At 55.8% G+C, this 64703-nt stretch overlaps 8 protein-coding genes across 15 annotated transcripts; 4 read left to right on the top strand and 4 right to left on the bottom strand.

The window, feature by feature from the left end:
- Positions 1 to 2405: 2405 nt before the first annotated feature.
- RPL29 (ribosomal protein L29) lies at positions 2406 to 4836 on the top strand. The gene is made up of 4 exons (XM_004780069.3): positions 2406 to 2519; positions 2933 to 2977; positions 3292 to 3356; positions 4328 to 4836. Exons 2-4 carry the CDS (start codon positions 2941 to 2943, stop codon positions 4715 to 4717), a joined length of 492 nt encoding a protein of 163 aa, XP_004780126.1. The 5' UTR covers positions 2406 to 2519; positions 2933 to 2940; the 3' UTR covers positions 4718 to 4836.
- A 2198-nt stretch (positions 4837 to 7034) lies between these two features.
- Positions 7035 to 12099, bottom strand: ACY1 (aminoacylase 1). Of its 2 annotated transcripts, none has more exons than XM_013049756.2 (15): positions 11808 to 12099; positions 11308 to 11419; positions 10594 to 10658; positions 10419 to 10523; positions 9984 to 10078; positions 9623 to 9699; positions 9440 to 9529; positions 9286 to 9342; positions 8893 to 8966; positions 8758 to 8807; positions 8503 to 8647; positions 8333 to 8401; positions 7590 to 7669; positions 7390 to 7450; positions 7035 to 7307 (listed from the first exon to the last, which is right to left on the bottom strand). In XM_013049756.2, exons 2-15 carry the CDS (start codon positions 11399 to 11401, stop codon positions 7143 to 7145), a joined length of 1227 nt encoding a protein of 408 aa, XP_012905210.1. In that variant the 5' UTR covers positions 11402 to 11419; positions 11808 to 12099; the 3' UTR covers positions 7035 to 7142. The 2 variants fall into 2 exon arrangements, with proteins under 2 accessions (XP_012905210.1, XP_004780127.1); XM_004780070.3 differs by having other exon boundaries at positions 11826 to 12098.
- A 1542-nt stretch (positions 12100 to 13641) lies between these two features.
- On the bottom strand, positions 13642 to 19937 carry ABHD14A (abhydrolase domain containing 14A). Of its 2 annotated transcripts, XM_013049758.2 has the most exons (6): positions 19812 to 19937; positions 18519 to 18862; positions 15817 to 16028; positions 15524 to 15639; positions 14205 to 14440; positions 13642 to 13999 (listed from the first exon to the last, which is right to left on the bottom strand). In XM_013049758.2, exons 2-6 carry the CDS (start codon positions 18600 to 18602, stop codon positions 13817 to 13819), a joined length of 831 nt encoding a protein of 276 aa, XP_012905212.1. In that variant the 5' UTR covers positions 18603 to 18862; positions 19812 to 19937; the 3' UTR covers positions 13642 to 13816. The 2 variants fall into 2 exon arrangements, with proteins under 2 accessions (XP_012905212.1, XP_012905213.1); XM_013049759.2 differs by lacking the exon at positions 18519 to 18862.
- On the top strand, positions 19520 to 23731 carry ABHD14B (abhydrolase domain containing 14B). The gene is made up of 4 exons (XM_004780071.3): positions 19520 to 19662; positions 20584 to 20819; positions 22041 to 22282; positions 22672 to 23731. The coding sequence occupies exons 2-4, from the start codon at positions 20609 to 20611 to the stop codon at positions 22849 to 22851; spliced, it is 633 nt and encodes a 210-aa protein (XP_004780128.1). The 5' UTR covers positions 19520 to 19662; positions 20584 to 20608; the 3' UTR covers positions 22852 to 23731.
- A 1013-nt stretch (positions 23732 to 24744) lies between these two features.
- PCBP4 (poly(rC) binding protein 4) lies at positions 24745 to 34931 on the top strand. Of its 2 annotated transcripts, none has more exons than XM_045079330.1 (13): positions 24745 to 24950; positions 31096 to 31236; positions 31381 to 31404; positions 31511 to 31543; positions 31773 to 31889; positions 32113 to 32244; positions 32390 to 32518; positions 32768 to 32842; positions 33009 to 33053; positions 33129 to 33192; positions 33299 to 33351; positions 33434 to 33603; positions 34030 to 34931. In XM_045079330.1, the coding sequence occupies exons 2-13, from the start codon at positions 31156 to 31158 to the stop codon at positions 34316 to 34318; spliced, it is 1212 nt and encodes a 403-aa protein (XP_044935265.1). In that variant the 5' UTR covers positions 24745 to 24950; positions 31096 to 31155; the 3' UTR covers positions 34319 to 34931. The 2 variants fall into 2 exon arrangements, with proteins under 2 accessions (XP_044935265.1, XP_044935268.1); XM_045079333.1 differs by having other exon boundaries at positions 34227 to 34931.
- Positions 34932 to 34993: 62 nt separating this feature from the next.
- On the bottom strand, positions 34994 to 36973 carry GPR62 (G protein-coupled receptor 62). Its single transcript, XM_004780093.3, has one exon. The coding sequence runs from the start codon at positions 36729 to 36731 to the stop codon at positions 35640 to 35642; it is 1092 nt and encodes a 363-aa protein (XP_004780150.1). The 5' UTR covers positions 36732 to 36973; the 3' UTR covers positions 34994 to 35639.
- A 5587-nt stretch (positions 36974 to 42560) lies between these two features.
- On the bottom strand, positions 42561 to 48690 carry PARP3 (poly(ADP-ribose) polymerase family member 3). Of its 5 annotated transcripts, none has more exons than XM_013049763.2 (11): positions 48392 to 48690; positions 47536 to 47722; positions 46765 to 46890; positions 46346 to 46534; positions 46004 to 46136; positions 45618 to 45844; positions 45210 to 45356; positions 44929 to 45015; positions 44489 to 44666; positions 43551 to 43706; positions 42561 to 43109 (listed from the first exon to the last, which is right to left on the bottom strand). In XM_013049763.2, exons 2-11 carry the CDS (start codon positions 47716 to 47718, stop codon positions 42940 to 42942), a joined length of 1596 nt encoding a protein of 531 aa, XP_012905217.1. In that variant the 5' UTR covers positions 47719 to 47722; positions 48392 to 48690; the 3' UTR covers positions 42561 to 42939. The 5 variants fall into 5 exon arrangements, with proteins under 5 accessions (XP_012905217.1, XP_012905214.1, XP_012905216.1 ...); XM_013049760.2 differs by having other exon boundaries at positions 47536 to 47725; XM_013049762.2 differs by having other exon boundaries at positions 47536 to 47772.
- A 500-nt stretch (positions 48691 to 49190) lies between these two features.
- Positions 49191 to 56660, top strand: RRP9 (ribosomal RNA processing 9, U3 small nucleolar RNA binding protein). Its single transcript, XM_004780097.3, has 15 exons — positions 49191 to 49347; positions 49640 to 49722; positions 52432 to 52541; positions 52932 to 52999; positions 53084 to 53125; positions 53386 to 53512; positions 54017 to 54141; positions 54224 to 54316; positions 54627 to 54727; positions 54826 to 54960; positions 55039 to 55101; positions 55262 to 55407; positions 55503 to 55582; positions 56308 to 56381; positions 56494 to 56660. The coding sequence occupies exons 1-15, from the start codon at positions 49267 to 49269 to the stop codon at positions 56585 to 56587; spliced, it is 1422 nt and encodes a 473-aa protein (XP_004780154.1). The 5' UTR covers positions 49191 to 49266; the 3' UTR covers positions 56588 to 56660.
- Positions 56661 to 64703: the final 8043 nt, after the last annotated feature.

A 64703-nucleotide genomic window follows, 5' to 3' on the forward strand; every position in this document is an offset into this window, starting at 1 on the left:
CCGATGGCTCCAAGGTCATGTTCCCCTTTGGCCCCTGAATGAGTCCCCTCAGATCACTGTCAAAGCTCCTGGCTCTCATCACTGTTCCCCCTTTGTCTAGCAGCTGGGATCCCACCCTGGGCCAATCCCTCTAGCAGCTCCAGTGTTCACGGATGGCCATCACCTGTCCCTGAATCTGCCTCCCCTGTCAGACTATGGCTCTCTGCTCACTGCCTGCTCTGCCACTGTCCTAACAGCCTGGCAAAACTGAGTTCCGAGCAGGTGTCACTGTCCACTTTTTAGGAGCTCACTGTGGGAGCTAGGGCTCAGCCGGAAGGCCACACGATGGAGCAACCTAGCTCCTCTAAAGTCATTCCAGCGCCTTCTGCTGGCCCCTACCTGCCAGGTCCTCTCTCTCAAGGGTGCAGCAGTCAAACCTTCTTCTCTCTGTCTCACCCTTTGCGTCCACCTCTCCCACTCACTGAGCTGAGGTCCTGACTCGCCGGCATGGGGCCACCCCTACTTCCCACAGTCCCCACCTCTGCCCCCTGGCTCTCCCATCCGTTCTCAGCAGCCCTTGGGACTGTTCCTCCAGACACCTTCCCTCTGGCCTCAACTGTTTCTTGGCACTAGGTCCCCTGCCAGCATCTGAGCCTGCTTTTCATTCTCCTGACTCACAGTTGCCAGATTTCTCTCCCCCTTCTCAGGAATGCTTTGGTAAGGAGTGACTGCCATGTCCTGCCTCCACATCCTCCTTCCCCCTTCCACATCCCGGCTCTCTGCAGTATGCTCCTGTCACTCCACGAATCCACCTTGCCAAAGATTGTCCATCCAGCCGGTGGTTAGTAAGTTCCTATTCTGCATCAATGCTATGCCCAGCAGGGGGAAAGGAAAAGTGACCCAACCAGTCCTGAACTCATGGCACTTGTGCCAATGGACACATACACTAGTAAATAAGAACAGGATTAGAGTCTGGAAAATTCTGTGAAGGAAGCAAAGATAATGAGAGCACAAAAAAACACCTGGGGAGATGGAGTGGAGTGTATCTATTTTATTTTATCGTTATTTTTTATTATAAGAGACTTTTTTTTAAGGTTTTATTTATTTATTTGGCAGAGAGAGAGAGAGAAATCACAAGTAGGCAGAGAGGCAGAAAGAGAGAGAGGAGGAAGCAGGCTCCCTGCTGAGCAGAGAGCCCGATGCGATTCTGGGCTCAATCCCAGGACCCTGAGACCAGGACCCGAGCTAAAGGAGGAGGCTTAACCCTCTGAGCCACCTAGGTGCCCCTGGGTGTATTTATTTTAGATGCCCTATCTAAAGGCCTCTCCAAGAAAGCAGGCATCCAAAGAGCAGTGAGAAGGTAGTCCAGGGGGAGGAATAGCAAGTGTAAAGGTCCTGAAGTCAGAACAAGGATTCAGGGGCGCCTGGGTGGCTCAGTCAGTTAAACGTCTGCCTCCGGCTCAGGTCATGATCTCAGAGACATGGGATGGAGCCCCAGCATCGCACTGCATTAGGCTCCCTGCACTACTCCTTCCCCGCTGCTCATGATCTCTCTCTCCCAAATAAATAAATAAAATCTTAAAAAAAAGAAAAAAAGGAACAAGCATTTATGTTTGGCAGGTAATAAAAAAAGCCCATGGGTTTCGATGGAGAGACGGGAATGATCAGGAGAGGGTTGCCAGGCTTTGGGGAGGTAAAGAGTTTATTTCCAAAGCAAGGAGAGGCCTTTGAAGACTTTCAATGACAAGATCTGCTTTGTGTCTTTAACAACGCCCAGCCCCCACTGCTGTGTGGAGACTGAACTGTGTGGGGAAGAGAGAAGAGTTGTCAGGAGGCAAAGCCTAACTCATTTTCGATGTCCAACAGGCATCTCAGATTTAATGCATCTAAACGGAAACATCTGGATCACTGGCCTCCTGGAAACAAAGCAATAAAAGCCCTGTTCCTCCCAACCTTCCCCATCTCTGTGAACAGTACCAGCATTCACCCAGATGTCCAAGCCCCAAAACTTAAGGGCCATTCTGGCCTCCATCCTCTCCCTGATCGTCTGCATCCCAAGTCCCGGGTACGTATCCACTCTCCTCCACACCCGCTGCCCCGGCTGGGTTCCAGGTTCCCTCGCTCTCCGTGGAGCGGGACACCAGCCTCGTCACAGCTCCCCTGCCTCACCTCTGCCCCCTACAGTCCATCCTCCGCTCAGCAGCCTGGGCTGGGAGAACACAAATCTGTCACTCTTTGCCTAGCACGCATCCCTCAAGGACTCCCTTCGCCTCCGGGACCTCTCACGAGAACTCGGTCCAGGAGCTTGGTCCAGGAGGAATGAATGTAGGTAAAACCTGAAGGTCGCACAGCCAGGCTCGTAGCACCGCCTTTGCGTCGGCTTGGACCGTCCCGGGCTTCGGAACTTTTCTTCCAAGCGCCGGGGGAAGCTTTTCCAGAAGTACCTTCCGGCCTCGACGACCCTATTCCCGTGCTGCACCGCGGCCTTCCTCTCTCCCTTTCTCTTCCGGCCCGAGGCGCTTCGGGAGCCGCGGGCTTCGGTGAGTCTTGGCCGCGCGGTATCTGGAGCCATCCGCGGCTCCCAGCCGGCGGCCGGACGCAAAGCCGGGAAGGACAGGGAGGCCGGATGCATGACTGTGGGGAGCGGAGGGCGTGGGGCGCGGGTGGACCTTGTGGATTCTCGAGGAATGGATGGGAAGAGGGAGAACTCGGATTTGGGGTAGAACGCAGTGTGGTGAGGGAGGGTTGGTTTCAGGGCCGTCTTAGCCGAGCTCTGGAAGCCGGGACCGTGTCGGGTCGTGCTGAGTAAGTGGACGCCGGTGGGAAGCGGCAGCAGATTCAAGGCCTCTGTGCTGCACCTGCGTCCTGGCTTCTGGCCTCACGTACATTCCAGGTCAGCGCCCAGCCAGCCCTGCGAACCCCCCCAGCCCTGATCTCCACTCTCCTCCCCCAGGTGCAGACATGGCCAAGTCCAAGAACCACACCACGCACAACCAGTGTAAGTTCCCCCTCCGGCCTCGGTGTCCCTTCAGACCCTGGCAAGGATGAGTGGTGCTGGGGCAGGGCAAGGGGACGCTGTGGGCCTGGGGCTGGTTTTGTTTTCGCCAGGATGGCGTTTGGGTTACAGTTGAAGAAGCCAGGGGTCCTCTTGAGCTGCCCCCAGGGCTTTGCAGCGGGGGTAAGAGCTGGTGGCAGACCTCGAGGAGACCTGCTCTGGGAAGTGATGGTTTCCCCAGGCTGGCCGGCTGTGATGTTGTCTGGTCTCACTGGAGCAAATCTTGTTTGGTCTAATTCCTTCGCCTCCCCTCGCAGCACGAAAATGGCACAGAAACGGCATCAAGAAACCCCGGTCGCAAAGATACGAATCTCTTAAGGGGGTGAGTGAGAGGGGTGTCCGCTCGGCCCCGGTTGCACAGCCACAGCCTCCCCTGTATCTGTTTCCAGCTGAGCAGCAACATTAGTAGCTGTCCCCCTCGTCTTCCCCGGACTACCAAAGCCCACAGGTTCTCTCTCCAGCCAGCTTTTGCCTGCACTTCATGTCCTGCCAAAACTAACAACCCTTTCCATGACTTTTCCCAGCCCAGGTGGTAACTGCCCAGTCGGGTGTCACCTGCCTCCTGAGGGTAGTTGGACTGTCCTCCTTCCTTATCCAGAGCACTTCAAGGGAAGTGCTGTGTAACTCTTAGAGCCTTGCATTCTACCAGCCTGCGGCCTTGATGGGACCCAGTCAGTGCTGGGCTTGGGGGCTGTGCCGAGGAGTTCTAAGGATTGGCTGGGAAGGCTGAGGCTGTAGGGTCTAAACGGAACGGGGTCCTATCTCTCCCCTGTCCCCTTGGTCTCTGGTCTGTGGAATGAACCATTAAATCTCTGGACCTCGGTTTCCCCGTCTTGGTCTCTTTTTCAGTCTCATTTGCTATATATCTGTTAGACCAGGCTTGATGCTTAACTGACTCCTTCCTTTTAAAGAGGTGGGGGTGACCCTGAGGGGTGTCAGGAAAGCCTCCACCCTGCAGGCCTGGCAGAGGCAGCAGCCTTCGTGTGTTTGTTCTTTCCCTCTGCGCTTGCATTTGAGCTTCATTGGGCTCTGGGCTTGTAGCCCTGAAAATACGGTCTGTGTGTGGCATTAGCAGAGTGGAGTGTTGGCCTTGGGTGTTTAGTGCATGTTTCTCTACAGGTAGTTTGTAAGGGATGTAGATCTCAGCATTTAAGTTTGACGTAATGCTGTCTATGCCCCCAGTAGGGCTTGGCTGGAGCCCCGTAGTCTCCTGGGTACAGGTGTGGAGAGGGCCACCGGCAGTGGCTTGAGGCCCCACATGCACTTAGAGCCTTTGCTTGCCTTGCCTTCCAGGTAGACCCCAAGTTCCTGAGGAACATGCGCTTTGCCAAGAAGCACAACAAGAAGGGTCTGAAGAAGATGCAGGCCAACAACGCCAAGGCCATGAGTGCACGTGCCGAGGCTATCAAGGCCCTCGTCAAGCCCAAGGAGGTCAAGCCCAAGATCCCAAAGGGCGGCAGCCGCAAGCTCAATCGACTTGCCTACATCGCTCACCCCAAGCTCGGGAAACGTGCTCGTGCCCGCATTGCCAAGGGTCTCAGGCTCTGCCGGCCAAAGTCCAAGGCCAAGGCTCAAACCAAGGCCCAGGCTTCGGCTGCGACTCCGGCTCCAGCTCCAGCTCCTGCTCCTGCTGCAGCTCAGACTCCCAAAGGTGCCCAGGCCCCCACAAAGGCTCCAGTGTAGAGTCTTCTGTCTGCCAGTGTGAGGACAGAAGGACTGGTATGACCCCTGGGCTTCTATCCGCATGGGGCTGGTGTCCTCCTGTGCTATTTGTACAAATAAACCTGCGGCAGGATCTGTCATTTGGCCTGTGTCTGTGGTCCAGGGACTGGAGTATGGGTGAGAGTTGGGGGAAATGGGGCCCTGGAGTACAAGAAAAGGACCTAGTGAAAGACATGGTGGAGGGCTTTAAGGAGGCTGGGGCACATCGTCTGCTGGCTTGGGCAGTCTGGTGGAGAAAGAGAAGTCCCAAATACCCTGGTAAGCCTTAAAGTTTACCCTGGGGATAAAGAGAAGGACCCTGCTGAGTTTTGGACTCTGGCCTGAGGCGGTCCAGACTTAGGCTTAGTCTAGTGTACTCAGTCAGCATCCACCACTCTGGGTTGTGCTGGGGCCTGTGGGACACAGGGCTGTGGGGGCACCACCTTAACTAGCACAACTGGGCCAGACCTGACTGTCCCCCCTGGATCAGCTGCTTCATCTGCAGAGTAGAGCAGCTAGCAAAGCAACTGGTATAGAGTTCTAGGCATTCGTGGAGGCTTCCTTAGAAGGTGCCAAGCGTATCACTTCCTGGTCATGCAGTCCTCAGAAGCAGTCTTTGAGTATGGTTGTCCTGTAACATGTGGACCAGCCTTGGCCACATGGGGGGGTTCTGAAAGGGTTGCACTTCCTGGGGCACCTGGCTGGCTCAGGTGGTTAAGCATCCAGACTCTTGATTTCAGGCTCAGGTCATGATCTCAGGGTTCTGGGATCAAGCCCCGAGGTGGGTCTCCTGCTCAGGAAGGGGTCTGCGCTCTCCCCTGCCCCTCCCTACCCGCTGCACATGCACACACTCCCAGATCTTAAAAATGGAGGCAACAGGTAACATCCCATGATAAATGGTCCCTCTTGCTCTAAAGTAGGTATTCTCTTTGTTTCATATGGAAGAACACTCAAGATCGCGGAGCTCTGGGACGGAAGTAGCACTGGGACCCAGGCAGCCCATGTGGGACCCCAGAAAGTTTGCACAGTCAGGGCTGGGCTGCTAGCTCCTGACTGTCACCCTGGCATGCTCTGGGTGGTGACCGCCCAACACCAAGAGGTGTCAGTTAGGTGGGGTCTTGAACCAGGATCAGGTTTTCTGTCCTGAAGGTAGTTTGGCCCAGCCTGAGGTCATCAGGTCGGGTGGCTTCTAGTAAGGCCTGTGTTATAGTCCCCATGATGGCATGAAGACTCTGTCATCCTGCTGCAGTCCGAAGAGGGAGGCCACACCCCACCCAGGTGAGGGGCTTCAGCTAGGCTTAAGGTCACAACCAACTTGCTATCAGCCTCTAGCTCCCAGATGGCACCTCCCTTGTATAGAAAGCACAAGTCCCTAGTTTTTGCATCTCAAGTCTTGATTCCCATTACCTACAACCTATGTGGCATCGGGCAAACTATTCTAGCAGAGCTTCTACAGGGGCTCAGTGAAGCCTGCCCCCAGGGGCTGCTGGGAGGGCTCAAAGCAGATGGAGCTGGCCCAAGTCCTGTCCTGGCACAAGCAGCGGCTGGAGGCCACAGAACCCGGCTGTGGACTTCCTTTGGCCACAACTAGAACGTCAAACCATTGCCCTCCGTCTCACCCCATGCCTGCGGAGGCCCAAACAGGACTGGATCACATCAGCTAGAGGAGCCATAGTGACTCTTGGTCCTGCCCGGAGCCCCACTGAGCAGGGCTGACATACCAAAGCCTCACTCGGCTACTCAGCACACACTGATCCCTGCCCGAGGTGTAGGGACCCTCAGATGAACTGACCTGGTCCACCAGAGTTCCTGCTCCTCTGTGACTCATGCTCCCAACACCAGAGCAGGGGCTACACCCCCTTGCTGTCATCCTGAGGGGCTGATGAATGTTAGCAGTTGTGGCGTTTCAGCTCTCCCTCTACTCGCCCCACATCTGGCAGGGCTCAGCTGGCCTTCAGCTCTAGTCCTGTCACAGGATCCTGAGTTGTTCCCAGAAAGCCAGAAGTGTTTCCCTGGCTATGCTTTGGTTTCCTCCTTAGAATGGTGTCCCTGACCTTTTAAGTCAGAAAAAGGTGTAGTGGCCACTGAGAACAGGAACTATGGTCCCTTGATGCTGGGCACAGACATGGCTGGGTGGTAGTGGATGAGTGTGCTGTAGGGCACAGAGCAGCACGGGGTCATACGTAAGTACCCAGAGCCACAGTTTTACCATCTGTGAAATGAAGATGGGAATCTCATGGCCCCAGAGAATAACAGAATCCCTGCTCCATGAATGTCCTTTTTCTCAGTACTGCAGAACTGGCCCTGTCCACACGCAGACTTTATTGTTGAGTGTGGGGCAGAGGGATCCTTGCCTTGACACTGGTCTGGTGGACGCTCCTGGGGTAGAGGTTGGGGAGCCCGGGACTCAGCCATCACTGGGCAGGGCAGGCACACTAGCCAGAGCAGGCAGCAGCCGTGTGTATATGTCAATCCCACGGAGGAACACGGCCTCGTGCAACCGTTCATCATGGTCGTGCAGCAGCACAGGTGTGCGGTTCATGGGTGAGAAACCCAGCGCCGGGACCCCCACCTGCAGGGCGGCAAGGAGAAGCCATGAGGAGAAGGGCCAGCATCCAGGACCACCCCCTGCCCACCCACTGCAAACAGCTCACCGCACGGAGGTAGCGGCTATCGGTGGCAGCGGGGAAGATCTCTGGCTCCAGAGTGAGCTTCCTGCGGAGAGAGGAGCCTGGTGAATGAGGAGGCAGAGAGGGGAGAGGGCAAAGGAGAAACTGAAGGGGCAAAGGAAGGTGGAAGGGAGGCAGGAGGAGAAGAGAGGAAAGGGGAAGAGAAAGGCTGCCCATGTGCTCACATGTCCTTGAAGGCCTCGCTAAATGCTGCCCACCAGGGGTCTGAGTCATCAGTAGATGTCACTCGCGACTCCGTCCACTTCTGGAAGGGGGGCAGGATAGCAGGATCAAGACAGGGCCTGGACATCTTCCCCTATTCTTCACAGGCTACTCTGAGCCTGGCCTAGGCACACACCCACTCAGCCCCACCTTCTACCGCGGCTTCCACCCACCTACCCAGATAGCCAGCCGGCCGGTCCAGCCACAGGCCCTCTTTCAGTCCCTTAAAGGCCACAGGTCTGGGACCTGCCCTCCATCTACTTACTTCCTGTCCAGCTTTCCTATCCTATCTTCTTCCTAGAGACCTAGGATAGGAGACCTAGGAGACCTAGGACCTGGCTCTCCCAGACCTCTCAGACTGGCCAAATGCTTGTTACAGGTTCTCAGAGTGCGGGGTCCCACCCCTTCCTAAACCGAGTGTGTTCAGACTCATATAAAAGTAGTAGTATATAAATGTTTAATTGAGGTCTTTTCGTCTCTTCATGCTGTAAGAACGATGAGGCCGTGAACTGTGTCTAATTTCAGTCCTACGGTATCCCCAGCACTCAACGGTGACCTGCACCATGACTGCTTGTTGAATAAAATGTGTCCCTCACAGCTACAGACACCCAGATGTAGCCGAGCACCCACTACCACCAGGACACACACCCAGCAAGCCCAGGCTCCCCAGCTCCCACAGCATCTGACCATGGGTCCCAGCTGATACCTGAGCAAACTCGAAGGTGACCCCCTCACCAGCTGCCCGGCACCAGCCCTGCAGCTGCTCCTCGAAAGCCTGTGAGAAGGGAGATGAGCTGACCTCTCCGGCTTTCCCTGAGCCTCCAGCCTAGGACTGAAGACCCGGCTCCCCGCTCCAAACCCAGGCAGAGAGGGCACCTTCAGGTCCACGTCTGGTGCCACACGGAAGTCAAAGCTGGCGCTCATAGTTGCAGGTACCACATTATAGGCCACGCCACCCTCTAGCTTGGTCAGGTTCACGGAGGTCACAGCCCCGGCCTTCAGGTGGGGGTCTGACTGCAGCCTGCGGTGGGAGGCGGGGCAGGGGCAGCAGGGGGAACAGCAGATGAAGAGCCTCCCTTCTCTGGCAGGGCCACCCCCGAGACCCCCATCCTCTTTCCCAGGCTGCCTCACCTCTGCCTCTCCTTCTCCCGGAAAGCCAGGACTGAGCTCACCACCTTGTGCTAGGAGAGTGTGAGGTCAGATGTGAGTGTGGCCCCAGGAGAGAGCCTCGGGGATTCCCAAACTCCCTCCCTGTGTGCCACGCACCAGCTTCTCTGCTGCCGTGTCCTCGATGAAGCGTGAGCTGTGGCCTGGCTTCCCAGTGCTCGAGATCCGCACCCCTGGGAGATGAGGGAGAAGGAGGTGTCTTCAGCATGGGAGGGGCTGGAAAAGTGACCAGCCTGGGGGCGGGCCCCAGCCTTCCCCTCATCCCAAGCTGATCTGGCAGGGTTGTTCTCCTTAGAACGCAAGGTGTAGAGCTGGTTTCTGTCCATGGGGGGCTTCCCTCAGAAGCTCAGGAAGAAGTCCAGGTGGAGAGGGGCTCTGGCTACTCAGGCCCCGACATGCTGCATGACTCTTGGGAGGCCCCTCTGGCCCCTCTCCCCTTCTGGCCTGGCATCCCAGTGCACAATGACGCCCTCCCTCCAAGCCCATACTCACACCAGGGGCTCCGCTCACTGTAAAAGACAGTGAAGGCATCAGTGGGGTTGGCCAGGCCTGGGGAGGGAGAGGGGATTCAGAGCGTGGAGTGGCCCAGCCCCTAACAGCCTCTCTGTCCCCCACCAGCCGCTCAAGGGCCTGCCAGCCTGTTCACCTTCATCCAGGGCAAAGCCAGCCCTCAGGGCCTGGAACTCGGGCCGCCGTACAAACAGCTCCATGCCTTGGTGACCCCCAACTTCCTCATCTGTCAAAGCAGCAGGGACACGAGATGAAGGATCTGTCCCTATCGCCAAAGCCTCCTGCTTCTGAAAAGTGGCTCTCCCCAAGCCACTCCTACCTGGCACAAAGGTCATGTGGATGGTCCTGGGGAAATGGTGGCCCTCGGCCTTCAGCCTCCTCACAGCCTCCAGGTACCTGAGGGGCAGTGACAGGGTATAAGCCAGGTGCTGGGGGAGCCACCAGATATTTGGGTGGGCAGGCTGGAGCCCTGGGCCCCTGCAGCCTGCTCTGCCCCAGCCTGGCAGGGGACTCTGTCCTTCAGTCTCCCCATCCATGTCAAGGTGAGAATTCCTGTTCAAGATAAGGGGTCAAGGTGTTCCTTGGCATTGAGATTCTCCAATCACACCCACACCAGGCCCTGGGTCAATTCAGTGAGCCAGAAGGGGCACTGTGGGGGATGGGAAATGGAGGACACTCACTGGATGCTGACACACTTCATGTCCTGGGTACCCCTGGCATAGATGTAGCCCTCAGCATCCTTGAAGGCCTCAAAGGGGTCATGACTCCAGTGTTCCTGGGGCGGAGATGAGAAGAAGCCCCAAATTTAGTCATTAATCTACTCTGTTCAACTGTGCCCCTGATCTAGAAGCCTACCCTAGGGTTGGGGTGACAAGTGGGGTGGTGAAGGGGACAGAAGCGAGCCAAGTGCAGCAGACTGCAGTCCCTCATCTCTGCTCCCACTGCTACCCCCGGCACAGAACGGACCCCTGGGAAAAGGCTGCCTGAACATAGTCATGTCCTATGAGATCGGGAGTCAATTTCAAGACAAGCCCCTGAGGCTCTCTGGGGTCCAATGGGGGGTCTGAGTCATCTGTGTACCCCAAGGCCTGCACTGCTTCCCACGCCCCACACACCTTGAAAACAGGCACCACGTCCGTGTGAGAGTTGAGTAAGACAGAGGAGAGTCTGGGGTTGGTGCCCGGCCATGTCAGAATGGTCACCACACGGCCAGGTGCCACCTGGAGAGGACCAGGAGGTGAGCGGGTGCCCTGTGGCCACCTCCCCGCCCCATGACAGGCCTAGGCTCACCTCCACTTTCTGACAGCCTAGGCCCAGCTGGCACGCTCTCTCCTCAAGGAAGGCCACGGCAGCCCCTGGGGACACAGAGAATCTTGGGGCTGCTTCTGCCTACCCACACCTCCCACCAGCCCAGGCAAAGCTAGGGGTATATCCAGAGAGGGGAGCCCATGCTGAAACAGGCTGCTGCCTCCGCACTGCAGTTCCACACCCCTCGGGGACACCTGCATTTCTGTCTCCAAGGGAGAAGATATCTTTGGCCAGTCAGTGACCCTTTGTGGAATGTCAGGTGGGAAGTCCATAGTTAGAAACAGGAGTGGCTGCTCTCTTCCTTAGGGATGGGAAAACTGGTGCACAGGCATGAGATTCACCCCATGTGCCCCAGTTGGTAAATACGGGGCAGGCGTTTGGATCCATGTCCACAATTCCCAGCCACCAAGCTTGATTTCCTAAGGGCTGTGGTCTTTGTCCTGCCCAGTAGGCTTCTGGAGCTCCTTCCCTTGGAGCTGTCTGGTCTCTCCTCCCCGACCTCAAACCCGGGGCAGTGAGGCGAAGTTGTTCCCGAACCAGCCACTAGTCCGCTGACCTGGGGAACCGCTAGGGGCGTGGAGGTGCCAGTTGAGGCAACAGAGTGGGACTTAGCGGGGTGACAGTGGTTGGAGTCTGGTGTAAGGCAGTCCCCGCCCCGGGACCCCACCGCAGGCCCTGGAACCGCCGCGTTCTCACCGTAGTCCGGCTGGGGCTGGACCGTGCGGATGCGCAGGTACTGGCGGAAGAGCGTCACGGACGGGTGCTCGCCCTCGCGACCCTCGCTGGCCATGGCGCTGCGCGCGGTGAGCTAGGGGCAAAGCGAGCGGCTACCTACCCCTCCCCGCCGCTGCGGCCCCGTGGACTCCATCTACTCACGCCCCTGCCCCAGGGCGTTTCCCCGCACGTCCCACAGGGAGAAGACCCCCTGTTTTCGGAGCCCCCATTCTGTTTCAGGAGGTGTTCTAGTCGCTTTCAACACATTTCCATATTGAATCCGCCAAAGAACCCCGGGAAGTTCGTGCCTCTGCATGCCTGCCTACTTTACAGACAGAGGAGAAGGCTGAGGCTGAGAGATTCAGAGACAGCTAGACAGTAGCTGAGCCCGTTCTGAACCCAGACATGGGCTCTTCCTACCCTCCTCAAAAAAATTTTCCCGACTGCCCGGATTTTATGCCACATAACCCCAGTCCCTTTACCCCTCTCCGGGGTCCCACCTCGCTCTCTGCTGCTCTTGGGCAGGCGCCTGCTTCTCAGCGCCAGCCCCGGACTGTGGCCCAGGGCTCAGGGTCCTGCGAGGTCGAGGGCTCAGAACCGCCCCCTCCGCCCACCACGTGGCCGGACCGGATCCCGGGGCGGGGCCGAAGACTGCGAGCAAGGGCCACCTACGTCCCCGCGGCCGCGACGACGAAGGTGTCTTCGCCCGCCCCAGGTTCCGACCTCCTCTCGGATTACGGGATCCTGCGATCCTCCCCGGGGTCAGCCACCGCAGCCGCCGCCAGCTCCGCCCCCGCGGCCGTCTGCCCGCCCCGGCCGGCCCCGCCCCCGGCCTGCCCCGCCGCCAAGCCCGCCCCCAGGCTCCGCCCCGCTGGACTAGTCTGCGAGCCGCGGGTGGTCCCGCCCGGAGAGGGCTCTACCTCCCGCAATCTCCAGATGGGGCGGGGTAGAGAGGAGAGCTGATTCTGACACAGGAGGGGGCATCTGCCCGCTCAGGCGCCCCTCTTGGGGTACAGCGCTACAAAGTCCTGCCAGAGCTGGCCCCGCCTACTCCCCCGTCCCCTCCCGCGAGTCTCTTGATTTCTTCCCTTTCCGTGTCTCAGCTCCTCAGGCCAGGTCCCCGCTGATTGCCTCAGCCCCCTGTGTGGACAGGTTTTTGGTTAATAACTGTCCCCTGTAAGTTCCAGAAGGCTGGCTGCTCCATGTACCCACAGGATTCTGTCGCCGCGGGGGGTGGGGGGCACAGAGCGGTGTCAGAGAAGCCGCCAGACACGTGCCAGGAACGGAGGATAAAGGGGCAGAGGAGAGGCACATGTGTGACTTCGTGTGAGATCATGCGAGTGTGCCACTGTGGGAGGTAATCCAACAGTGTGTATCAGCGTGCATGTGTGTGACAACGCGAGTGTGAGATGTGGCTGGTGTGGCAGCGTCTGTGTGACAGAGGATGTCATGGTGAGAAGATGTAACCAGACGGCTTGTATGATCATGTGAGAGGGGCTGAGCAGCACAAGAGCCTACATGTGGCATACTCTTGGCTGACCCTGTGCCAGGCTCCCTGGCTCTCGTGCAGCCACCAGAGAGGGAGGATAAAGAGGCACAGGTGTCCCACTGGCCACCCCCAGGCTGCACACAGTTGTAGCTGCCCACTTGGGTGTCTGGGTGTCCTTTGTACTCTCAGCCAGTTCTGCCCCCTGCTATAGGGGCTGAGTCAGTGTGGGGAGAGGCAGGGCTGAAGACTTCAACCTTTGTGCTCCGAGGAGGCAGACTGGGAGGGAAGGGAAGGGGAGGGGGGTCCGTCCCAGTCCTCCTGGGGTTTAAGTTTGATCTGCTTGCTGACCCATACATACCCAGGGGCAAGCAGGCTTGGCAGTTCACCACCAGTGCTGTGTTAATTGTTAAACCACATTCCCCACTTCTATCCCTACACATCCTGTTCCCTTTGGCCATAGGTACTGCATTCCTGACTCACTGGCACAACGGCTAGACCCTGGACTTCTTACCAACCCCAGTGGTCACACGACAACAGTAACACCTGCTCCCCCAGACCCCCACAAGCCCCGTGAGACCAAGTGCTCTATATACCTAGACTGAGTCCACTTTAAAACCAAATTTTGAGCCAGGAATTACCATCATGCCCGGTTTACAGGTGAGGAAACTGAGTCACAGAGTAGTGAGGGCAGCTAGCTAAGAAGTAGACCATCTTGGGCTGCTGAAGCCTCCCTCCAGCTCCCAGCCCCCAAGCAGTCCCGGACCTGCCTCTCACTCCCACCCCACCTGCTGCAACCCCAGCAAACAGGACCTGCCACTCCCCAGACATGACAAAAAAATGTGTTTTTTTTTTTTATTGTGCCTGTGAGATGAAATGAGAGGTCCCGACTAGGCCCGGCCCTCTGGCCTCCACCCTCCAATCCCAGGGGCTGCCTCCCTGGTGGGGCACTGGTCCAGACTCTCCCAGCTCAGGCCAGGCCTGGGGCCTGGTCAGTGGGTGAATTCAAGGCAGGCGGTCAAGGAAGGCCAGGAGGACAAGATGGAAGTCTTGCGGCTTGTGGAGGTAGCAGGCGTGGCCTGCATCACGCAGCTTCACCACAGAGTGGTTGGGCAGGTGGCGGAGCTGCCGCAGTGACTCTCGGGCCAGGATACGGTCCAGCTCCCCATACAGGATGAGAGTCGGGGTCTGCAGGGCAAGGCAAGGGGCTGTGATTCTGGGGCCTGACGGTGACTGACCCTCTTGCCACCTCTTTAGGAAATCTTTCCCAAACGCCCCACCTCTTTCTATCCAGATGAGGCCATATGTCCTCCAACTGAGACCTGAGTCCTTCCCCCCCATGACTGGAGCCAGGGATAGGAAGCTGGACCTTTGGAAACCCTCCTTCCAGTACCTTCACGGCCCAGAATTGTTCCTGGGTGTAGTTCTGGGTGGAGGCGGGTGCAATGGGCACAAATCCACGCAGCTGGTGGTGGCCTCGGATCAGGAAGGGCAGGGCGTAGCGGCCACTCAGAGAGGGGCTCACCAAGACGGTATTGTGCACCTCCAGGTCTCGTAGCACTCGCTCCAGGAGCTCTGCCCGCCCTGCTTCTGTGCTTGCCTCCTTGGAAGGTGCCGAGTTCCCAAAACCTGGGAACAGCAGGAGGCACCAGCTGAGGGAGGCTGGAAAGAAACCCAGGACTTCCTGCCTCCCCCCTACAGTGGGGGAAGGAGCAGAGGCACAGGTCAGCACTACCCCCAAACTTCCTGGAAGCTATTTTAGGCAATAGGATAGGTCTGCTAGAAAAGCATCTTTCACTCATTAGAGTGGCAAAACTAAAAAGACTGACAATATACAGTGTTGGGGAAGATGTGGGGAAATGGGCACTTTCATCCATGACTGATGGGAGTATAAATCCATGTCGCATTTTTGGAGGGTAAGGTAATATTTGTCAACGTTTTTAAAAATGTGCATCCTCTGACCCATAATGATTCTTGGTAGCTACCCTATAGAAATTATTGCCTCCACGCTCAAAGAAACATGTCCAAAGTTGCTTCAGCTTCATGCCTCAAGCATTTCCACTGACGCTGGAAACTCTAAATCAACTTATGTATCTACCAGTGGAGGAATGGGCAGATGTTCATAGTGACTGGCCTGCTCTATGAGATATGGTATTGGGGGAGAAAACCAAGCTACAGAGAGATTTGCTAAGCCGACAGGACACGAGTCATGTTTCTACCCTCACCACACAATCCTGAATATTGTCTGTCTTTCTATATAGGGATCCCCTGGGCACCCCCAGACTGCTGGGAGTAGGCATGGGTCTCTGAGGACGTCACTCTCTCTTGGTTTTTAAAGATAAGAATGATAGCATAAATCATGTGCACAGCTAAAAAACTGAAAAGCTACCTAGTTTATCATAAAAAGTCCAGTGAGATCTCTCTGTGCAAGCTCTTGGGAAGTGAGTCGCATTTCTATTTCTATTTCCCATGCTCTGGGACATGCCACAGTCCACATTCTAGCTTCAAAGGTAGAAAATAAAGACACAGACCTTCTAGCATTGCCATCTTGTGTTACAACCTGCCACTGCTTGTCCAGACGCTGGGGTTCAAATCCCCCCCAACCCAGCCATATCGTAAGGCTTTTCTACCCCTCCAAGTCCTCCCTTGGGAAGCTGCCCCCTTGTGCCTGCCGAATGTTGCTTCCCTAGACCCCGGAGTGGGGGCTCTCACCTGGGAGGTCAAGGGCCACGGCCCGGTAGCCCCTCTGCGCCAGCAACTGTAGTGTGCCCAGCTGCTCCCACGTGTGCGAGTTAAAGGCCTTTCCGTGGAGTAGCATCACCTCCACCCTGTGGGCACACAGGGGAGTGTGTGTCCTTGGGGTCTGGAAATGGGCCGCCCTTCTTTCTTTCTAGGCTTTTCCCACTGCCCTCCCAGGCCCTGAGCACCGTGAGTTGAGCTGGGATCCCACACAGGGACTCCCCTTGGACCTAGTCCTTCCACTACACCCTGAGGTCAGCACCCACCTGCGTGCCCGGTGGAGTGGCAGCACCTCGCGGTAAAAGATGGGGGAGTTGCCAGGGGTGAGACCAGCCAGGATTGTGACATTGGGGCCTCCCCAGAGCCATGAGGTCTGCTCAGGGGGGCCTGGCAGCCCCACGTACAGTAGCAGCATGAGCAGCAGGCCCAGGCCCAGCAGGGCTACCTGGGACCGGCTCATGGAAGTCTGTACCACAGTCTGGAGGAGAGGAGAGGAAGAAGAGGCTGGGGCTGTGTCCCCACCAGTTCCCCTGGACCCCACCCCCAAACCCCACCCAGAAGCCCTCAGTCAAAGGAAGAGCTCAGCCCTTGCCCTTTGTCCTGCTCCGAGCAGGGGTCTGAGGGTTCATATCCAACTACTCCGCACATGCAGGGGCAAGGGCTCAGATCCCCTGAAGCCTGAGAAGGAGCATCTGAGATCTTTCTGGAGACACACAGATGCTCAATAACCACCATCATCACTGTGCCAGCTAAAACCAGTGCTTATGACAGCCAGATCCTGTGCTTGACCCTTCCCATACGAGGACTCACAAATCCACAGAAGAACACTGGGAAGCAGATAGGATTATAGTTCTCTTGCAGATGAGGAAACAGGCTCAGAGAGGTAAATTCTTTTGCCCAAAATGCAGAGTAGCAGGTAGAGGAGCTGGGACTTGAACCCAGAACTGGGCTGCTAACCATCAGGCTACACTCAGCTTGCCAAGGAAGAAACCACGGGCCTGGGAGGTGAGGAATGAACTGGAGCTTTGCTGGTAGACAGAGTTGTCAGAGTCATTAAAGTGAAAGACTGGGGATGCCTGGGTGGCTCAGTCAGTTAAGTGTCTGCCTTCAGCTCAGGTCATGATCCCAGGGTCCTAGGATGGAGCCCTGTGTTGGGCTCCTTGTTCAGCAGGAAGCCTGCTTCTCCCACTGCCTGCGGCTCTCCCTGCTTGTGTTCTATCACACAAATAAATAAAATCTTTTAAAGAAAATAAAAGGGGAAAGACTATGTATAAAGCCCCATTTCACTGACAGACAGCATGTTTGGAAATGGTTCTTTCTTTCTTTCTTTTTTTATCACACTGCATATAATAGTGCTTAAATCAGAATGTGTCTTCCAATTGATGGAAATATGCAGTGCTTTATCTCAGCTGATATTAAGTGGGAGGAGGGCTCATGGAGAACATCTGGAATGGAGAAAGGCTGAGGCATGAGCAGAATGAATGGGCCCAGGGAGGAACATGGTACACCTCGAAATGGAGGCTGGAGAGACGAAAGCTCCCCCACCCGACAGACTCTTGTAGTCTGGGTCCTTTGCCTGTCCAGAGGACAGACATCAGGACCCAGGACCCAGACAGAAGGGTTAGCCCTGCCTTTGAGACTCTGCCTTGCCACTTCCTGGCTATGCGTCTTCAGCTTGTCAGTAAAATGGGGAAAAGGATCACCTTGCATCATCCCTCTCAAGTTTCCTGTGATATTTCAGGAATACAGTGGATTTGACCCAGGGCTGTCCTGTCATTTCTCGGGCCTAGGAGGAGTACACCTGCCTTATTCACAGATTCCAGTGAACACATCTTTATTGGGTGCCAAGTGGGTGCTGGCCCAGCTGGAAACATATTGGGCACCACTCTCCTCTCCTGGGAGCTTTGACAGTGTTTCCCAAGACCCCAGCCCCAGACTCCCAGTCCCTGGGTGGGTGGGCAGTGGCAGCCCTTCTGGTGCCAGTGAAGAGCCAGAAGCTTAAGGAAAGAAGAGGCCGCTGTTCTCTTCTGACCAGGAACAGCAACCTCCAGAGCACCCTGAGCCTAGGCTCCTACCGGTGGGAGGATCCCCGCGGACCTCTCCTTGTGGCAAGCCTGCTGCGAGGGAGAGGCGGGACTTTGGCTGTTGCCTTGGCAACCTAGGCAGCTGGTGCACTAGACCATGGTGGGGGTAAGCTAGCCTGCAAATCAGGCAACTCAGGCAACTCAGCACGCACCAGACAAGCGTGGGGTCGGGTTGGCTGTACCCAACTTAGGTCCTTGGCATACGTGTGGACAATGACACACAGGAGTACACGCGTGCACACAAACAGTCTTGTCCCCACAGCTTTTCTTTTGCACAAGCTATTCCTGGCACGGAATAGGTACAGGCAGACACACTTGGCCTGCGAGCAAGCGATCCCCTGAATTACGTACCCTCAAAACCAGCCACACAGCCAGCCATCAGGAAAGCAGACGGACACACACACACACAGACACACACGCTTTCAAAATCATGCAGACCCTCAAATCACCAGCACACAGTCATATATACACAATCCCCAAACTGCTCCTGCATACAAGAAACACGCACGTACAGGCAAACAGATACATATAGCCTCAAAAATACACACGCACACGTAGCTACACACCCTCAAAATCACGTACACAGAAATGCGCACAGCAGACATACACAGACACGGGCGTACAGACAGACCGACATCCTCCTCAACGTAGGAACGTAGAAACAGACACACACCACATCAACACACGTGTATCCAGACCCCCGAGAACGCACGCAGACCAAAGCCTGGGCAACACACGCAAAACACACTAACACAGGGACACTCGCTGCCCCCCGCAGCGGCCACTCCCACAAGACTCTGCCCTAGGGCCCTGGGGGCAAGGGGCGGAGCCAGGACGGCCCGCCCCCAGGCACCCCGCAGCTTTCACTCCCCGGAGACACTTACCGGGCCGACCGGGATCACCGGGCCGGACACCCCAGCGCGGGCCCCGCCCACGTGGAACCAGCAGCCAAACAGCGCCGCGACCATGGCGCTGCCTCCGCCGCTCTGCGGGCGGCTGCGGGGACCAGGCGGCAGAGAGCGCGGCCGGGGAGGCGCGCTTGCGCAGTCCGCAGTCTCAGGCCCCCGCGCCTCCTAAACCCACGGAGGGGGGCATTCTAGGCGGTGCCCCAAAACACGTAGGCCCGGCCCACTGTCCCGATTTTACCGGATTGTTCTCAGTCCGAAGGCCAGGGGAGAGCCACCGGCTTCTTCCCACCAGGCGGTCTCTATCTTGGGTCAGCCCGTCTCTGTACAGAGGGGGTAAGGATAAGGACTGTCTTAAGGGCCGCAAAAGATGGGTCAAGCCGTAGCACAGTGTCTGGAGAGGAGGCCTCGCTGTTCAATGTCAGATGTTATAGCTACTTGGCGGCTCCTGGTCTCAGTCCAACCGCTTCCCGCACCCCTGCACATACACAGGCACATGCACTCGATCACAGCCCGGGGTGGCCTCTGGGCCTCTTTCACTGCTCTTTATGGCACCTAGCCTGCTGGCGGTATGTGGCCAAGCCAGGCGTGGCAGCCAGGCCGGTACAGGGAGGCAGCGCAGGGCCCGTAGGACTCCCTCTGTTACAGACACCCTGACAAAAAGGCAACATCACACCCATTCTGCAAGCCCAGAAACAGGTTCGGAGACGCTGTGAAAACGGCTGAGGTCACCTGGCTGGACTTTGATAGAATCTCACACTCACGGAGGTCCGGCTTCACCGCTTGCCCGCGCACAACTCTGGGCCTGGGCAGGGTGGGGACGCACGAACCCTTCTCCGCAAGCCTCATCGTGTGCATCTGGGGCAGGCTGCTGGGGCCGCACCCCGCCAGGTGCTTGGAGCACCCGGGGCCGAGGGGTTTGGGGAAACCGAGGCTGCTGGGACAGGAACGATCTAGCGGCAGCGACGGGCCCTGTGACGGCTTGTGGCCACAAGAGGGCGTCCCGTAGCACGGCCTGGTCTCCGCCCTAGGCCGGACCACTTCCCCGCTTCCCAGGCCCGGGCCGCAGTCGCCGCCCGCACTCGCCTGCCTCTTAACTGCGCGATCCTACGCAGCTCCCCAGGTACCGGCCCTGCGCCCCCCGCCCCCCAACCTCTCTTCTTCTGTCCAGTGAAATCCTACTCCCACCCAGCCCAAGTTCCTCCCCTTCCCATCTCGGCTCCCCAGGTCCCCTCCTCGGGTCTGCCCCCAACCTTCCCGCGTGCCCCTTACCGGGCCCAGCGAGCCAGAACCGAAGTCGGCCGAGGGGGTCGAGCGAGCCGCCGCGGCGCCGGTGACCGTGCGTCAGCGCGTTGGGCCCCAGCGGGTGGCGCGCGGGGTACTCCGCATTCCTCGCGGGCCGGAACTCCAAAGCCTTTCCCAGCTCTGCGTTCCTGCTTCCGCCTCTGAAAAATAGGTTTTAAACTCCAACCCCGACCCCCTCCGGCCTGCGGTGCCAACCTACAAACTGTAACAGTGCCTTGAAGAGAAAGAGGTCCATAAGCAAAATAGCTGCTTACTGTCGCTTGAGCACTTAACTGAACTCCCTCTGTGCTAGGAACCTTGTGCAGCGTTTCACATGCAGGAGCTCGTTTAATCCCATCCACCACTGGGAGCTGAGCACTATTGTATTGTATTGTATTGTGCCCCATTCGTAGAAAGGGAGAATAACAATGAGGACAATAATCATAACGGGAGCTCCATGTATTGAGTTCAAGGGCAAGCACCCTCACTTGTCTCTCTCTTTTTTTTTTTTTTTAACTCATTCATTCTTGAGGTAGGTTTTATTGCCACTTATTTCAGAAGAGGAAACTGAGGCCCAATGCCACACAGTTGAGTGGCGGAGGCATAAATAACACCTCGGTCTTCCTCATCTGAAAGCATGTGGAGAGTTCTGGTAGCCTCCTGGAGGCCCCCTTGCTGCTCCCAGAGGGACCCCTGCCCTCTCTGTCCCATTGGGTAGGGGGGTTCTGTGGCTCCTCCTCAGTTTGGCCTTGGACCGCAGGTGCGCCACCAGTACAGCCGCGGTGATGGCCGGAGTGGAGCTTCATGAGGGCACCACCCAGGTGCAGGGCCAGAGCCTCTTCTTCCGGGAGGCTCGGCCAGGCGGTGGGCAGGCTGCCCGCTTCTCAATTCTGCTATTGCACGGCATCCGTTTCTCCTCCGAGACCTGGCAGAACCTGGGCACGCTGCACAGGCTGGCTCAGGCTGGCTACCGGGCTGTGGCCATGGACCTACCAGGTACCTCTGGGGCAAACTTCTCGACCGGGGTTGTGGGGGGCCTCAACGAGGCCTGGGCCCTGGGGCACTGGGAGGACCTTGACAGGGTGCAGTGCCCTCGGCAAGGCCCTTCCAGTTTCTCGGGTCTCGATCCGGGTGTGGTCTGGACACCGTCCAGCTGGTTCTAGCCAGGTTGCCCGGGGTGGTGTCTGAGAGGCTCTGAGCCTGCTTCCTCCTCTGTAATGAGAGCTACAGATTTGGGGGGCTGGCTCTAGTGAGAAGGGACTGAGATATGTGCATATGTCATCGGTACCCAACACCTAAGAATCGGTACTCAGCCAAGTGGAATTAAAATCTTTTGACAGAGCCATAACCGTAGCCTCTGTTGGAAGCCCTAAAGAGTGAGACTGAGTCTCCTGACACATGTGGGGGCGGGGTGGGGCCTGGTGGGTGGCCAAGCCCCCAGTCACCATCCCAGGGACAAAGCCCAGAACTGGGTTCAGTGGTAGGGCAGGAGCAGCCCCAGAACGGCCGTCATAACCTGGACTGGTAGGCCCCAGCCCGTGGAGCCGAGTATGAAGGGGCAGCAGAGCTGACCTGCTCCCCTCACAGGCCATGGCTGGCAGGGTTTCAGGGCCCAAGTGTGGGCCTCCAGGCCCAGATGGGATTGGTTCGGACCATGGGTTGGGCTGATGATCTTCCAGGAAGGTCTTGAGCTAATCTTTTGGGGGTAGGTGGGGCCTGACTCGTTGGAGGGAAGGTACATGTGCAGAGCCAGCTCCTCCACCCCTGTCCACCCTGCCAGCCCTGAGACAGGTGCCTCTTAAGCAGTTAATTCACTTAATTTTCACCGCCACCTGAAATGGCAGATACTTTTTTGTCTCTTTTAACAGATGGGGAAACTGAGCAGCTGAGAGAGGGGTGAGGAGACTTTCCTAAGGTTGCCTAGATAGTTAAGTGGAAAATTGAGACTTGGCCCCAGCTGTGTTGGACTTAAGAGACCAATCCTTTCCAGGACACTCTATGGCTGGGAGAGATAGGCACAGACATAGAGGAAAATGCCTCGTGCTTGCCACAGATAGGATAGATTTAGGTTGCTGTAGGAATAAACTTGGGCACACTGTGTGCTGCTGGAACCTGGCACTGAGAGATTGACCTAGGAGGGCTTCCTGGAGGAAGGGACTGTCTCTTCCATTTTCCCCATTCAATGCTCTTGTCTTTCCCACACCTGAATCCCTGCAGGCCTGGGGCGCTCCAAGGAAGCAGCAGCCCCTGCCCCTATCGGGGAGCTGGTCCCCAGCAGCTTCCTGGCAGCTGTGGTGGACGCCTTGGACCTGGGCTCTCCAGTTGTGATCAGCCCATCGTTGAGCGGCATGTACTCCCTGCCCTTCCTCACAGCCCCTGGCTCCCAGCTCCGGGGCTATGTGCCAGTGGCCCCCATCTGCACTGACAAAATCAATGCTGCGGACTATGCCAGTGTGAAGGTATCCCCATTTGGGAGGCTGAGATGCCCCTGCCCTGAGCAAGAAAGGGTCCATCCTGGGGCCTTTCCTCCACTGGGGGCAGGTTAACGGAGGGGTGTCTTCTTGGGGGAGCTAAACTACCAAACTCTGCCCTTTTGGTTTACTTAGCAGCAGATTCCTGTGCCTTGGCCTGTGCTAAACTGTGTGCCAGAGCAGACAAAAATCCATGCCTCTGTCTCCCAGGAACTGGGGCCTCTCCTACCACCCACGGGGCCAGCTTTTCCCTCCCCTTCATTTGGGGTGGCCCCAGGGAGAGACTGAAGTGGTGGTGGAACTAGAGCTGACCCCCTCTAGGATGTTGGGGCTGGTATGGTAGATCCCTGTTTACTGTTTCCCTTTCATTTCTCTAGACCTCAACTCTTATAGTATATGGAGACCAGGACCCCATGGGCCTGACCAGCTTTGAGCACCTGAAGCAGCTGCCCAACCACCGGGTGTTGGTCATGGAGGGGGCAGGACACCCCTGCTACCTTGACAAACCTGAGGAGTGGCACACGGGGCTGCTGGATTTCCTGCAGGGGCTAGCATGAGACCCAGCCCTGCAGATGGGGGTGGCTGCTGGCCTGCCTTGGGCTCTCTCTGTCTCTTTCCTCCCTCCATGGGTTCCTGCTCATCACATACATGCAACAGGTGTGTCTGTCTATTTGGGTTCTTGTCTCTAGGATCTGTCTTCTCCTCTTCCTCTTTCTCTTGCAGTGACAGACTAAGGAGGTGAAATCAAGAGGAAAAGCCTCAGGAATCAAGAGACGTAATCTGGTGGAGGGTAATCCATTAGATGGGTTTCTCCTATAGGTTTTCCTGTTTCCTCACTCTCCTTCCTCTCCCCTGTGCAGCCTTCCCATCCTGCCTCCAGCCTCTTCCCTGGGCTGCCCTGCAGGGCATTCACACCTCCTACTCCTGCCTCTTAGACCACAGATACATCCATGCCCACTTGCATGCTTACTCATAGAGAGCCATCCATGTTCCCTTCACTCGGGAGCAACCCCATAGGTACAGGCAACTCTGGACTGACACACACACTGCACCTACAGCTTTGCATTGCATGCATTGCATGCGTTCACACACATGCACTCTTGTGCTCTCACACAAGCATTCACATGGGCACACACACACCCTCCCAACCATGCAGCCCCCCACTGTCCAGGAAGGTGGGGACCCTCCTTGTAGGAGACGGTCTGCCAGGCTTAGGAGTAGCCAACCCCGAACTCCATTCACCCACAGGTTGCAGCTGGCCCCAGACCTTGTAACTTCTGATCTCCCTGCTTTCCCTCCTCTTTCTGGGTGCTCCACACCTCCCCAGGTTATTAGGCTTGGATCTGCTCAACCAAGCTTGTTTCCTGCTCTGAGGTTTGGGGGTTGGGGAGACGGAGAGCGGAGTGGAGGTCGGTGAAATAAAGTGATGCAATTAGACCCCGCAGGCTCTTGCTGTCTCCGGAGCGCCGCCCCTCCCCCGCCCCTGGGGACCAACACAGTAGGCCCCTCCCCCACCCTGGCGGGACCAGATGGTCCCCCTGCCCTTTGTCCACCCGGCCAGATGGAGGGGAAGGGAGATTGGATTCCCCTCCCCACCCACACACACACACATACACACACACACCCAGGTGCCAAGAGACTCAGCTGTGGGGGGAGGTGGAGGTCAGTGGGACCAGGCTGAGCCGATTACGGAGGAGAGGGGGAGGTAGATCTGTTCCCCAAAGGGTACGGTGGGGGAGGGAGAGGGCTTGGGGACCGTACAACTCCCCCCATTCTCTAGCCGAGTACACAACTGCGCCGCGGCCCTTGCGACCCTAGCCCCCAAAAGGCAATCTGGGGGTAGCTTTGGGAGAATGGCGGGGCGGGGTGCAAGGGATCACACCGCTCTCAGGCCCCTCCTCCAGCCGGTCCGGTAACCTGTCCCGGGCGGACAAGGGCCGGGCTTCGCGGAAGCCGTGGGTGGCTGAGGGGCGCGGGTCTTGTTGGGGGAGAGCCCCGCGAGGGGATGGATGGCGCAGAAGCGAGCAGAGCTGGGAACCCCGCCGGGCAGAGGGCAGAAGTCGGGGTTCCGAGGGATCCGAACCGGAGCCGGGCAGCGCGGGGCCTGGCGGCGGGCCCGAGGCCGAGATGGGGGCGCGGGGGGTCGGCGGAGGCTCCCGGAGGGCGGCTCTGTCAGGCGAAGAGCGCAGGGGCTCGCGGCCCCGCGCGGCGCCGGGGGACCGCGGCTGGGCGGGCGCTGGCGGCGGGACCCCCCCTTCCCGCCCCCAGCTCCCGGCGCCGGGACGAGCTGCCGGGGGAGGGTCGCCCCAGCCCTCCCGGAAGCGGCCGCCGCTCCGGGCGCACCGCGGCGCGCGGGGCGGGGCGGGCGGCTGCGGCACTGGGGCGGCTGGGGCGGGCCCGCCGCGCTGTAATCGGATCCGGGGAGGGGGCGGGGAGGGGCCGGGCCGGGCGGGCCGGGGGGGGTGGTGGGGGGGGGGCGCGGAGCCGGGCTCCGGGCCGGCCGGGCTCCGCGCCTGTCAAACCCCTCATTGTTCGCAGCTGATGTCACTCGCAGTTGTGAGCGGCCGCCTCTCCCGGGGACAATGTGGGACTGAGCGGCCCAGCCGCCGCGCCGCCGCTGCCGCCGCCGCCGCCGCCGCAGGACAGCCCCAGCGAGGTAGGGCGCGGGCCGGGCGGGGCACCGCGGGCCTCAAAGTTTGGGGGTTCGGCCGGGGGGGGCGGGGAGCCCGCGCCGGAGTCTACAGGCCGGGGTCCCGCTTTGGGATACTGGGAGACTGAGAGGAACACGCTTCCCTGTCCCACACGGGCCCAGGCCTGCACAGGTGGGGGGCGCTGCTCTGCCCGAGGAGCCCCCAGCACCAGGGAGGGCCCTCCTGGACCCGAGACCCCAGATTTGAGGCCCACATCCCACCTGCTCTTTCTGTTCTTTGGACCTGCTTTTCTCTCGACCTCCTGCCTTGGGTTCTGGTTCTGCTCCATCTCTATCCCCATCAGCCATTCCCCTGCAGTTCCTGGCTCAGCACACACCCCTTCCCATTCTCTGCAGTCCTTGGTTGGGGCGTGGTGGGGGGAGCAGGCAGACAAACCTCCAGACTAGGGGTGTGTGGAGATGACAGTTGGGGACTAAGAGTGGTCCCTTAGGCTTTGTGACTCTTCAGCCCCTCAGCTCTGACCTAGCTTCTAGCTGAAGTCCTGGGGGGCAGGGGGTGTCTCTGGATACTCACTTCAGCCTGGCCCTCATGCCTGCCTGGCCAGGAGAGGGAGGTGCCCACCTCCTCACTCCCCTATCCCAGGCCCGCCATCTTGAGACCTGTGGCACCCAGTGCTCCGCCCGGCTCCAACACCCTGGGGAGTGGTCTTCAAGGGGATGCACCCAGGGCCAGCTGCATTCCCTCCTCCCAGAATGTGGGCTCTTGGTCCCCTCCAAACCCACAATGTTTACCTTCATGCTGGACCAACAGGGCATGTGTCCCTAAGGGCCCTCCTTCTCCTACAAAGAGCCCTCAGACCCCAGGGACTCTCCAGGAGCTTAAATCTTAGCTCTAGCCTTCACTCTTTCCTGGGGTTACCCTCATTCCTTCAGGGCCAGCACCTGGGACCCTACTTTTCCCATCTGAAGGTCCCCTACTCCCTCTGGGCCCTGGAGCCCCATCAACCTCCAAAGCACCCCCATCCCAGCCCCCACCCCCCAGCCTTCATCAGCATGCAGGCTCAGGCTGCCCAAACACAAGGGGATTGTTCTTCTTGCATGCTCAGGGTGGGGGGCTGGGAGCAGGCGGCCCACACACCCTGGCAGGCCCAGGCCACAGGGAGGCTGGCTTTGCCCCGCCCTGTGTCCCCAGACAGGCTCTGTCCACCCTCCCTGCTCCCATCCTTGCCCCCCTCCCCTCCAGCTTCCATCACCATTGCCCCATGGCATTGACCTCTTGAGAAAAGAGCTCTGAGCCGCACAGGTGGACCCCTGTTCTCCCAGCTCTGCCAGTTGCCTTTCATGCAGCCTTATAAACAAGCACCTCCCTCTCTGGGCCTCGGGTTCTGACTTGGTGAAACCCGTGCCACTCCCCAGCTCTTCCTCCAGCCTCGCTTCCACATGGGGAAACCCATTCTGGGCCCCTAAGAGTCTCAAAGCACTGCACAAATCCCCTACCCCAGTGACATGACTGCGGAGCCCCTAGACCCAAAGAAACAGCAGGAGCAGGGGCTGGGGGTACTGAGGAATGGGAACTGGGAATTCTGTCCCAGCAGATCCTGGATCTCCCATGTGGTTGGTCCCCCATGCCCTGGATCTTCTCTCACCATCCTCTCTGCTTTCCTGGGACCCTCAGCCCCATGTCAGGTCCCTAATGCCTCCAGGCCCTTCTCTACACACAGAGTGAACATGGTTCTGGCTCCCGCCCTCTTGGAGGAACTCCTACCCTCCTGGATAATAGAAAGATAGGCTTGAAAATGCCTGTTTGGGCTCCTTTGAACTGAGCTGGGGCACAGAGGCCTGAGTGATTATATCTGACTTGGAAGGTTGGGAAGACTTCACAGAGGAGGTGGCATTTGAGAGGGATTTTGACAGAGGAGGATGGGCATTTCAAGCTGGAATGAGCCGGGGCAAAGGTCCAGAGGCCTGGAGGTACTAGACGTGTTTTGCAGCCTGGTGTGTAGAGGGGAAGGGGTAGAAATGAGACCAGAGAAACTGACAGCAGCCAGATCATGAGGGACCTTGAGTGCCTGTCTTTGGTGATCAAGCTTTATTCCTTAGGTACTGGGGAGCCAAAGATGGCTGTAGTGGCAGAATGATCTGTCTCCAGCATGGAAAATCAAAGCTAGAGAACTTTTTCAAGTTGGGTGAGGCAGTGAGGGGATGGGTACCAGTCAATGGGTGGGGACACAACCAAGAAGTTGTGTCCTTTCTCTTGGAGTACAGTTTGGCCTGGGCCTGACTCAGTTTCCTTTGGCTGTAAGGACTCTTGAGGGGTTGCTGAATGATGCTCTAAGGAGACTGTGGCATTTCTGGCACCAGCCAACTTGTCAGCGCTTCCCTTTGCTGCTTCGCACTTAGTCTGTAGGACAGCCTTGGGCTGGGAAACCAGAGGGTGGAACTCATGGACCCCACACTGCTCCCTGAAGGCCTCTCCTTCCCGCCGACTCTCCCAAAAGGTGGCATGAATGCTGGGAGGCTATAAGGCTGAGAGGCTGGGTGCATGGGTCGGAGGATACTAGGGCACTTCATGTGAAGGGCTGGGTAATCAGGAAGGGGGCGCACACCCAGAGAAGGGAGCAGGCAGGGGAGTTCAGGATTCTTCAGTACTGATCTCCCCATGCCCAGTGTCCACCTCCTGCCACACCCTGCTTCGTCTGATGTCCTGAGCCATTCCCCAGCATCACTGGGTGTGGCCTGCATGGCTGCTTTTGGACTAGGAGTAGGAGGCTGCTAGGTTGGAGCCTGATGGTGCTAAGGGGGATGTCAGGGGATATGAGGTGGGAGATGAACTTGGAGACCACCCCCCACCACCTTCTCCCTACCCCAGGTGGGTCTATAAGGCCTGGTTGGTCCAGACGCTGGCGAGCAGAGCCAAGGGAATCCCCCAAGAGGCGGGCCAGTCCACTTGAGTTGCCTAGCCCCAGGAGCCCTCCCCTCCCCCGGATTGTTCTTGCTCCAGAACAAAGCCAGGGTGGACACTTGATCCCTGCATGTGGGGGGGAGCTGGCTAAGCCCCCGGCCCTTTGATTGGGCAGCTGTCATGAGAAAGAGACAGCTGGGGGGGAGGGGCAGGAAGGGGCAGCCGCCATCGCTTACACAGCTGTCACCCCCCTCCCCGCCCCCTCCAGCCTGAGTGGCAGGAAGCCAGGGACAGAAGGAGTGGGCACTGGGTCTGGGGAGGGGGCCTAGGGAGCAGGAGGGAACACCCGAGATCAGAGGCAGAGGCCTAGTCTGAGCTTGGTGTGTTCTGCCAGGGAGCCCTGCTGACCAGAGGGGGCTGGGCACCCCCAGAGGTGAGCTGGAGGTCAGTGTGGCATGACGTGTGGCTGCCGTGTAGGTGGCCCAGCGGGGACCCAGGGCCCACCAGCAAATGATTCCCTGAGAACTCTGGTGAGGGGAGGAGGGGAGCCAGCATGCCAAATAGGGCTGCTTGTTCTTAGGGTCCCTAGGAGAATAATTTGGGAGACCTGTGTCAGGAACTCCTGTTCTCTCCTAAAAACAGGAGAGATCTTGAGGGTCCTTCAGAACAGGAAGGACACAGAGGGACCAGCACCAGTACACACACCCTCTCCCCTCCAGTCCCATACATTTACATAAATAGCACAGGAGGGTAAACTGAGGTCCAGGTCAGAGGAAGGCCTGGCCAAGGTCACCATGAAATTCGGGGCAGTGGGCTCTGCTGCAGACCCAGGTATCTTATTCAGGGCAGGAACTCGAGTTCTGGCCACATTCTAGCCCCTTTGCCCTTTTCTCCTTGAGGCTTATGACCCCAAAGGCGATGGGGAAATGGTATGGGGACAGTGTCAGATCTTCCACTGGTTACTACTCCAGAGGAGCTTGTGAGCCTCAGAACATTCTGGAGATTAAGACCATGGCTTTGGGCAAGTTGTCAGTCCTTTCCAAGCATGACCCCCACGTACTAGCCAGGCAGGGGTCTTAGGAACTACTAAAGCCTGTTCCCCACCTTTGAAGAACCTCCCTCCAGGAAGAGGATTGACAGACCCAGATGGAACAGCCAGAAAGGGGAGAGAGATGAGGCCTGTGGTAGCCAGAGCCCCTCGCTAGCAGGTAGGACCATGCTGGTCCCACCATTGCCCACTTCTCTGTGACCTTGGGCAGGTTAGAGACCCTCTGTTGGCATCAGGTTCCCTTCTGTTTGGTGAATTCATCTGTTCAGCTAACCATTATGTTTGGAACACCTTCTCCCGTCTGGCTGTTGGCCTGAGCTCTGGGGACACAAGGAGAAGGTGGCGGCTTTGGCTGCTGCTCTAAGGGGCTCCCGGGCTTGGCTGTCCAGGGAGACAGAAACTAAGGACGTCATCACAAGTGCTTTGCTGGAGGAAGTGCGTGCAGCTGAGGGAATGTTTGCAAGGGCAGCCAGCACGAGGTTGGCCAGGATGCTCACAGAGCCCAGTCCCTGTATCCACTGTTGACCTCTGACCTCTCAAGAGCCTCTGGACAGTACTCAAGCAGAGGGAGGAGCAGGTGCTGGGGATACAAGTTACCTAGGGCTTGAGGGAACAGCGTTGTCACCCAATGGTACAGATGAAGGAACAGGCTTCATGTCATACAGTGGTTTCCTTGGCTTCCTGAGAAAGCCAAGCTGGGAACACCCCCTTCCTACTCCATGCCCAAGCTCTGGCTAGCAAGGGGGTCCCAAAGAGGGGACTGGACAGTGCTCCACACCCTTGACCTTCATTTCAGGAGAGGGCAGGGGGCTGAAGAAGAAGGTGCCCAGAGGTCTCCAGAGTGCTCTAGGCAGGCACACGCATCCTTGGCTCCCACGCCCTCCTGGGCAGAAGGAATTTGCGGGATTAGGGCTTGGCCTTGGCTTAGTTTTGGCACCAGTTGGTCCCACTCCATTTTCTTCCTTGGGTTCTGGTACCCTTGTTAGTTCCCATCAAAGCTGAGCCTTGGTGGGAGACAGCCACTGGAGGAGAGGGATTTCCAAGCAGGATTAAGGTTCAGGATTAAGTTGGGGCATGAAAAGGGGTCGGGTAGGGAGGGCTGGCGGCTGGGTTAATCCCAGAAGCTAATCTCTGTCTCCTCCTTCCTCTGTCAGTTAACGGCCTTGACATTTCCCAGCCCCCAAATCCCTTTCTTACCCATCACCCAGTCCCTAGGGGAAGCATTCTCTCCATTTCATGGGTGAGGAAATTGAGACCAGGAGCCAGCGGCCTTTTTTCTGGTACAGTGGAAAGTGTTCCAGACTGGGAATGTGGCCACTTCTTACCTCTGCAGCCAGCAGGAGAGCAGCCCTGTGCAGACTGCTGGTCTCCTGACACCACGCCCCCTCGCCCCTACGTGCTGAATAAACCCTGCTCACAGCTGTCTGCAGGGATCTTCTGCTTTACTGACCGGCCTCACAGACCTGGGGCTCCCTGCCCTTGTGCCCCACTCCCCACAAGCCTTTGCCAGGCAAGGGGAAGGCTGGGGCAAGAGGACCCTTCTAGAACCTTGTTCTTTTCACTTCTACCCTCTTTTCAAGGCCTCCCCATGGCTCCCCATGGCTGCTCCAGCCTCCTGGCCAGCTGTAACCCCATGTTCTCATGGGGAGGGGTGCTGGTGGGGGGAAGGCTGTGGTCCCTGGATGCAAGTGCTTCTTATTTGAATTAACGTTTCAAACTTAATCATGCTTTCAAGGCCCAGTTCCAGGGGCCTCCTCTTCTAAGAGGTCGGAGAGGAGTCCCCACCCCAGACTCCCATAGGTCTCCTGGTTAATTCTTTCTTCCAATGTACATGGGGAAAGGGAAGGAGGGAAGGAAACCCATGGCGACTGGCTGCCTCCCACATATGTGTTCAGCTTGTTCTAATTCTCATGACTCTCGGGGTAGGACCTGGTAGTCTCTTCTTGTGGATGGGGTAGGGGGGAAGCGGAGCCTTGGGCAGATGAAATGAGCTGTCCAGGGTCACACAGCAAGTGAGTGGCACACAAGGGCATCAATCAGGGTGACACTTGAAACCAGGGGTCTATGCTGTCTCCTGTGGGAATTTGGTCAGTCTGACACTGAGGTCCCCATGTAAAGGCAGGGGACCCAAAAGAGATGGGAGCTCCCCTCTAATCCCTCTTCCACTGCCCACCCCCTACCCCCGCCCCCGCCCCCGTCAGAGCCGCCAGGCACCGTGGACGCACTCCTAGGCCGCTGTGGCCCCAGCCCCGCTTGACAGGATGAGCGGCTCCGATGCGGGGCTGGAGGAGGAGCCAGAGCTCAGCATCACCCTCACCCTGCGGATGCTGATGCACGGGAAGGTGAGTGGGGGCGGGGCACAGCCAGGCAGGGCGGGCCAGGAATGTGAGCTCCTGTGTCCTGTCTCGGCTAGATTCCCCATCCTGGTGGCCCGGGCTGGGCCTGGGGCACCATTCCCCCTGACTGTGTTCTTGTCTTTTTTGCAGGAGGTCGGCAGCATAATCGGGAAGGTAGGTACCCAGTTCTATTCTGTGCGGACCTCCACCTGAGGCCCCAGGCCTTCCGGAGGTGGTGACCGCTCCGGCTAAGAGCCATTCCGTATTTTTTCTCGCACAGAAAGGAGAGACTGTAAAGCGAATCCGGGAGCAGGTGAGGCTGGAGTTTGGGAGAGCTGCCCAGGGCATCTGGTTTGGAGGGGAGGGGAGATCCCTGCCCCACCTTTTTCCCTGCTCCCCACCATTTGGGATGAGTAATGAGTGCCCTTGGAAGGTAGCTGTTTCCAGTGGTGGGCTGGGGCCTGGTAGGGCGGCAGGCAGACAGGTTCCTGGCAAGGAAGTGGAGAAGGAGCCCCACCGCCTGGCGTTGTGTGTCCCCGCAGAGCAGCGCCCGGATCACCATCTCTGAGGGCTCCTGCCCCGAGCGCATCACCACCATCACAGGGTCTACAGCGGCTGTCTTCCATGCGGTCTCCATGATCGCCTTCAAGCTGGATGAGGTCTGTGGCTGGTGGGCTGGGAGGCTGGGAGTGGTTCCCTGGGCCGGGGTTCCACACAGGGGCTGCAGGTGGCAGGGAAGGCCAAACCCAGGGTGGGCCAGGTTCCTTCATTAGGGTAGGACCTGGGGAGGGCTTCTCCCCTTCACACCCCAGCAGGCAGGTTCTCCCACGGGAGGGGGAGCAGCAGGGGCATGGAGAGCCAAACCACAGTCTTCCTGCCCAGGACCTTTGTGCCGCTCCTGCAAATGGTGGGAATGTCTCCAGGCCTCCGGTGACCCTGCGCCTCGTCATTCCTGCAAGCCAGTGTGGCTCACTGATTGGCAAGGCTGGCACCAAGATCAAGGAGATCCGAGAAGTGAGGAGAAGGGGGATACCACCCTCAGGGAGTCCTACCCTTCCCCGGACTTACGGCTTCCTGTCCCCTGGGGAGCTCAAAGCCTGGGCAGCCCTGGCCTGGATTCTGAAGGTAGCCAGAAGTGGTCCCTGTTCTCTGCTTGCAGACCACGGGGGCCCAGGTACAGGTGGCAGGAGACCTGCTCCCCAACTCTACAGAGCGTGCTGTCACCGTGTCCGGGGTGCCTGATGCCATCATCCTGTGTGTGCGGCAGATCTGCGCTGTTATCCTGGAGGTGCTTCCTTGATGCAGGGAGAGGGGACGGGGATGGGCCTGCCACCCGGCCTTGTCAGGCTCCCTAACCCTCTACCTGTGGCACCAGCTGGAGGCCAGGCTGGGCTTCGGGGATGGACTGAGAGCCCCAGAATGTTGGGATGCATTTACCTGGGGGTCATAGTGAGGGTCTTGGGAACACAGGGCCCTTGGGGAGGTTAGAGGGGCCAGGGAGGGACCTGATAGGGCCTCCCCCTTTTGTGCCTTCCAGTCCCCACCCAAAGGAGCTACTATCCCATATCATCCGAGCCTGTCCTTAGGTACCGTCCTTCTCTCTGCCAACCAGGTGAGGTGGGACAGTAGGATGGGTAGGAAGCATTCCTGGAGAAGGGGGTTGAGGTGGGGGGAGGGCCGGAAGAAGGACTTGGGGGCTGGCACGGGGGGGGGGAGTGATTGGCCAAATTGCTCTGACTTGTCACAGTCACCCTCTTTCCCCCACTTTGTCCTCACAGGGCTTTTCCGTCCAGGGTCAGTATGGGGCTGTGACCCCTGCTGAGGTGAGTAACCATAGCCCCAGGGACCCCTTCCGAAACCAGGCTTCCTCTGAGTCCTGACCCTCTTCTTTGGCACAGGTCACCAAGCTCCAGCAGCTTTCAGGCCATGCAGTCCCCTTTGCCTCCCCCAGCATGGTGCCAGGTGAGCGGCCCTGCAGAAGGAGGCAGGGGCAACCCCACTGGGAGTGTATGTGGGGAGGCAGGAAAGGCCCAGTGCCATGTCCAATCCCTCTTCTCCTCCCTCCCAGGACTGGATCCCGGCACACAGACCAGCTCACAGGAGTTCTTGGTTCCCAATGATGTGAGCAGAGGATGGGGTGGTTTGTGGGGGTGGTTCCTGGGGTCTAGGCCTGGCCCAGGGTTAAATTCCACTCTCCCCGCAGCTGATTGGCTGCGTGATCGGGCGCCAGGGCAGCAAGATCAGTGAGATCCGACAGATGTCAGGGGCACATATCAAGATCGGGAACCAAGCGGAAGGTGCTGGCGAGCGGCACGTGACCATCACTGGTTCCCCTGTCTCCATCGCCCTGGCCCAGTACCTCATCACTGCCTGGTGAGTGTGGGGTAGGAGTGGTCCAGGTCACAGGGCTCAAGTGCCTGTAAAAGGCACGATTGGGGTGGGGAGAGCTGATCTCCCTTCTCTGTCTCTGTCTGGGTACGTCCTCTGTCTCCCCGAACCTCACCTTACCCACTCCATGTGGCCCCATCTTCTCCTCCACACCTGTCCCTTGTGTCATCTTTTCCCTTGTCCCTGTCTCTTTCCCCCGGGTTTCAACCCCCCCCCCATCTCCCCTCACTGAGTACCATACCTGCTTATCACTACTCTTCTGCCATTCCCATCCCCCGCCCCAGTATCCCCTCACCATTCATTATTCTTGATTCCTCTTTGCCTCTCATCTAATTTCCCCCATATTCACCCTTACTGCCCCTCTCTTACCTCCACTGTTCCCTTCATCTCCCCCCATATCCCTCTTTCCAGTCTAGAAACGGCCAAGTCTACCTCTGGGGGGACGCCCGGCTCAGCCCCCACAGACCTGCCTGCCCCCTTCTCGCCGCCCCTGACGGCCCTGCCCACAGCTCCCCCAGGCCTGCTGGGCACACCCTATGCCATCTCCCTCTCCAACTTCATCGGCCTCAAGCCTGTGCCCTTCTTGGCTCTGCCACCTGCCTCCCCAGGGCCGCCGCCGGGCTTGGCGGCCTACACTGCCAAGATGGCAGCAGCCAATGGGAGCAAGAAAGCTGAGCGGCAGAAATTCTCCCCCTACTGAGGCCGGCTGAGGCACAGGCGCAGGGGCAGGCAGGACCACCGGTAGGGGGCTGCCTCTGCACCCTCCCTGCCCAAGGAGACTCCACCCTGGGGTCCCAAATGCCACTAATGCCCAGACGCATGGATGCACCCCCCACCCACCCACCCAGCCCGGGTCTGTGGGAGTTCCTCCTCTTGGAGTGGGAGCAGCTTCTGGCCCAGGGTCCGGGAGCCGCAGCCGCCCCAGGGTACGGGGCTCCACCCCCTGTAGCTCTATGCTTGGATGCAGGGAGCATCCTTAGTGCCCCCACTTCAGAGGGTCACTCATGCACTCCCCATCCCTTAGGGCTTCCCAGCCTATTGGCCCTCCTGTGGGGAGCAGGGTGGAGGGCCGGGGGTGGGGGTGGCTGGGGGCCATGCTTCTCTCCCCACCTCCCTGCAGATTCCTGCTGCTTCCACTGATACTCTTTTGACTGGAATGGACTGGCTGGGCTTGGCAGAGGGCAACCCAAAGAGGGGACCCTGCCGGCAGCTGGGGGAGTGGCATGGAGGCAGGGGCCGAATTCTCAGCAGCAGACACTCTGTACAGTTTTTTCAATCCCTGTTTTTGAATAAATATTCTCAGAGACCAGGAAGCTGTGAAACATTGTGGGTGTTGGCAAAACCTCCAGAGAATGGGTGTGGCCGAGTCCCCAGAGGATCCCATCTGTGAATACACCATTGGGTCTTGGCCCCTTCCACATGCCAGTTCTGGGGCTTCAGGGCCCTTCCGTGTCCTGTTGTCCAGCCTCCTGCCTCTGGCACTGCACTGATCCAGTTGCCTTCTGGGCAATTTCAGAGGCTGGCAGAGGTGTTCCAGTATCTTTGTCCCACCTCTTCCTGGTGCAGATGTCGGGAAGTCCTTCTGAGTGTCTCTCCACTGGTTCCTCCTGCTGTGGCTGTTACCTAGATCTTGCCCTGCTTCGTCCATCCCTTTGGCTGTAAGCCCTTAGGGTCCTCTTCATGGTTCAGCCCACCTCCTCTCCTTCCTTGGGCTGGGGACTCTCCGTGAGTGTCCAAACCACCTAAGCTGAAGAAGCCCTTAGAGACAGTCCAGGATACAGATGGGAACACGGGTCTGGCTAAGGGTAGGTCGGTATACAAGACTCTGCAGAGTAGGGATCCAGAACCCAGGATTTCTATCTCCCAGAAGCCTCTTGGTAGGCTGCAGGCCCCCTTTCCCCGGTTCCAGAGCCAGGAATCCAGGCAGGACACCTGCCGGGAACTGTGGAGGAGGTTGGATGGGCTCCTGATACTACCATCCTTTCTCCAGTCTCAGCTCAGCATGGGAGGCCCATCTCCTCTCAGGTGGCCCCCGGCATGCTCAGGCTCTCCCCTCTTGGCAAATCTGGGGCTCGTTCTGGTGCTTCGGAAGGGCCCAGGGCAGGGCTCTCTGACCGTCCCCGGAGGGGCTGCAGAAGCGCCCGCAGGTGCCAGGTTCTTGGAGCGCAGGCCCTCGGGGACCTGGGCAGCGCCTGACGGGCGAGGCGACCTAGTGCCCTGCGCACGGGGCGCTGCAGCAGGCCATACAGGAAGGGGTGAGCCGCGAAGGCCGAGTAGGCCACCCAGGTGACGGGCGCCTCGGCCACTGCAGCCTGCGCGGCGGGCGCCAGGCACGCACAGCCGTAAGGCAGCCAGCAGGCTGCAAACTGGCCCACGGCCAGCGCCGGGGCCAGGGCGGCTTTGCCCCCAGGCAGGCGAGGCCGGAGCGGCGGCAGGATGGAGAGGCGGCTATCCAGAGAGTCGGAGCGCGGCCGGGAGAAGCGCGCGGGCCGCGGGGGCCGCAGGGCCGCGCGACGCGCCACGAGGAAGATGCCACTGTAGGCGCCGAGCAGCAGGAGGGCGGGCAGCGCGAAGGCCAGCAGCGCCCAGAGCGGCCGGAAGGGCGCGAGGCCGCCCGCTAGGACCGAGCAGCGCGCGGGGGCCGGGGGCGGCGCGGGCGGCGGCCCGAGCAAGGAGAGCGCGCCTAGCAGCCCCGCGGCGGCCCACACAGCGGTGAGCACCAGGCCCGGCGGAGGCCGCGCGCCGGGCCGCAGCGGGTGCACTATGAGGCGGTAGCGCGCCAGGCCGAGCGCCGCCACCCCGAGCGTGCAGGCGGGCAGCAGCGCCGCCGAGAGGAAGCGCGCCGCGCGGCACGATGCGGGGCCCAGGCGCACGCGGCCCAGCCCGGGGGGCGGCGCGGCCAGCAGGCCCAGCGGCATGATGGAGGCGGCCGCCAGCAGGTCCACGACGCACAGGTGCACCAGGTAGAGCGCGTCGCGCAGTCCCGGTGTGCGCAGCACCACGACCAGCAGCGCGCCGTTGCCCAGTAGGGCTGCTGCCTCCACGACGGCCGCCAGGATCAACCCCACTGAGCCTGCGACTTCTGAGGTGTTCAGCCCTGTGGTGTTGGCCATTCGAGCGCTCAGGCTTCACCCCGTGCTGGGCTGCAGAGAGGGAAACGGAGCATCTGCCCTCCCCCCTTCCCATCACCTGTCCCTTGCTCCTCTGGCCCTTCGCCTCAGAGGCAGCCGCCGCGCTGGCTCCGTTGCCCAGGCTGCCATCCTCTCACAGGGGCTTGGCCGGCCCCATGGAGAGGTGCAAGACTGGGACTTCAGCTCTCTCCTCTGTCCCGGCAACTCAGCCTCTGCTGGAGATGGTACTGGCTGACACTCTGCTGTTGCCCTTTAGAGACACAGAGCTGGCAAGGGAGGAGCAGGGCCTGGCACCAGCCCCCTGGGTCCTAGCAGCTGCCAGCTGCTGGTGGGAGGCTGTGCTGTGGAAGTGCTTCGGGTGCCTCTGGAGGGGGGCCCAGAGCAGGCACAGGCTGGAGTCTAGTCTGAGGACATCAGAATGTGGGCTTTGGAGTCTGCCCCACCCTGCTCTTATCTTTCCCTGTGGTGGGAAGTAGCCCCCCACATGCTCTCCCCTCTCATCTCCATCAGCGGGAGTAATCAGATCATTCAGCCTTTGTCCTGAGGGGAAACTGAGGTACCAGCGAGACAAGTGCTGAAGCAGGGAGGGCTCCAGGAGGGCTAGTTGTCTCAGAGAGGAAACTAGGTAAGGTGAGGGGGAAAAAAAATCATAGGCCTTGGCGCATAGTAGGCGCTCAACCCGGATTAGCTTGGCACAGAATAGGTCCTTCATGATACCATGTCGAGTTAATGAAAGTAGGCTTTGGGGAAACAGCTGTTTTCTATTTTGTTAAAGATTTTATTGATTTATTTGCGAGAGACCTGGAACACAAGCAGGGGGCAGTGAGGGGCAGAGGCAGAGGGAGAAGCAGATTCCCCACTAAGCAGGGAGCCTGTCATGGGGTTCCATCCCAGGACCCCGGGATCATGGCCAGGGTCCTGGGATAAACAGACGTTTAACTGACTGAACCTCCCAGGCAGCCCACAGTTTTTGTTTCAATTGATGTATAGTTGACATACAATATTACAGATAACTTTGGGTGTACAACATAGTGATTCGACAATTCTATACATTACAAAATGCCCACCACGCTATGTGTAGTTAACCATCTCAAACTGCTGGGGTTTTTTAATGTCTTGCTGAGTACTTTTTATCTATCTTTCTACATATCTATCTAAAGTGGGCTCTATAACCAACATGGGGTTTGAGCCCATAATCCCGAGGACAAGAATCACATACTCTACCTACCCAACCAGTCAGGTGCCCCTTGACTGCTGTGTTTTGTTTGGTATTCTTTTTGCTGTTTGCTAACAGTTTATCCTGTTTTTTTTTTTTTTTAATCCTTTTTGCTGTTTGCTAACTGTTTATCCCAGTCCCCTTCTACTAGGAGCACCCTAAGTTTTCTTTAGGAAACCACCCATCCCCAACGCTCAGAGCTTATGATTTGGGTGGGCAAGATCCGTACCCTCCGTTCTCCTGATAAGGCACAAAACCTAGTCCTGGGCAGTCCGTGTATGACATCCTCCACAGCCAACGTGGTTGGCTCAGGGAAAGCCATGTGACTCCAGTGGGGCATATGAAGTCACCCAGTCTCTTATCAACACCCCACCTATACCCTGATGGCTTGGCTTGTGTCTGAAGCTCCTTTCTCTCCCCAGGCTCTCCATCGTCTCCCTTAGTACTTTGACTATCGGGCCCCGTAAATGTCCCATGTTCAAAACAGAACCATGACTCTTGAGCCCTCCCCAACATGCTCCTGGCAATCTCCCCCAGCTCAGCAACCTCCATCTCAGAAGTTTTCACGGATGCCTCCCTTCTCCCAGGCCCCACACCCAATCCATCAGTATCTGTGAATCCGGTCACGTTGCTCTACCACAACTCCCATGGTCCCAGCCACCACCACCTCACACTGACCCACTTCAGCATCCTCCCTACTGGTCTCCTGGCCTCTGCGTCTGCACCCTATTCTGGTCATTTGCCTGTTTGTCCCCAGACCCCTCCCCAGTCTTCCCCAGTGCTCCGCCCTCCAGGGAACTGTACTTCCCAGGTTCCTTTGCCATTGGTTTTTGGACATATTCAGCCAATAGAAGTTACCAGCGGATGACTGGAATGTGGGAGGAGGGAGGAAGCCAAGGTATTCTCCCTCTCATGCTCAGCCTGGGGCTCTGGGTCTACCTCTGCGGAGGACAGCCTCTCTTTCCTTCAGGCAGCCCCCTCTGTGGCGAGGGGTCTGCAGGGAGACCCGGGCCTCTGCACAGTGGAATACCACTGCCTTCCAATTATCCTTCCAGCCCAAGGGTGGTAGCAGCTAATCTTTGCTAATCTTTGGCTCATCCCACCATCCCCTTTGATAGCTCAGTTTCTCTCCTCTATCAGATTCCCCTTGTCTGGAATCCCGAGGGTGATTTCAGCTTTGCTGACCAGATTTTAAAAAATATATATTTTATTTAAATTCAGTTAATTAACATATGGTGTGTTATTAACGTTAGAGGTAGAGTTCAATGATTCATCATTTGCATGTAACACCCAGTGCTCATTACATCACGTGCCCTCCTCCATGCCCATCATCCAGCTACCCCATCCCCCACCCACCTCCCCGCTGACTGGATCTTGACTGACACACCTTCCAGTCCACTCGCCATGGAGTAGCTAAAGTGGTTCCCTTTAAAAACAAATCCGATCATGTCATGACCCTGCTGTCATCCCTCTAAGAGCTTCCCATCATCAGATTAGAGTCTCAGCTCCTCGGTGCTCAGGTGGCCTTCTCTCCACCCCTCTGACCTCACAGTCCTTGCTGACTGTACTTCCAAGCTATAGCAGTCATCTTGCTGGTCCTCCAGTAGCTCAAACTGGTTTCCCCTTCAGGATCTTCCCATGTGTGCTGTTTCCTCTGTCAGAACACGCTTCTCTCAGATCTGTCCAGGACTTCTTGGTCCCTCACCTAATTCAGGGTGCTGCTTGAGAGAGGAGGCCATTGGGGACCATCTTTCCTAAAATGCCCCCGCCTTCCCATCACTAATTCTTTATCTTGCTTTCTTTTTCTTCGGGGCACTTTCCCCACTCAGTGAATTTCTGCTCTCTGCACGTGCTTGTTTAGAGCCTGCTGTCCCTGCCTGTAGGTCCCCGAGAGCCGGGATTTTGTCTTTGGGACCCTAGAACCCACCCTGGGCACACGATCAGCATTGTACAGAACTAGGTGGTAGCCACCAGGGCACGGGCCTCCAGATTTGACTCCTTTCCTGCTGGAATTTGAAGGGCCTGGTCCAATTCTCCATTATTCAGATGAGAAAGCTGGTGTCCAGAGAGATAAGGAATGTGTCCCAGATCACACAGCTGAGTTGTACCTGGAACCCAGGTCACTTGCTTCCTGGGTTCTGTCTACACAGGCACCATTTCTGTGCTTGGCCACAACTTAAACGTGGGCTTTCGTCTCTAGGAGGTGAAGCTGGATTTTTGAGGTCTTGGTCCAGAATAAGGGGAAATCCAATGCCTTCCCATTTTCCTCTTCTCTCTGCCCAGCTGGGCTTGCAGGCCTGGGACAGCGCCTGAGCTCCCGGGGCCTGGGGAGGGCTCAGCAGGACCAAGTGGGAATAGCAAATGAGAAGCGTGGACAGGGGGAAGGCGACAGGGAGGGATGGAGACTATGGCGGGGCGGAGAGTTTATGCTCCCTCTGAAGTATTCCAACTAAGTTAAAAATGGGGGGGATAATAGGATGTTTTGTAGCTTTTTTTTTTTTTTTGGCTTTTTGCTTTTGTTTTGTTTTGGTGTTTTGTTGTTGTCATCTTCGTTGTTGTTTTGTTCTAATTTGCACAAAGAAATGCGGGAAGGATTAAAAAAAAAAAAGAAATGTGGGAAGGGTAAACCGGAAACTACAGCAGGTGGGTGGGAATGGAGTGAAAGGCTTGAGGAGGACACTCTTGTGAGCACAAGTTTCTGTCCGAAAGATTAGACTTTCTGGAACTATGTCAATGTTCTATGTATTGAAAAACAACCCATCAAAGAAGACGAGGAAAACCCCCTAAGAGTTAATTATAAACAGAAACAAATGAACCTCCCTATACTTCAAGTGTAGAACAACCATACCGAAGAGAAATAAATGGCCCATCCAAGTAACATTTGAACTTGTGCCCAAACTGTGCCTTTGACCATTGACCTTCAGCTGAAAAGATAAGTCTTAAGAAAGATTCAGTACATCATGAGCTCAGCTTATAAACTTCGGTTTTCACAATGGTATGGATGTAGTAATTCTGAAACTCCTTTGTGTGTGGGATTAAGCAGTAAGTAAATATATTAAGGTTGATGGAAACCAAGGTTGTTCCTGTGACAGAAAGGAGGCATTTTAAGTATAGATTTGGGGGAGAAGGGAAGAACTCTGTTGGACTGGACTCCATTCCAGTGTTGGACTGGAATTGGAGAAATAGACATGGATAGATGTGTTCCCTTATTTACATATACTTATATGCTGGCTCTCTTTGCTACAAGGCCTTGAAAGCAATGACACCGCAGTCCCAAGGAACGTACCTACTGCCCAAATCTTGGATGTTAAATACCATTTCCTGCTCTAGGGAACCAGGGCTCCTCGGAGAAATGGCTGATTTCAGGTTTGCACGAGATGAGCTTGGAACATTTTGTGATGCCAGAAAGGAAGGAAGTGCTCAAAAAATGATGTAGATCTGAGAGTCAGCGCGAAAAACCTTCTGCTGGCAAAATCTGGGACATTTTGAAGATCAGAATAATTACAGTAATGGATTATAACCCATTGCATAAGAATCCACAAGTCCATATGGGTCATGAAGAAAGGGGATAGTGATTAATGAATATAAAAGAGATGAGGGAGTTAGGTAACTACCGTTTGCAACCATCTTAGCAAAAATTGATTTAAGTCGTCTATTTCAGTTAAAAATCATCGATGAATATTAAAGCTAGTGGGTGAAAATTGAGGAAGGACAGGGCGCTTACATCTCAAAATATTTTCCCACGGTTTACGGATTCATTACAAACAGGAAAAATGGTTGACTTTCAGGTGGAGACAGCTGGTGGATGTCACAAGAGATCGAAATTAACACGACCGAGAATGGGACTTGTCCCCGTGGGTATACTGCCCCAGAGACACATCACGTAGGTCACATTCCTGCCCAAAATGCAATGCGTGAAACTGACCATGACCAAACACCAGACAAACCCAAATCTCGAGATATTCTGTACAACTAGTCTGTCCCCTCTCATATCAAAATGTCAAAGTTATGAAGGGAAAAGAAGGGCCGGGAATGGTTTTAGACATGAGGCATAACAACTAAATGCAGTGTGTGATCCCAGATCGGACCCGGACCTGCTCTCCAGTACCCGTATTCCCATTTGGGGATAGGGTTACCTGGGAGGGGGTGGCTGGCGTGCCTGTCATGATTGTAGAGCGGTACCCCTTGGCTATATGCCAAACTTGTTAATAACGGTCGCATATAAGACACATGTGGGTGTTCGGTGCCAAGACCTGAAGAATGTTTGATTTGCCAAGCTGTCTGGGCTAAAAGGCAGAATCACCAGGTTGGTCCCCAAATATCCAATAGTTCTGAACTGGTCAGCGTCCCCTTTGAAGGTTCAATGATCAAGAGGCCAGGTGTTGCAGACATGGACGTATATGGACATGTGTGTGTGTGTGTGTGTGTGTGTGTGTGTGTGTGTGTGTGTGTGTATGTCCATGTCCCACATCACCCTTGTGGTTGCTCGCTCCCTAGAGTGGGACTGGAGTGCTTTGTGTTGTGGTGGGTCCCCAGTGAGAGAAGGAGGCCCATGTCTAGTGCAGCTGTGGCACAGACAAGCGGAGGTCAGGGAGTGGGTGGATATAATATTTAATAAACTTGCTATATATGCTTGAAGTTCAGCCTCCCCTGGTGCTCGCACCTCTCAGACAGATGATCTGGGTCAAGGTGGACAGCCCAGGTGGATGTGGGATTCCACCCACTCTCAGCCTGTGCTCCTCCACCTTGAACAGGTGGCTGTGCCTGTGCCCCAGTTAACAGCAGTCCATCACCCCCATGACCTTAGGAGGCGAGAATCTGGGACCATGGCAATGCCAGGGCCAGCAAGCACTGGGGAAGGAATCATTGTCTGGGACACAAGAGGGAGATCTGGAGGCACCAAGGGTGGGCAGGAAGGTTAAGGCTGATGGTTTAGCTGCCAGCAGACCCTGCGGACAGGACTAGGCAGCGAGCTCAGAGGTGAACCTCCAGCAGGTAACGCAGGTGACACTGGCTGTCCTGGTAGATAAGATACTCGCTCTGGGAGAATCGGGAGCTGCTGAACTCTGCACAGAGCACAGGCCGGCCCTGGGGCACCACTACTCGCTGGCCATCCAGCTCCAGCTCCGTGTCCTGGGTTGGATCTGCAAGGCACAGCAAGGGCCATGGGTGACTCAAGGGTCCCCAATCCTTGGCCTTACCAGTAAGTTCTGCCCCTTATGCTGTCCATTTCTGCCATGGGGAGCAGCTGCTCATTCCCACCTTGCAATCTCCAGACCACCACATAGGCTGGGCCTTCTGCCTGGAATATCTGCCCCATTTCTCTGCCTGGGAAATGTCTACTTACCTTTTAATGCTCAGTGATTGACACCCTTTCTTTGAAGCCCTCCTGGATGCTCAGGAGTGATATGTTGAAGCATCAAATGTTTATCCAGCCATAAAGTAAATGACTAGTAAGGAAGCCTGCTTCTTTCTCCCCCTCTCCACAGCCCCCTCCCTGCCCACCTCCTTCCTGAAGGCATCCTGGTCCCCTAGCTCAGCCCCAGGCCTTTATCCTCAGGCCCGTCCAGGTTTTCGGGACTCACCAGGCTCTGTGTGGCCTCGGGCAATGACACTGTCGAAGCCAGGGGGTGGCTGCTTCAAGCTGGGGTCATCGACGGTGATGTGGTGCTCTCTGCCCAGTGCCACCTCCCCCAGGAACATGTAGCCAAGTTGGTGGGCTCCGCAGGACATGCCAGTAACTGGGGGGCCCAGGGAAGCTCATGCATGGAGAGCTTGGTCCTCCTACCTGCCTCTCTGGCCCCTGCTTTGCTGAGTTATTATTTCCTCTGGCTTTGTTGACCCAGCCCAGAAAACTGTCCACTCTTCCTGCAGCCTTAAAAACACCCTCTTGTTCTGGCTGCAGCCCCTGCCCCCCACTCCAAAGTCAGCAGTGGCTCCCAGTGACCAAATCCAAGGGAGACGCCTTTTCTCTCTGCCATGTTCTGCTGATTTTTCCAGTGGCATCTTCCACCCCCTACCCTGGGACCCCTCTTGTACTGGCTCTCCCAAGACCACCCTCTACTCCTTCTTAGGCTCCTCTTCCCTCCTGGTGGACCCCTTGGTCTTAGGCAACCTTGGATACCCTAGAACATCAGTCCTGCCCACCCTTGCTCCCGCACACCCCAGGCAATAGCTCAGATCTTTATCATCAGGCTGTGTGCAGAGGTCCTGACCTGCTGTAGCCCCCCAGGCTTTGTGTCACCTCCTAGCTCCTTGACCTCCAAGCCTCCTCTTTCACCACCCCTCCTCACCCCCACCTGTGCCTGGCAAGCTCGTCCTGGCATTTCACCTGTCTCTGTGCAGCTGTACTTCCTCTGAGTCCCCCGCCCTGCCCCGCCCCCGGTCCCCAGGATGCCCCGCTGAGCGCTCTGGTCAAGCCACTCAAAGATTCCTCTCCTGGATCCACTGTGAGTTGTGTAAGTGCTAGTTCCCCCACGTGTCCCAGGCTGGCTGGGGTCTTGGCCCTGTGGGATAAGCTCACCGTAGCTGGCGGACTTGCTGTTCTCTGAGGCGAAATAGATGCCCTTGCCAACGCGGCCACCGGAATGAGGCATAATACGGAGCCCACTGGTGAGGATGGCGGCTACCACGGCCACGTTGGTGCCATGCCATAGTAGCTTCCGGTTGCCCAGCTTGGAGTGGGCCTGGAACCTGTCTCCCTGGGGTGGGGGTGGTGGGGGGGAACAGGGAGGGTCACGCTATCCAAGCTCAGATGCTTCTCCCTGCCATTCAGAGGATGTGACTGAGGCCCAGGGCCCCTCCTGCCAATCACACACACTCACACACGCGTGCACAAGAAGACCTGGGCCTGGGAGAAGCTGATGAGTTGCCAGCCCAACATGCTGATGGGCATATAAGCCAAGGTCATCTCCGTAAGGGGCAGGTAGTGAGGAAAATGGGTTGGCGGGGACTCTCCCTCACCTCCCCTTCTCGGTTCACTTTCCAAACGTGTTGAAGAGCCGGGCACCTGTAGCTGTTGCCAGTCTGCTCTAGGTAGGTACGGATCACCTGCAGGAAAAGCAGAAGCTGGCTGCCGAGGGTGGGAGATGTGTGGACAGACCCCTACTGCCACCTCTGGTCCCAGAGCTCTCCTCAGGCCCTGCGGGCATAGGGACAGAAGGCCAAGGGCAGGGCAGGCCGTTCCCCTGCATACCGGGAGGGCGGATGGGCAGAGGGACAGTGACTCTGGGGGACGGGCCCACCTTGTACTCGGGTGCCTTTGGGTCCAGCAGCTCGAGCTGGCACTTTAGGAGGTGATAGTCTCTGTCCAGTGGGTGTGGGACCTCCTCCACCTTCTCCTCCTCGGGGGTCGCCTGCAGGGTCTGGGCCAGCTCGATGTCCGCCAGCACCTAGAGTGATGGGCCCAGGCGGCTTGTGGGTCCACGTGACTGCCAGCATCCTCCCTCCCACATGACTGGGATGGTGGCCACCCCACCTGTCTGTCCGCCTGTGCACCCCACCCCATCCATCAGTCTGGCCTTCCCCTCCCTTGTCCTTCCGGCTACCCATTCCATCCACCTCCCTGGGCCTTCTTGATCATCTGTCCCCTCCATCTCCTTTGCCCCGTCTGTCCGTCTGCCCCACTACCTGTCCGACCCCCCAAGCCTCACCAGCAGCATGTCCTTCTTGGCCTGCAGGAGCTCAGGGGAGTTGATGGGTGGGGGCCGGTTGCGGCCGAAGTTGTGGGGGATGACGGTGTAGAAGTGGGAGGACAGCTCCTCCAGGCTGAGGCCACCATCCGCCGGGGCTCGCAGCGCAGCCTCCAGGGCCTCCAAAGCCTCGAAGCCCCGTGCGATCTGCTGCTTGCTCAGCTTCCCTAGGGGCATCTTCTTCACATCTGAGGGTGGGGTGGGCAGAGAGCCGGGGGACACTCAGCCCTGCAGCCCTGCTCCCCCACTGCCGCCCTGCCTGGCCCCAATGGCCTGAGTTTAATCATGTCCCCTCAGATCGGGTCTCCTAGGGCCCCCGCCACCGTGCCTGGCCCCTCTCCCCTCACCCAGGTTCATGAGGGTCATGGCATTCTTGAACATGTCCTTGCTGAAGATGTTGGTGATGAGCTTCTGCGTGGCCGCGTCCAGGGAGCAGGGCCGCACACGTTGCACCACGCTCCTCACTGGGCCTCCGTCCACCTAGGGGGAAAGGCCACGGATCGTGGGAGCAGCAGGGCATAGCCAGAGCGGAGCCTGGCATTAGAGAAAGATCGGTCAGATTGAGGCCAGAGAGGGGAGGTCTGTGCCTAAGTTCACACAACTGGATAGTGGTAGAAGCTAACTGGCTGGGTCTCTCCTACCAGTCCCCTCCCTTGTCCCAGGCCCTGCCACCCTCCTGGCCATGTCACCTTCACCACGGCTTCCTGGGCCTCATCGTCTCCCTGCACTTCGATGAGCGTGTACTTGCCCGGGTGGGCCACAAAGTGGTCCCGCTCTGCCCAGCTGTTCTTGGTCTTGTCGCGAAATTTCTTCTCAAAGTCCTTCTTTGCATCCTCCAGTAACTTGAAGTAGCTGAGCTTTGACTGGCCCACCTCTCCCTGCAACCAACAGCCTTCAGGAATGTGCCTGCCACCGGCTGGCTATGAGCACTGGCGGGCCTCTGCTCGGCGGGGCCCCGTGCCAAGAGCCTCCGGGGCAGTCACAGGTGGAAAGGGGGTACAGTCAGCAGCCAAGTAAGCTGTGGAGACACTGGGAAGCAGGGCGCATGTGTCGAGCAGGGAGAGGTGGGGAGAAGGAGAGTATCGGGGAGGAAGGTGGCGGCACTTACCACACGGCCCCAGCGGTTCCAGCAGGCGAAGCGGTCACCCTCTTCCAGCAGCTGGATGATGTAGAACTTGTTGTTGTTGCTTCCAATGTTGGTCTGGTTGAGGGTGCAGGCATAGTCTTCATGTACCTAGGGCCAGAGGGGCGTGGGGAGGGCAGGCCCGCTTGGGCTGCCCTTGGGTGGGACAGGGTACCTGCCTGCACATGGACAGGGGTCTGATGCTGACAGGACTCAGGTGGCACTGAAGGCATCAGAGAAGCCTCTGTCAGGGAAGCCTTGAGGGTGTCATGGTTCTGCCCTGGGGGACCCGATCTGAGGGGACATGATTAAACTCAGGCAGTTGGGGGAAGTTCTAGAAGGACGTGGGTGTGCCATATGTCAGGGAATCAGAAGGAGACATTGGTTCTTCCCTGGGAGTCTCACAGGAATACAGCCCTTCCATGCAAGGGATCTCAGGGGGAAATGGCCCTGTGGGGCTGCTTTAGAGGATATAGGTGAGTCCTGGGAAGACCGAGGGGGTCAAAGTCCTGCCTTAAGTGTGGCAGGGGAGGCTGGAGAAGCTCAGGGGCTTGCCCTGGAGTCTGAAGAGCAGAAATGACCTGCCTGGATATAATAGGACATAGCTCTACCTGACCTTTGGGGTCTCTTGGGGGGACACAGCTTACTTGGGACCCTGAGCTACCTGGCTAGATCCAAGCCCCAGTGAGGAGGGGAACAGGTCTGAGTGTATTTGAAAGGAGTAGGCGCCAACTCTGGATGGAGACTACAGCTTACCTGGGTTCTGGGGCTGTGGCTGAGTGGGCATGCTGGGTCCACTCGAACTGTGTGCTTCTCTGTGGGTGCAGCTCTGAGAGCCTCGGCAGTGGAGCGGAAGTTGTCCTCCTCCTCTGCCCCCTGCCGCCCCTGCTTTTTGTCAGGGCCCTCATGTGGCACCTGGGACTTGCGCTTTGGAGCCATGGCTCTTCTGGGGCACAGAGGGGACCCTCAGGCTTCATGGCCTCTGCGTCCCACCTGACTGGCATAATACCAACTTGCCCCTGTCTGGGTTTGCCCTTTGGTGACAGCCCCCTCCCACTGCCTCCCATTTCCCCATTCCCTGACCCAGACCAGAAACAAAACCAACTCTCTGCATCAGTTCCCTTTCCCTTTCCCATTTACAAGACCCAGGCCAGGACCCCCATCCAGTCTGCCCTCGGGGCAAGGAAGAATGGTTCCCTACCCTCTAGCAATCCAGTGTTCTGAAGAGGGAGGGAAAGTGAAAAGAGAACCTCTTCCTGCTTCTGGGCTCCTCCTCCCTCTGGTTACTGCCTGCTCCTCCCTTTCTCAGCTGACTCAGATGGACCTGGCATGGTTACTGGGCTGAGTCATCCCAACTATGGAGGAGAGTGGACAGCCGCTCCCAAGAGCCACACTCCTGGGGCAGATCTGTCCCTGTAGAACTTGGTACCCAGTGGTACCCACTGGTACCCAGTGGCCCAGAAACCCTTCCCAAAGGGTCCAAAAGTTCTGGGGTGCCAGTCAGGGTCTGAGACCAGTGGCCTTGAACTGCTCTAGGGCAAGCACCAGTCACACCTGGTCCTGCCCTGCCCTGCCCTGCAGAGGGCTGTAGGTAGGATCACAGAGCACTCACCTAAGAGAAGCAGGGACCTGGGAGAGATGGCAGCCACAGGTCTAGTATCAGGACCCCCACAGCAGTTGCAGGTCTAGGGCCTTCTCTAGCAACCCTCTGTAAACTTAGGCATGACTTGGGGAGTGATTTCCCTACAAATGCCAGAGATAGAAGCAGGGGCAGCGCGGGGTGGGGGTGTGGTTTTCCAGCTATCTGGCCACCAGTCAAGTGAGTCAGAGGCTGGGCAGGCGGAGGCCAGCAGCCTGTCCCACGGACCGGTGGACACTTGATCAGGATACAGCCAGAGCAGCCCAGGGGACTGACGCGTCCTTAGCGCCGCTTGTCTGGCCTGAGGCACGCAATACGTGTCCGCCGGTTGCCCAGTGACCTTGGGCCCAGCTGCAGACACTGCCTCCCCTTCTCCGGGCAGCCTAGATTCCTCCCGGCTATCTTGTGCCAGGATGGTTCATCCTGGCTCCAGCCCCCGATGGGGAGGAGTCACCGTCGGAGACAAGGAACCCTGCATCTCTGACGCCTCCCAGCGTCTAAAGACCGCAAACACAGAGAAGGCTCTTCTGGTCCCACCCGCCCTTGGACGTCAGCCCGCAGCAAGGCGCATGCGCTTTAGCCCTGGGCCGGAAGCTCTTGAAGAGGCTTGCTTCCTACTGGAGCCTGGCGCTGGAGCCTGTAGGAACGCTTGGGGGCGTGGCCACGAGTATTTATCCTATGGGCGCTTGCGGGGCGTGACAGAGCATATAGAAGGACCCAATGGAGCTATGGGAGGCGGGACCCGCGGGGCAGTGGGAGCCTATCGGGGCGCGGAGTCTTGCCAGACCTCCGGGGTTTAGCAGCCACGTGAGTTCTCCGTGGTGGCCGCTACATTCAGATTCGGCAGCATGTCGGCAGCAGCCGTGGCTCGAAAGCGGGGAAGGTCGGCCCCGGGGGCGGGTGCAGGGACCGGCAAGCGGCGGCGAAAGGTGAGCCTGGAGCTTCTGAGGGCCATAGTCGGTCCCGCTTACTGGGGCTGACCACCGTCACTCCTTACGGGACACCCGGGCCCCGGGCTCCTCCGCAGCCCTCTTTTCGGCATCCCAGCTGGAGTCAGCTTCGTCCCTCTCTCCGTGGGCTAAATCCTGAAAGAACTTGCACTTGAGCCGGGGTACCACCGCCTTTCCTAGGCCCACGGCCCTCGAGAGATCGGAAGGGGCGCTTGCTCCGTGCCGGGATGGTTGGGGCCCCTGACCAATGAAAGGATTATTTAATTTTCAGACTGACTCTGCCGGGGACCGGGGCAAGTCCAAGGGAGGCGGCAAGATGAATGAGGAGATCTCCAGTGACTCTGAGAGTGAGAGGTGAGCTCCCTTCCACCCAGGCGAAGAGAACAGTGAGGCCCAGGGAGTCGGGGCAGAGCTGGGCGGAGAACCGATGTCTCCTGCCTTTTTGGCTCTTAGAGCTTGGCTCTTTCTTCCACTTCTGACCCTGATGAGTAGGACTTGCTTTGAGGAGATGGAGAAGTCTCATCGACTTCCCTACAGGGTCTCTGTGTGGGGGAGAATCCCCAGTCCCAAGGGGAGACCAGTGAGACCCTCCCTGGTTCATGGGCGGGACTTGAGCACAGGCTGGGCCAGCTGGTAAGGGGAGAGGGATGCAAGAAATGCTTGCTAGTTCTTCATCTGTTTTCCCACAGTTTTACAGTTGCTTTCAACGTATGCCAGGCACTGGCTTTACTCTTGAGAATACAGAGATGAGCGAGCAGGTGAAGACAAAATGTGTTGTGATGGGATGTGTAATCTACAGCTCTGTATTCTGGAGACTGGGGAGGGAACATTTAAATAGGGCTTGGAGAGATGAGGAGGAATCCCTCAGGTAGAGGCAGGGAGGACATTCAGGGAGTGGAGAAAAGTCTAGGACTTTGTGTGTGTGGGAGTGGGAGGTGAAGAGGATGGAAAGGCTAGGTGTTGGCCCCGTCCAGGTGGGGGAGGGCTTTGAATATCTTCCTCATTCAGCAGATGCTAGGGGTGGGGTATGTTTCAGGGTTTCAAAGGAGGCTAAAAAAGTGTCAGGCCTGAGCCTGTGGAACAGAAGCTGTCATACCAGGGTATCCTGGGGACTTCCCTAAGAGTTGGCTTTGGAAATTCAGCTTCTAACATGCTGGCCTTGACCTGCTCACAGAAAGACTTCATATACTTACTTTTTAAAGTCGCTGTGGGTGGGTGTGCCTGGCCCTGTGCAGAATACTTAAAAAAAAAAAAAAAGATTTTATTTATTTATTTGACAGAGATCACAAGTAGGCAGAGAGGCAGGCAGAGGGAGGGGGGAAGCAGGCTCCCCACTGAGCAGAGAGCCTGATGCGGGCCTCCATCCCAGGACCCTGAGATCATGACCTGAGCCGAAGGCAGAGGCTTAACCCACTGAACACCCGGGCGCCCACAGAATACTTTTAAATTTTTAAAAAAATGTGTTGGGAACTGTGAGATACAGAAGGACTCAATGAAATGTGTTTGGACAAAGGGAGCAAGGGTGAAGTGATGAAGCTTTGTGTGCCCACCGCCTGGGTTAGGAGCTAGGTAGACCATTTGCAGAAGCTTAGAAGCCCCATCTCTGCATTCTGACTTGAGTTAATCATTTCTGGGGTTTTCTTCCTTCCCTTCTCCACCTCTTCTTCCTCCTCCTTTTCATTTTCTCATTCAGTCATAACTTACATACAGTAATGCTCGCTTTTTTTAGCATAGTTTGTGAGTTTTGACAAACACAGTTGTGTAACTGCCGTCACTATGAAGGTGTAGAAGGGTTTCATCACGCTCCAGAAATCCCCCCTACTCCTTTGTAGTCAGTTTCTCCCCACCTCCAGCCCCTGCTAACTACTGACCCTACAGCTTTGCCTTTTCCAGAACATCATATGAGTGGACTCATACAGCGTTTGCTTCCTTTGCTTTGCTTTGCTTTAAAGTTCCGTCTCCTATGCGTGAACCCCTCAATAATGGATTGATTAGGTAAACGGAGGAGAAGTTCTTCCCTTAGCTGGATAAAGGAAAGGTAGCACCAACCCTGTTGGCTCAAGGCTTTCTCTGGGGCCTGGTTTAGCCTTGGTTTCCAAGGTCCCTTCTGGGAACGGGCGAAGTTATAAATGGGTCTTGGGCAATGGTTGGGGCATTTGACAGGGAGTAGGTATCTTCAGGCACATGATCAAGGGACAGTTCCTGTGACCCACCTCTAGCTCCCAAAAGCAAGTCCTGGTAGGCTGTGTCTTGAGTGAAGTGAATGCTCCCAGCCAGTTCAGGGATGGGGCATGGAAGGGAAAGCAGCACCTTCACCAGCATGAGGTCAAGCCAAGACCAGTTAAGTTGCACCTGGAATCCGGTCCTCAAGGTAGAGGCTGGTACCATAGCATTGGGGGTGAGACTGATGTCCCAGAGTGTCCGCCTCTTGGGTCCTTTGATCAGATCTGGACTGGTTGCTGCTCTGCAGTCTAGGGGGGTCGTGATTCTGGAATCTGCCTTTTCAGCTTTCCATGTGGGCTCTCCTATTCCCTGTTTCCCATGCCTTTCTCATTCTTAGCTTACCCTCTTGTGTAGTGAGCATGGCCTCCATCCCTTAGTGAGGTTTAAAAAAGACAAGTCCTGTGGCACCGTGTGCATCTGACAGTGTCTTCGCTGGTCGTCGGTGGTTTAACTGGCGTGGGCTTCCAGGGGTTCACAGTGCCCTTGAGGATTTTGTGTGGGTGGCTCCTCTGTCGGCCTGCTTTCAGTGTTGCTGTTGATTCCAGCAACACTGTGTATGAGACCTTTTCTCAGCAGCCCGTGGAACCTGCTTTCTCCCTCTAGAGTTGAGAGATTTCGCAGTGATCGTTTTGGGGTTTGGGTCCCTTTTCACCCTCTTATTGGGCACTGGGTGGGTCTTTTCAGTTTGGTAAGTCAACGGCTTTCAGTTTTCTGCATGGGTAATCATTGGCCCTGAGGGTTAGCAGGATTGGGGCCGGTGAATGGCAGGGGAAGCAGCGAGGAGGCACGGTCTCAGTGGCAGGCTGGGCCCTCACAGAGGCAGCCCCTTCCCGCCTACAGCCTGCCTCCCAGGAGGACTGAGGAGGAGGACGACGAGGAGCTGGAGGAGACAGCCCAGGAGAAGAAGCTGCGCTTGGCCAAGCTCTACCTCGAGCAGCTCAGGCAGCAAGGTGAGTGCATGCGCTGGGCAGGTGAGGGGCAGGGCCTGTGCCCACAACTGCCTGCTGCGGCCCCCGCCACCGGATGGGTGACTGACGCAGGTACCTGGTGGGCTGCCCGAGCTGCGTGTGCTGGCTGCCTTGGGGGAGGGTGGCTAGGAGACTAACGGGCCTCCTGCGGTGGGGAAGTGGGGCAGACCTTCAGGGGGCTTTAGCCTGATCTCTCAGTAAAGACGGGTTAGGGGGGAGGGGACGTCTCCTTTGCCCAAGGCAGCCCGAACTTCCCGTGGGGTGCAGCCCGAGTGGGGCCCAGGACTGAGGTGGTGGTAGGGTGGGATTGGGAAGGAGGAGGTGGAGGCTTGGCCCGGGGTGACCTGACAGACTTGGTCTGCCCTTGCACAGAGGAGGAGAAGGCGGAGGCCCGGAAGTTTGAGGAGGACCAGGTGGCTGGGCGATTGAAGGAGGATGTGGTGAGTTGTGGAGGGAAGGTGGTGGGAGAGAAGGGGAGCGGGCGGTCCTGCTCCCGGGAGCTCACCCCTCTCTTCTCTGTGCAGCTGGAGCAGCGGGGCAGGCTGCAGAAGTCGGTGGCAAAGGAGGTAAGTGGGCAGGGCGCTTTGGTGTAAGACTTGAGTGAATCATAGGGCACCCGTGGATTGGTGAGCAGATGGCCTAACTGGGGACTCAGGCTGTGGGGTTTTTGCTCTGGAACATGGTGGGCATTTGGGCAGATGGGGTCAAGGAAGGGTCCGATCCTTGCACGGTGGTGGGAAAGGAATGTGTGTGCATGCGTGTGCGCGTGTGTGTGTCTAGGGGCCTTCTTGCCCCCTGTGGCAGTGACCCAGCCCTTCCTGTTCAGATTCAGGCCCCAGCCCCAGCCGACATCCGAGTCTTACGGGGGCACCAGCTCTCCATCACGTGCGTGGTCATCACCCCTGATGACGCGGCCATCTTCTCTGCTGCCAAAGACTGCACCATTATCAAGTGTGAGTGAGCATCTGGATGGGGGTGCAGCCCCAGTGGTCTTTCGGGAGGGCTGGTCTGTGAGGGGGGAGTCATCAGGGCAGACTGAGGCCCGATGGGAGAGGCTTCTGGTGGTAAGTTGGCTCCTAAGGAGGTGTTTTCTGGGTGCCACTGGAAGCTTCTGGCTAGGAGCGGGGCTGTGGGCTCCCTGAGGCTCTGTGCAGCCCCGGGATTGCATTCTGCTTTTCCTGGGTCCTCCCTTCGACAGCTGAGCGCTGTCTTCACCCACCCTTAGGAGAAACTGGAAGAACTTGTAGCCTTGGTCGTAAAGCACCTGCTTTCCTTCTCCCTGGGGCTTCGCAACTGCCCTTTGGGGTTATTGTCACCATGTAACAGACAAGGAGCCTGAGGGGGCTCTGCAGGGGCTCCCAGTGGCTCAGCCCGATCTTTGGCCTGTGCTGCCCTTGGAGGGGTTGCCAGCCAGTCCCAGCCTCCATCCCAGTAGCCTCTCTCTCTCCCGGTGTCAGGGAGTGTGGAGAGTGGACGGAAGCTCCATGTGATCCCACGAGCCAAGAAGGGTACTGAGGGGCAGCCCCCCGGCCATGACAGCCACATCCTCTGCATGGCCATCTCCTCTGACGGCAAATACCTTGTAAGGCCGGGTTGGTCCCGGGGGCGGGTAAGAGGCTGGGGCGCGCGCTGGGTGCCTGTGGCCATTGCCCTCCTCCCCGCAGGCCTCGGGTGACCGCAGCAAGCTCATTCTCATCTGGGAGGCCCAGAGCTGCCGGCACCTGTACACGTTCACAGGACACCGGGACGCTGTGTCGGTAGGAGCTGTGGACATTTGTTGAGCGACTAAGTGGGCCGGGCTGGGGTGATGGGGTGAATGAGACAGAGGGTCACCATCCTTGGCAACCTGCTCTTCGGTGCAGTGCATAAAGGACATAAAGGGGGAGAGCTGGGACAGACTGAGCTTGCTCTGGGGGGGAGGTGGGGGTGGGGGTGGCGCTCAGCAGTTTATGGCTCCTTGACAGCAGCTGAGTGCTGGGACCTGATTTCAGGAAGTCCTCCCTGGGCCTGACTTCCGCCTTGCCTGCTGTAGTCCAGGTCCCCTTTTGCCCCCTTTCCGTGTATTAGGGTCTGGCTTTCCGCAGAGGCACCCACCAGTTGTACAGCACGTCCCACGACCGCTCCGTGAAGGTGTGGAACGTGGCGGAGAACTCCTACGTGGAGACGCTGTGAGTGTTGAGGGTGCGCGGGGAGAGGGTGTGTGGATGTGCACGCCAGTGCACGTGTGACCCCCATCCTACCCCTCCGCCCCCTTCATCCCCTCCAGCTTCGGGCACCAGGATGCCGTGGCTGCGCTGGACGCCCTGAGCCGGGAGTGCTGTGTGACGGCCGGGGGCCGGGACGGCACGGTGCGTGTGTGGAAGATTCCTGAGGAGTCCCAGCTTGTCTTCTATGGCCACCAGTAAGGCTGTCCACTGGGCCCAGTGGGGGGAGCGGGGCTGGGGGAGGGGCCGTGCCCCTCACTGCTGCTCTTCGCCAGGGGCTCCATCGACAGCATCCAGCTTATCAACGAGGAGCACATGGTGTCGGGCGCAGACGACGGGTAAGAGCTGCCTTTCTGATGCCTCACACCGCCTCACACCGCTGTCACTGCTCCCGGCCTCGCCTCCTGGAACCTGTCCGAGCGGTGGTGTGATTTCTTTCCGCCCAGTGGCCTGTCTGCCCTACCCCAGCCCCTCACCCATGATCTTCTCTGTCCACAGCTCCGTGGCCTTGTGGGGCCTCTCCAAGAAGCGGCCACTCGCCCTGCAGCGTGAGGCCCATGGGCTGCGGGGGGAGCAGGGCCTGGAGCAGCCCTTCTGGGTGTCGTCGGTGGCAGCCCTGCTCAACACGGACCTGGTGGCCACAGGCGGGTAACCTTTGAGGCCAGGAGGATGGGGTGGCGGTGGGGGGTGGTAGTGGGGCACTGGGGCGGGGGTGCTCACTGTCTGTCTTTACCCCCAGGCTCCCACAGCTCCTGCGTGAAGCTCTGGCAGTGCGGGGAGGGCTTTCGGCGGCTTGACCCGCTCTGCGACATTCCCCTGGTAAGTGGGACTTGAATGCCCAGCTTGTCTTTGCCTCACTGCCGAGGTCCTGGAGCTTGTGGCCCCTGGATTTAGCCCCTTACTGTTTTTACCTGCCAGAAGGGAGGCTCCTCAGGGCAGGGCCAGCTAGGACTTCTCTGTTTCATAGTCCCAGCTCTTAGTGCAGGGCCTGACAGGAGCCCTTCCTCCTTCTCCCTCTCCTCCACTCCCCACCCTGTCCTGGGTGCAGGGGAACGAGGTTGGGACAAGGCAGGGGCAGCGTGTGCAGAGGCCTGGAGGTGACGGGCAGCCTGGTGCTATCTCACAGCCAGAGCCTGTGGGCATGGGAAGGGAGAGTGGCAGGACGGTCCATGACATCTGGTGACTGTGCAGGGCTCGGTGATAGTCTTGGGGTCTCCAGGACCCCACAGCCAGGAGCTAGGCCCTGGGCCACCCTGATAAGTGATGTACTTGGCATACACTGTCTCCTTAAACCCTCACAAGTTCACTGTGAGGCCAGCACTCTTTTTTCCGTCCATCTCATAGGTATGGAGGCTGAAGCCCTGAGGGGTCAGGGGCTGACCCAGGTAGCAGGAGGCAGAGCAGGGATTTAAGCTGGGCCTGCCGAGGCCAGGCCCTTGGCTGTGAGGCTGGGGCTATGGTGTGGGTCCGCAGTGGAGGGGGGTTGGGGGATGGATCTGTTCTCACATCTTCTCACGTCTTCCCATGTCTCGCCCTCTTCTCAGGTGGGCTTTATCAACAGCCTCAAGTTCTCCAGCTCGGGGGATTTCCTGGTGGCTGGGGTGGGGCAGGAGCACAGGTATGAGGCACCCTAGGGAGGCGGGTTGGAAGGTGGTACTGGCCAGGCCACTGGGTGGGGTGGTGGGGGCTGGGCCTGGGCTCAGCCCCTCCTTTCGTTCTGTCCCCTGTAGGCTTGGCCGCTGGTGGCGCATCAAAGAGGCCCGGAACTCCGTCTGCATCATCCCGCTCCACAGGACCCCCAGGCCCCCCGCTGCCGGCTCCTGACTCTTCTCCCCTTTATTTAAGTCTTTCCCAGACCAGGCCCTGCCCTCTTTGTATTAAAAGCTTTCTCCTTTGGGCCTTGTCTCTTGCAGCTTCTTGGGTGGGGAAGGAGGGTGATGGCGGGACTATGGGCTGGAAGAGGCCAGGGAGGGACAGGGCTCCCAGAGTCTCGATTACTGAGGGCTTTTTTTTTTAAAGGTTGTATTTATTTATTTGCAGAGAGAGTGTAAGAGAGAGAGAGAGAGTGCACAAGCAGGGTAAGCGGCAGGTAGAGGGAAGCAGGCTACCTGCTGAGCAGGGACCCAGATGTGGGACTCGATCTCAGGACCCTGGGATCATGACCTGAGCTGAAGGCAGACCCTTAACCATCTGAGCCACCCAGGTGTCCTGGCTGAGGGCTTTTTATCCTTTTCCATGGAACTTGGGGATGGAAACCTTAGCCAGCTCCCGGGCCTTGAGTATCCTCTGTGACCTTATTAGAACAGCTCCCTGCCCCCGGCTCCGGGCTGCTAGGTGTCAGAAGCTGCTGACCCTCAGCTGGGAAGCCATGGCTGTCCAGTTATGTGTCAGGGCTGGCTGTGGAGTCTGAGAACTGAAATGACAGCTAGGCCTGCAAGTCAGGCCGACCCCAGCCAGGTCAGGAAGCTGGGGTGGGTGGGGTGGGGCACTGTACTGCCTACTGCCTGGGGACAGGTGTCAGAGTTGGGAATAGCTCTGCCCTTGGTCTGAATGACAGCCAGGCTGTCAGAAGAATCTTCTTCCTGCTGATTTTACCCACTGGATGATTCACTCCTGCCACTGGCAAAGCCAGAGGAGGCTGACTAGTAGTGTCCAAGTGCAATAAAGTCTCCTTTTAATGGGAAATGAGAATGTTAAGGATTCTGCTCTAAGCTTTTCTTAACCCATTGGGCTCAACCACTGAGTCTGTGGTTCCCAAGGGGGCAGCATGGTCCCCTCAGGGGAGGAAGTCACAGGACTTCTCTCCCGCTCCCCTGCTCAGGAGGTCCACCAACAGAGAGACCTGCTCCTGCCTCCCTGCATCCCTCTGGGGCCAGATGGCATCAGGTTCAGATTGAATCCCCCCAAAATCCTGTTCTGGATCAGAAGATGGTAATGGAATTCACTTCCTGTGTTCTGCCTCAAATTGAGCTCAATGATAGTATAAGCACACTTCCTGAGAGACATGGCAAAGGAACACGGAAACGCACCCCCATACACGAACCCCTTTGCTATGGACACGTTCCTACTGAGAGAAATCCACAGTGTTGAATCATTGCTTCTCTGTAAGTAACGCATCATTTTTCTTCTGGCTGCTTTTATGATGTTTTTATCTTTGATTTTCAGCAGTTAATACATCTTTTTATAATTTTTTTTTCTGATTAAAAGACATAACATAATTTATCATTGTCACCATTTTTTAATGCTGATGTCATAATTTTCTTATCAATTAGCAGAGGCTTTTTTTTTTTTTTTTTCTAAGAGAGCTTGCTTGTGAGCCAGGAGGAGGGGTGTGTTTAAAGTGGTTAAAGAGGGAGAGAATCTTAAGCAGGCTCCATGCTGGGCATGGACACAGGACTTGATCCCATGACCCTGAAATCATGACCCGAGCCACCCAGGTGCCCCACTGATGTCACCATATTGAAGCGTACCATTCTGGCATTGGGTACATTCACGTTGTGGTGCAGCGGTCACCACCATCCATTCCCCTAATGCTTGCAAATCTGGAACTCTGTACCTGTGAAACTGTAGCTCCCCTGGCCCCCTCCCCCCAACCCCTGGTAACCACCATTTTACTTTCCATGGCTTTGACTACTCCAAGTATCTCATAGAAGTAGAATCATACAATATTGCCTTTTGGTGACTGAGTTATTTCACTTAGCGTAATGTTAGGGTGTGTTCATGTTCTAGCAGGTGTCAGGATCTCCTTTCTCTTTTTTAAGGCTGAATAATATTCCATGGTGTGCATATACCACATTTTGTCACCCATCCCTAAACTTGGACACTTGGGCTGCTTCTGTGTTTAGCTACCATGAATAATGCTGCTAGGAATGTGGCCACATGAATATCTCTTCAAGACTCTGCTTTCGTTTCTTTGGGGTGTATGCCTAGAAGTGGAATTGCTGGGACATATAGTAATCCCATTGCTAATTTTTTGAGGAACCTTTATATGGTTTTCCAGAATGGCTGCACCATTTTACGTTCCCACCAGCAGTGCACAAGGGTTTCGATTTCTCCACATGCTTGCCAGCACTTGTTTTCTGTTTTGTTTTTGATACGACCATTCTACTGAGTTGGAGATGGTATCACATTGTAGTTTTGATTTGCATTTTCCTAACTGTGATGTAGAGTATCTTCATGCACTTATTAGCCATTCAGATATCTTCTTTGGATAAATGTCTATTCAAGTCCTTTGCCCATTTTTGAATCAGGTCGTTTGCATTTATTTATTTATTTATTTATTTATTTATTTTTCTTTTTGTCATTGATTGAGTATATCCTTTTTGGTGTTTGCTGAGATTCTTGAATTTGTAAATGTATGCCTTTCACAAATTGGGAAAGTTCTTAGCCTTTCTTCAAGTTCTTTCTACATAATTTCTTCCTTCTGGGACTCAATAACGTCAGTGTTAGACCTTCTACTATTGTCCCACAGGTTTCTGAGGCTCTTTTCATTTTTTTTTCTCAATTTTTTTTTCTCTCTGGTTGGATTCTCTCATTTTTATTACTTTGTATTCAAGCTTACTGACTGATTTCTCTGTCATCTGCATTCTGCCGATGAGGCTATCAATGAGTTCTTTATTTCAGATATTGTATTTTACAGTTAAGTTTCCATGTGATTCCTCTTTCTTAAGTTTATTTTTAAGTAATCTCTATACCCAACATGGGGCTTGAATTCGCGACCCCAAGAACAAGAGTCGTACAGTCTACCAACTGAGCCAGCCAGGTAGCCCACTTTTGTTTAGTTTATTTATTTATTTATTTATTTTTAAGATTTTATTTATTTGTCAGAGAGAGAGCACAAGCAAGGAGATTGGCAGGCAGAGGGAGAGGCAGTCTCCCTGCTGAGTAAGGAGCCTGATACGGGATTCAATCCCAGGACCCTGGGATCATGACCTGAGCTGGAGGCAGACAATTAACTGACTGAGTCCACAGTTTTGTTTTAATTTTGATGTCTCTTCTAAGAACTATGTTTCCATTCATTTAGAAAGGATTCACCTTTACCATCACGGAAGATGGTTATAATAACTGTTTCAACATTGTTGTCTGACACTTCTAACATTAAATGATGGTTTTCCTTAAGAATTAGTCAGAGGAGCCTCTCTCTCAGGTTATTTCCCAACCACACTAATGCATTTCTGCGTCTTGGGCTGCCTTCAGTTATGACATGGAAACCAGAACTGATCGTTCTTCAAGACTTTCTTCCTCAATCCATCTGCTACTGTCCACTTTCCAGAGTCCAGTTGCTTTCTGTATTCTATCCAGAATTTTTGGTTGTCCTCATTGGGAAAGATCAGCTGTAGTACCCTTGTTCCATCTTGCCGGCACGGGACTTGATGGCACTTAATTTTAATTTTTTTTTAAAGATTTTATTTATTTTATTTGACAGAGAGAGGCAGGCAGAGACAGAGGGGGAAACAGGCTCCCCGCTGAGCAGAGAGCCCGATGTGGGGCTCGATCCCAGGGCCCTGAGACCATGACCTGAGCCAAAGGCAGAGGCTTTAACCCACTGAGCCACCCAGGCACCCCTGGACTCAATGGTATTTTAAAGAAATTTCAAAAGATGGTTTTTTCTAGACATTCAGATGGCCAACAGACACATGAAAACATGTTCAACGGGGTAAAATTCTTAAAGCTATAGAACACTTATGAAAGAAATTGAGGAAGACACAAAGAAATGGAAAAACATTCCATGCTCATGGACTGAAAGAAAACATACTGTTAAAATGTCGATTCTACCCAAAACAATCTACATATTCAAAGCAATCCCTATCAAAATATCATCAACATTTTTCACAGAGCTGGAACAAACAATCCTAAAATTTGTATGGAACCAGAAAAGACTCCAATTAGCCAAAGTAATGCTGAAAAAGAAAACCAACGCTGGAGGCATCACAATTTTGGATTTCAAGCTGTATTGCAAAGCTGTAATCATCAAGAAAGTATGGCCCTGGCACAAAAACAGACGCATAGATCAAAGAAACAAAATAGAGAACCCAGAAATGGATCCTCAACAAAGCAGGAAAGAAATCTGATGGAAAAAAGACAGTCTTTTCAACAAATGGTGTTGGGAAAATTGGACAGCTCCATGCAGAAGAATGAAACTGGACCATTTCCTTACACCACACACAAAAATAAACTCAAAATGGATGGAAGACCTCAATGTGAGACACAGATCCATCAAAATCCTAGAGGAGAACACAGGCAGCAACCTCTTCGACCTTGGCTGCAGTAACTTCTTGCTAGATGTGTTCCAGAGGCAAGGGAATCAAAAGCAAAAATGAACTATTGGAACTTCATCAGGCTAAAAAGCTATTGCACAGCAAAGGAAACAATCAACAAAACTAAAAGGCAGGGGCACCTGGGTGGCTCAGTCAGTGAAGTGTCTGCCTTCAGCTCAGGTGGTGATCTTGAGGTCCTGGGATCGAGCCCATATTGGACTCCCTACTCAGTGAGGAATCTGCTTCTCCCTCTCCCTCTGCCCTTCCCCCTTTATGCTTGTGCTCTCTCCCTCAAATAAATAAATAAAATCTTTAAGAAAAAAACCCTAAAAGACAACCTATGGAATGGGAGAAGATATTTGCAAATGACATATCATATAAAGGCTTGTATCCAAAATCTATAAAGAACTTAACAGACTCAACACTCAAAAGCAAAAAATCCAGTCAAGAAATGGGCAGAAGACATGAACAGACATTGCTCCAATGAAGACATACAAATGGCTACCAGACACATGAAAAAAGTGCTCAACATCCCTCAGCATCAGGAAAATACAAATCAAAAGCACGATGAGATATCACCTCACACCAGTCAGAATGGCTAAAATTAAAGTCAGGGAGCAACAGATGTTGGTTGAGGATGCAGAGAGAGGGGAACCCTCTTACACTGTTGGTAGGAATGCAAATTTTTACAGATGCTCTGGAAAACAGTATGGAGTTTCTTCAAAAAGTTGAAAATAGAAGACCCTATGACCCAGCAATTGCACTAGTAGGTATTTACCTGAAGGTTACAAACCTAGTGATTTGAAGAGACCCATGGACTCCAATGTTTACAGCAACATTGTCCACAATAGCCAAAGTATGGAAAGATCCCAGATATCCTTTGACAGACGAATGGATAAAGAAGATGTGGTATAGGGGCACCTGGATGGCTCAGTCGGTTAAGCATCTGCCTTTGACTTGATCATGATCCTGGGATCCTGGGATTGAACCTGGCATTGAGCTCCCTGCTCAGCAGGGAGTCTGCTTTTCCCTCTGCCCATGCCTACATAGTGCTCTTGCTTGTCTCTCTCAAATAAATAAATAAAATCTTTTTTAAAAAGAGATATAAGGTGTTCCTGGGCGGTTCAGTTGGTTAGGTGGCTGTCTTCAGTTCAGGTCATGGTCCCAGGGTCCTGGGATGAAGTCCCACATCAGGTTCCCTATTCAGTGGGGAATCTGCTTCTCCCTCTTCCTCTGCCCCTCCCCCTGCTTGTGTTTTCTGTCAAATAAATGGGTGAAATCTTTAAAAAAATTAAATTTAAAAAGATGTCTCACACGCACACACACACAATATTACTTAGCCATCAAAAAGAACTAAATCTTGCATTTGCAACAACATGGATGAAACTAGAGGGTATTATGCTAAACTAAATAAGTCAGTCAGAGAAAAACAAATACCATTGATTTCACTCATATGTGGAATTTAAGAAACAAAAGAGCTGAACATAGGGGAAGGGAAAGAAAAATAAAATAAGATGAAGACAGAGAAGGAGACAAACCATAAGAGGTGCTGAACTCTAGGAAACAAACTGAAGGTTGTTGGAGGGGCGGTGGGTGGGGAGAAAAGGTAATTGGGTGGTGGGCAATAAGAAAGGCATTTGATATAATGAGCACTGGGTGTTACATGCAACTAACGAATTACTAAATCCAACCCCTAAAACTGATAAGATAGTATATGTTAACTAAATTGGATTTAAGTAAATAATTTTTAATACAAAATTTTTAAATACAAAAACATTTTGAAGGATATGTGTACGCCTATGTTTATTGCAGCATTATTTGCAATAACCAAATTATGGAAGCAGCCTAAGTGTCCACCAGTAGAGGAATAAATAAGGAAGATGTGGGGCGCTGGGTGGCACAGTTGGGTAAGCATCTGACTCTCGGTTTCAGCATAAGTTGTGATTTCAGTGTCCTGAGATCAAGCCCTGCATCGGGCTCCAGGCTCAGCATGCAGTCTGCTTGAGATTTTCTCTCCCTCTCCCTCTGACCCTCCCACTCATGCTCTCTCTCATATAAATAAATAAATCTTAAAAAAAAAAAAAGATGTCACACACACAGGAATATTATTCAGCCTTAAAAGCATGAAATCTTGCCATTTACAACAGCACGGATGGATCTAGAGAGTATAATGCTAAGTGAAATGTCAGAGAAAGACAATACCACGTGATTTCACTCACATGTGGCATATAAGAAACAAAACGAACAAAGGGGGGAAAAAAGAGAAGGAGACAAACCAAGAAATAAACTCTTAACTATGGAGAACAAACTGGTGGTTACTAGAGGGGAGGTGGGTGGAATGATGGGAACATGAAGGGGATTAAGGAATGTACTTCTTGTGATGAGCGCTGACCAATGTATAAAATTGTTGAATGACTATATTGTATACCTGAAACTAACATAACACTGTATATTAACTATACTGGAATTAAAATAAAAAGTGTTTTTTTAAAAAAAAGATGGTCTTTTCTGTTTATCCAACATGACTACTTCTTTTTTTTTTTTAAGATTTTATTTATATTTGACAGAGAGATCACAAGTAGGCAGAGAGGCAGGCGGGCGGGGTGGGGGGAGCAGGCTCCCTGCTGAGCAAGACCCCTATTCGGGACTCGATCCCAGGACCCTGAGATCATGACCTGAGCTGAAAGCAGAGTCTCCAACCCACTGAACCACCCAGGCACCCCAACATTACTACTTCTGGACTGTTGTTTCTACCTGCCGATGCAGGCTTCCATTTGGGATCTTTCTTTAGCATTTCTTATAGTGTGAATCTGCTAGCAATTTTGTTCTCTGAACTCTTGTTTTTCTGAAAATGGTTTTATTTTAACTTCATCTAAAAAAATCAAGGTATAATTTATGTATAATGAAATGAAGAAATTTTAAATGTTCAGTTAAATGAGTCTTGAGGGGCACTTGGGTGGCTCAGTGGGTTAAGCCTCTGCGTTCGGCTCAGGTCATGATCTCAGGGTCCTGGGATCGAGCCCCTCACTGGGCTCTCTGCTCAGCAGGGAGCCTGCTTCCCTTCCTCTCTCTCTGCCTGCCTCTCTGCCTACTTGTGATCTCTGTCTGTCAAATAAATAAATAAAATCTTAAAAAAAATAAATGAACCTTGACAAATCCATATATCCCATAAATCCATACCTCAACAAGATAGAAGACACTTCTATCACCCCCAGAAAATTCCTTCTTTCTAATCCATCCCAATTCCCAGGGGCAACCACAATTCAATTTCTATCACTATGTATTATTAGTTTTGCATGTTAAAAAACTTCATATATGGAATTAATGTATACAAAGGGGGGCCTTTCCCCCCCAACATGATGTCTGTAAGATTTGTCAGTGTCATTGTTTGTATCTATCATTAGTCCTTTGCTTTTTATGGCTTAATAGTATTTTATGAGTAAACTCATAATATTTATTTATCCATGCTTCTGTGTATAGACATTTGACTTGTCTCCAGTATTTAATTGTTATGAATTTAATGCTATGAGCATTCCTGTACAAGTCTTTTTGTGAACATACATCTTCATTTCTCTTAAGTAAATATCTAGGAATGGAATTGCTGAGTCACAGAGTAGGTGTAGGTGTATGCTTAATTTTATCAGGAGCAGCCAAATTAATTTCCAAATTGGTTGTTCCACTTT

This window comes from Mustela putorius, unplaced genomic scaffold (genome assembly GCF_011764305.1).
Source record: "Mustela putorius furo isolate JIRA1106 unplaced genomic scaffold, ASM1176430v1.1 tig00000095_pilon_pilon_pilon, whole genome shotgun sequence".
Lineage (NCBI taxonomy): Eukaryota > Metazoa > Chordata > Mammalia > Carnivora > Mustelidae > Mustela > Mustela putorius.

What these genes read in the sequence shown, in the direction of transcription:
- RPL29 (XM_004780069.3), top strand. Translation starts at nt 2,941, where the DNA reads ATGGCCAAGTCCAAGAACCACACCACGCACAACCAGT. An exon ending in CCACACCACGCACAACCAGT is followed by an intron (nt 2,978 to 3,291) that starts GTAAGTTCCCCC and finishes CTCCCCTCGCAG; the next exon opens with CACGAAAATGGCACAGAAAC. An exon ending in GATACGAATCTCTTAAGGGG is followed by an intron (nt 3,357 to 4,327) that starts GTGAGTGAGAGG and finishes CTTGCCTTCCAG; the next exon opens with GTAGACCCCAAGTTCCTGAG.
- ACY1 (XM_013049756.2), bottom strand. Translation starts at nt 11,401, where the DNA reads ATGGCCAGCGAGGGTCGCGAGGGCGAGCACCCGTCCGTGACGCTCTTC. An exon ending in TGGCTTTGCCCTGGATGAAG is followed by an intron (nt 9,343 to 9,439) that starts GTGAACAGGCTG and finishes CTCCCTCCCCAG; the next exon opens with GCCTGGCCAACCCCACTGAT. An exon ending in CACCAGACGTGGACCTGAAG is followed by an intron (nt 8,402 to 8,502) that starts GTGCCCTCTCTG and finishes CCCTTCTCACAG; the next exon opens with GCTTTCGAGGAGCAGCTGCA.
- ABHD14A (XM_013049758.2), bottom strand. Translation starts at nt 18,602, where the DNA reads ATGGTCGCGGCGCTGTTTGGCTGCTGGTTCCACGTGGGCGGGGCCCGC. An exon ending in CGTGGCCCTTGACCTCCCAG is followed by an intron (nt 14,441 to 15,523) that starts GTGAGAGCCCCC and finishes TGCTGTTCCCAG; the next exon opens with GTTTTGGGAACTCGGCACCT. An exon ending in AACAATTCTGGGCCGTGAAG is followed by an intron (nt 14,000 to 14,204) that starts GTACTGGAAGGA and finishes CTTGCCCTGCAG; the next exon opens with ACCCCGACTCTCATCCTGTA.
- ABHD14B (XM_004780071.3), top strand. Translation starts at nt 20,609, where the DNA reads ATGGCCGGAGTGGAGCTTCATGAGGGCACCACCCAGGTGCAGGGCCAG. An exon ending in TGTGGCCATGGACCTACCAG is followed by an intron (nt 20,820 to 22,040) that starts GTACCTCTGGGG and finishes GAATCCCTGCAG; the next exon opens with GCCTGGGGCGCTCCAAGGAA. An exon ending in CGGACTATGCCAGTGTGAAG is followed by an intron (nt 22,283 to 22,671) that starts GTATCCCCATTT and finishes TCATTTCTCTAG; the next exon opens with ACCTCAACTCTTATAGTATA.
- PCBP4 (XM_045079330.1), top strand. Translation starts at nt 31,156, where the DNA reads ATGAGCGGCTCCGATGCGGGGCTGGAGGAGGAGCCAGAGCTCAGCATC. An exon ending in GGATGCTGATGCACGGGAAG is followed by an intron (nt 31,237 to 31,380) that starts GTGAGTGGGGGC and finishes TCTTTTTTGCAG; the next exon opens with GAGGTCGGCAGCATAATCGG. An exon ending in TCTGCGCTGTTATCCTGGAG is followed by an intron (nt 32,519 to 32,767) that starts GTGCTTCCTTGA and finishes TGTGCCTTCCAG; the next exon opens with TCCCCACCCAAAGGAGCTAC.
- GPR62 (XM_004780093.3), bottom strand. Translation starts at nt 36,731, where the DNA reads ATGGCCAACACCACAGGGCTGAACACCTCAGAAGTCGCAGGCTCAGTG.
- PARP3 (XM_013049763.2), bottom strand. Translation starts at nt 47,718, where the DNA reads ATGGCTCCAAAGCGCAAGTCCCAGGTGCCACATGAGGGCCCTGACAAA. An exon ending in GGAACCGCTGGGGCCGTGTG is followed by an intron (nt 46,535 to 46,764) that starts GTAAGTGCCGCC and finishes TGTTGGTTGCAG; the next exon opens with GGAGAGGTGGGCCAGTCAAA. An exon ending in CAAAGGCACCCGAGTACAAG is followed by an intron (nt 45,016 to 45,209) that starts GTGGGCCCGTCC and finishes CTTTTCCTGCAG; the next exon opens with GTGATCCGTACCTACCTAGA.
- RRP9 (XM_004780097.3), top strand. Translation starts at nt 49,267, where the DNA reads ATGTCGGCAGCAGCCGTGGCTCGAAAGCGGGGAAGGTCGGCCCCGGGG. An exon ending in CCGGCAAGCGGCGGCGAAAG is followed by an intron (nt 49,348 to 49,639) that starts GTGAGCCTGGAG and finishes TTTAATTTTCAG; the next exon opens with ACTGACTCTGCCGGGGACCG. An exon ending in AGAAGTCGGTGGCAAAGGAG is followed by an intron (nt 53,126 to 53,385) that starts GTAAGTGGGCAG and finishes CTTCCTGTTCAG; the next exon opens with ATTCAGGCCCCAGCCCCAGC.